The sequence below is a fragment of the Oncorhynchus tshawytscha genome, linkage group LG09 (assembly GCF_018296145.1).
Source record: "Oncorhynchus tshawytscha isolate Ot180627B linkage group LG09, Otsh_v2.0, whole genome shotgun sequence".
Classification (NCBI taxonomy): domain Eukaryota; kingdom Metazoa; phylum Chordata; class Actinopteri; order Salmoniformes; family Salmonidae; genus Oncorhynchus; species Oncorhynchus tshawytscha.
In genome coordinates, this window is record NC_056437.1 from 77,747,838 (window position 1) to 77,818,132 (window position 70,295).

A 70,295-nucleotide genomic window follows, 5' to 3' on the forward strand; every position below is an offset into this window, starting at 1 on the left:
GGTTGTAAGCACTCCTGAGATCTAGTTTGGTGAAGAAGCGCGCCCCGTACATTGACTCAATCGCACTGGCGATAAGAGGTAGCGGGTAACATGGCCCATGGGAGATTTAGGATTCCTTCTAACAGCAAAACATATCACTGCTGCAATACCTGGCAACTGATTCAATGAATAGGAAATATGAGCAAATTTTTTTGCATCCCTGTGAGGATACGGGCTCGCGTAATAATGCTTATTCAGAGTAGGCCCTAGACCTATTTGTATCTTGCGCTGTCACGTGTGATTACAGTTGCCTATTTAGGCCAGTCATTTTCAAATTAACGCTCACATTGGTATGTGTTAGTGTTTCTTTACAGTCAAGCTTAGGCCAAGTCATTATGTTGCTTATTTAGCCTAAAAAGACTGTTTAGATAGTAACATTTCTACCGCAACTCACCTGCTTGCGTGAAAATCGTGTTGGGAAGTCTTCTTCTATTACATCATGGCGGTCCGCAAACAAACGTTTAAGTGCATGCCGCCACCTACTGTGCTGGAATGTACGATCAATCATGACCTGCTCAATTCTGTACCACCCTACTAATCCTTACTAACTTCTACCACCCCCTCCCCCCAAAAAAACTCCCCAACCCCCTACACCATTAAACTTGATCTATACCATGCTGAAACACTCCACCCTTAGGATTGTTCAGCATGTCAAGAACAATTTCAACAGTAACATCTGTTCTCCAAATATCTATTTTGCCGTCACAATAGCCTTTAACCTGCCATTTCTGCTTTCCACAACCTGAGTAGCATTGATAACCTTACCAATAAAAGCTATGAAGTCTACTTTATTCATTATCAAAGTGTCCTTTGACACTGCACATTCATGAGCACAAGTTTTCTGAACAGGCCTCAAAACCCTGTCAGGACCATCAGAAACATCAGCCGACAGTGGGTCCACTTACTACAGGTACATCCATGTCAGATCCATCAGTCTGACAGTAGGTCCACTTACTACAGGTACATCCATGTAAACTCCATCAGTCTAACAGTAGGTCCACTTACTACAGATACATCCATGTCAGATCCATCAGTCTGACAGTAGGTCCACTTACTACAGGTACATCCATGTCAGATCCATCAGTCTGACAGTAGGTCCACTTACTACAGATACATCCATGTCAGATCCATCAGTCTGACAGTAGGTCCACTTACTACAGGTACATCCATGTCAGATCCATCAGTCTGACAGTAGGTCCACTTACTACAGATACATCCATGTCAGATCCATCAGTCTGACAGTAGGTCCACTTACTACAGGTACATCCATGTCAGATCCATCAGTCTAACAGTAGGTCCACTTACTACAGGTACATCCATGTAAACTCCATCAGTCTAACAGTAGGTCCACTTACTACAGGTACATCCATGTCAGATCCATCAGTCTGACAGTAGGTCCACTTACTACAGGTACATCCATGTCAGATCCATCAGTCTGACAGTAGGTCCACTTACTACAGGTACATCCATGTCAGATCCATCCGTCTGACAGTAGGTCCACTTACTACAGATACATCCATGTCAGATTCATCAGTCTGACAGTAGGTCCACTTACTACAGATACATCCATGTAAACTCCATCAGTCTAACAGTAGGTCCACTTACTACAGGTACATCCATGTCAGATCCATCAGTCTAACAGTAGGTCCACTTACTACAGGTACATCCATGTAAACTCCATCAGTCTAACAGTAGGTTCACTTACTACAGGTACATCCATGTAAGATCCATCAGTCTGACTGTAGGTCCACTTACTACAGGTACATCCATGTAAGATCCATCAGTCTGACAGTAGGTTCACTTACTACAGGTACATCCATGTAAACTCCATCAGTCAGCACTGTAGTTCTACCAATCTGTCTTACAGCCTCTGCATATCATGACTGATCCTACTGTATATCTCTCAGCCTCTCTGAGCCTCTCTCTGCACCTGGCATCCACTAAATGCTGCACTGTGTCCTCCCCCACAATTACAACACTTAACCTCCACATTGCTTCCACATTAAACGTAATCATGTTCCACTCCACACTTGCCACATATTTTGGTGGAAATAGTCTGGGTAGACATTTTATTAGATGTTCAGCAGTCTTATGGCTTGGGGGTAGAAGCTGTTAAGAGGACTTTTGGACCTAGACTTAGCGCTCTGGTACCACTTGCTGTGTGGTAGCAGAGAGAGCAGTCTATGACTAGGGTGGCTGGAGTCTTTGGCAATTTTTAGGGCCTTCCTCTGACACCACCTGGTATAGAGGTCCTGGATGGCAGGAAGCTTGGCCGCAGTGATGTACTGGGCCGTACGCACTACCCTCTATAGAGCCTTAGCGCCTTGCGGTCGGAGGCCAAGTAGTTGCCATACCAAGCGGTGCTCTCGATGGTGCAGCTAAATAATTTTTGGAGGATCTGAGGAACCATGCCAAATCTTTTCAGTCTCCTGGGGGGGAATAGGTGTTGTCGTGCCCTCTTCACGACTGTCTAGGTGTGTTTGGACCATGATAGTTTGTTGGTGATGTGGACACCAAGGAACTTGAAGCTCTCAACCTGCTCCACTACAGCCCCGTCGATGAGAATGGGGGAAGTGCTCGGCCTTCCTTTTCCTGTAGTCCACAATCATCTCATTTGTCTTGGTCACGTTGAGGGAGAGGCTGTTGTCTTGTCACCACACTTCCAGGTCTCTGACTTAATCCCTATAGGCTGTCTCATCGTTGTCAGTGATCAGGCCTACTACCGTTGTGTCATTGACAAACTTAATGATGGTGTTGGAGTCGTGCTTGGCCATGCAGGCATAGGTGAACAGGGAGTACAGGAGGAGACTAAGCATGCACCCCTGAGGGGCCCCCGTGTTGAGGATCAGCGTAGCAGATATGATGTTGCCTAACCTAACCACCTGGGGACGGTCATCAGGAAGTCCAGGATCCAGTTGCAGAGGGAGATGTTTAGTCCCAGGGTCCTTAGCTTAGTGATGAGATTTGAGGGCACTATGGTGTTGAACGCTGAGCTGTAGTCAATGAACAGCATTCACACGTAGGTGTTCCTTTTGTCCAGGTGGGAAAGGGCAGTGTTGAGTGCAAAAGAGATTGCGTCATCTGTGGATCTGTTGGGGCGGTATGCAAATTGGAGTGGTTCCAGGGTTTCTGGGATGATGGTGTTGATGTGAGCCATGACCAGCCTTTCAAAGCACTTTATGCCTACAGATGTGAGTGCTACGGGTCAGAGGTAATTTAGGCAGGTTACCTTGGTGTTCTTGGGTACAGGGACTATGGTAGTCTGCTTGAAGCATGTAGATATTACAGAGTCGGTCAGGGACAGGTTTAAAATGTCAGTGAAGACATTTGCCATCTGGTCAGCGCATGCTCGGAGTACCCGTCCTGGTAATCCGTCTGGACCTGCGGCCTTGTGAATGTTGACCTGTTTTAAGGTCTTACTTACTGACATCGGCTATGGCGATCGCGATCATATGAGCTCTCTTTTTCCTATGTCTTTCCACTACAGACCATTCAGATTCTTGACCCTCATCCTCCCGCTCCATATCATCAGAACGGCCACCCATATTATTCACATTCCAGCACAGCTGTTGCTTCTCCAACCTTCTTTCCATTTCTTCCATTTTGACCACACTAGTCGCCACCATTTCCCCACTCCGTTCCTGCCAATATCTGTCTTCATGTTGGGAGTTCTAGAGAGCGTGCATTCCCTTCTCATGCACTACTTTACCTGTGTAGTGCACGCACATTGTTTGGGATAATTCATTCTGAATTGTCAGTGACATAATATAAAATGTTGTGCTAATTAAAATGGCTTATACTATTTCCAATGACCACTGCATGTATTGATGTAAAATACATGTTTATTGAATCTCGTTAGGGTGTTTATTTATTTTGACAAATCATAAATCGATCCACCTGTCATTAGGTCAAACTATGACCATTTCCTCTTTCAGGCTACTTAAGCCATTGTGCTTTTTCACCTGATGTTGGTGGTGTATAGACAACGTGCTGTTGTTAGTCTTCTTCGGATCCTTTTAACCTATCTTTTTTTTGTCAACTTAAAACCTACTACGACAATCCTTTTTAAAAAATGTTCCTGGACTGTACATTTGTAAATATCCTCAACATCACTTTTGCATTGTAGGCCTACAACACTCTAAATAACTATCCTTTTGATCACGCTACTCCGTCTGCTCTCCCACTCTGGTCCCACTGTGTGCTCCAAAATGCAACTAACTGGGCTGTGATCCATTTTCCATAAAGATGCAAAATGCAGATATCGCTCCACCATTTCCTGGTTGCTAAATCTAATAGTTCTCCTAATTTCAGTTTATGTGACCAAACAAGCAAATATAGTGTAGAGAATCATTGTACCATCTAAACCTCTGTGAAATATATTTTACATAACCAAATATATTGTATTTTCAGCTGTTTGAAGCTGATGCACAAAACCGAAAGTAAAAGACACAAAAACAAAACTTAAGAACGGGAAGCATATAAATAGTGCATATAGAACAGATATGCTTTCAATAAGAATGACAGATCTACAACACACTTTTCTATGTGAATTTCGTCAGGTCACCCAAAAAGTTACATAGTGCAACTTTAATACACCAAAAAATGTTACACCTCAAATAGTGTCAAGGCTCTACACTAGCAAGTCTGTGTCTGTGATGCTTATTGGATTCCGTTACACACTGTAACACTTAATTACAGTGTTGTTATAACAGTGAAATGATTGTTTTACAGTAAGTACAGTGTTACAAGAATATTGTAAATTGTTACACTGTATTGTTACACTGTATTGTTACACTGTATTTACAGCAGTAAAACAATGAATTGTGAGAGTTTACAGGTTTCCAATCCTGTGCCACCATTACTCTGTCACATTTAGTGATGTGACTGATCGGTAACACCTCTGTTGTCAAAGCACTGTCAGAGTAGAACAACCTCTATGGAACAGAGCCAAACAGCCTGCTAGCTGTAAGCACAGGGAAACACGCACACACACTCTTTTTCACTCAGTGATATGACAGACATGTAGGTGCAGGGCGTGCCGGACCCGTGCCGTACATACATCGGAAATACCAGAACACATACACAAACAAAAGTGTCCCCAAACTACTTTGTGGTACTGGGGAATGCCCCTCTCAGTGGTCCATTACCCCCAAATATAACATATTCAACAGAAATCTCTACTGAGATATATGAGCGTATGACAAGGTTGCAGCTGGGATTGGTCAACTGCCCATTTTGACCTTTATTGTGAAGGTCATCAGGGAAGGATGAGGGATGATAAGGCAGTCACAGTCAGACATGGAGTTCCTGGGTGATTATAGACTCTCCTAACAGACTCTCTGTCTTACAGCACACAGGGAGAAAACCCTCTCTGGGAAGTCAGTCCAGCTGGAAAGGACTCTGAACACAGATGGGAGCCTGACATGACCCATATGGAGAGGTTACACCACAAGCCCTGCGGCTGCAAGACAAAACTGTGGCCAGCCAGGTGAGATACACAAACTCACCCGATCACACACACTCGCAACCTCTCTTCTTCTCTACATCTGTCTTTCGCAAACATATGGAGACACTCACACATAGTCAGAGAGTCTGGGTTGAGAGTCAGTTTGCACCCCGTGGCTATATCTGTGTGACAACATCAAAATGATTTGTTGGTGCTAGTGAAGAAATGAACTCATCCACCCACCATGTGTACATCATCAACCATTGTATTCACTGCTGAATCCGGCTATTGACTGGGATGGTTACAGCAGAACACGTTTTAGAGGGTCGGTGCCAAAAGAGGCAGGTGTCTGGTGGGCCCTAACAAGCTCTTTTCAATTACCCCTATAGAGTGACGTCACTGGCTGTAACGAACTCCACTCCAAACGAGCTCTGCTACATTCACACCCCCTATCTAGCGCTTGCTAATTTATTCAAGGCCAGGAGCAGAATGTCAGTGTGCTACTGCCCCCCTTCACCTCAGTCCCCCGCGGAGAGAAACTGTGTCATAATGGCGGACTCCTTTTCTCATTCAAATCACGCTTATTGTCTCTGTAAGCGACCGGCTCCGTTCTGAGCACACAGAACAACCGAGGCCCTATACAGCGACTGCATAAAATGAGTCCACTGACGTAGGGCTGTGGACTCTGGAGAGGCAGGCTGAGAGAAAGAGAGGCCTGTAGCCCTGACAGTAGCAGTATAAAGGGTGGTAACAGGGTTGTCTGCTCTCATTTACATCATGTAAACATGATTCACAGTCTCATCTGCAAAGCATCAAGTGTAAACACACAAACAAACAAACAAGTAGCACCCAGACACACTCCTGTCAGGATAACAAGAGGTGCATTGTCAGGAAAACAGTAGTCCATCACACTAAACTGTAAACATGTTGTGATTCTACAAAGATTGTTATCTGTTATTATCAAGTTGATGGTAACAGATCATATCAAGTAGTAATGGCAAAGATTTTCTATGGTAGAAGTTGACATTTCTATATATGCCTTTGATATTTCAAAATGGATTTGATTGACACTCAACATGACCCATGGAAAAAGTAGGCTATTAAAAAAATTATATAATTCCGAAATTAGATAGCTAACAGTGGGTCAACATTAATTCATGGATTTGTTGCATTGAGATCACAACTTTTTAATGTAAGTCTACCCTAGATTGGCTATTACAGATCCATTACAATGTTCAATATAAAGTGCCAGTACAAACTGACTGTCTACATTTATGTCTTAACGTGCTGTCATATTAATTACATAATTTACTGTTTCTTTGAAATTATTTTCAAGTGAGAGATACCTCAATGCTACCGTTATATGTGATACTCTTGAAAGGTAACAAGACTGGTCTCTCCCTAAATGTTGCTAATGACATCGGTCCATTTAGGGGTGGCTTGCGGACTATTTGTCTTGAGCGGAGTGTAACCCCTTACTGCAAGTGGAAAAGGGAGAAAAGGAGGGCGGAGTAATACCAAGTTGTTTCCCAGCGCAGACTTCAAGCTGAGAAGAAAAAATAGTTTTTCAAAAGTTCCAGGAGGAGACGCACAGCAGCCGCGTCCGAGCTGCGAATGCTAATACGGGATAGGACCTATACGATTTATACACCGTTTTTACTTTTAGTTGATTAATGAACTTTTTGAAGATCCCAGACACTGCCTCTTGGAACTTTTATCTCTCGGTGAACTCAAAGGATGTATTACTGCTAAGTTAACACTTCAAAGAGAAGAGTTGGGACAAATTTCCACCGAGATGGGGGGGAATTATAAAGTTTGGATATTTTTAGCAATGTTATTCTTGGTCCATAATTGCGAAGGTAAGGACAATTCAGTTATTTGACAGTCACATATATTTCAATTAATGTGTATGTGAGCTTTTTTCTAAATTTGGCTAGCAGACAAGTCTGGACATATTCTAGCTTTTTCTGTTTTTTCCCCTTCACAAATTGTTAACGTTACATTTTGTCACCTGTGCGCTGCGCAATTTAAATGGCATCATATTGAAGCACATGCCAGACAACATGCTAGCTGATCTCTAGTCTTGGCTACAAATATTTATTTTAAGCATTTCATTTACAAAAGCATGGTTGGTTGTTAGTGCTGTTCAAAGTTCGATTTCTAACACATACGAAGGCTATTATAACGGGTTAATAACTGGATAACAAGCATTCGTTGTTGTATAGCCTACAGTAATAGGCTACGAAACTTTGTATTTGCATAATGTTCTTTGTAGACTGGTAGTGAACAAGGAGGATTCTATACTGGAATATTTGCCCCCTGAAGTTATTCTAACTTCTAGCAGTGTTTGAGTGACAAAGCCCAATGTGTTCAATGGAAGGAAGTTGGGAGGTGTTTTGTGGAGGTTGATACAAATGTTGCATGTTCTATTGTGTGGGTGAGATTTTTGTTTACAGATTGCATCCGATAACAGCAAAGAATCCGCTTGTCTCTGTGGGTAACTTTACGAGGCTGATCGCCACGGTGAGAACTTAATTACAAGCGATAGTATGGAGTGCCGCTGGCAGCGCTGTGCAAGCAAGCCCGCAAGAACGGAACGCGGAATGTAACAATTGAAAGAAAGTTACTTCGGGCATTCGTCCACAAGTTGTAGGCTAGAAGCACGGTTCACTCACATAAAAACGGAATTCCATATGTATGTCTTGTAGGAGATGAATATTTTCCCTATTTCATTCAAGTCTATTATCCTCGTTCGTGGGGGTATAGGGTGAGATTTGTTTGTGAGTGAAGGGGGGTGATGAGGCAACTTTACCCCCCTTATCTGAACAAAGAGCTCTTAACAATTGAACTTTGTTGTTGTGGGGGATGGGATGAGTGCTAGAATATCATTTAACATGATTTAAAAAGGTCATGCATCTGGCTATGCTGTGTAATAAGCATCCACATATGGCTCACAAACCTTTTGGATGGATGTTTGATGGGGTTGTGAGTTCCAGATCTGTTTGAAAATCCTTTGAACTAGGCCTACTGTTGAGAAAGTAACCTATAGGTCTATTTTGTTGACATCCCGTAAAATAAAAGTTTATGGTAGCAACATTTGATTGGTTGTATACATGGAAGCTCATAGTTGAACTCTGAATAAATTAATTATCTTGCAATAACCCTGAACATTAATCAACTTGAGTCGGCTACATTACACTGTAATTAAACAAATTATGGAAACCATTCATTGGCTTATATGCTATGCCTACCCTCAACGAAACGGGTTGGCAGATACTCGTATAGTTATCCCACATAGTCAATAATTACCATATCAAACCTATTATTACTAAAAATGATTTTGAATCAATGAAACAGAAATGGAAACCTATCTCGTTTCCCTGTCTACACCCATCTCAGCATGCATCTGCATTCAGAGGCAGATAACGCTATCAGCTCTTGCCAAGAAAGTAAACATCAGCGTACCCATGTCAGCGGGTGTGTCCATAAAGTGTCATTTTAACGAGTGGGAAAATGGAACTGTCTAGCCAAGAGCAACATGTTTGAAATCCAGCACATGGCTTACCGGTATGTTGGAATGATTGATTCTGAACGGAGGAGAAATGTAATTTGATTATATATATACATATATAGATATTTTAGATGGCCACTTCTCCTCCCACAAATAATTTAGGCTGCTCTATCAAATGTCTGGATTAAATTAATATTTCAAATCTGCCCTGAGAAAAGGGCCTGATCACCATGGGTCGGACTCCCTTCATCTCTCCTTCCTCTTCACAGGATTCCGCTGCGTGGATAAATACAGACCTTGTGACAATGGAGGAACGTGCATAGACTCACCCTCGCGATGCATGTAAGTGCAACATCATGTTTTATGGATCACACATGTACGAAATCACTGCAGGCCTACATTGATCTAAATGGTGACATGATGAGGAGGAACTCTGAAAACAGTATAGGCCCAGGCATATGAGTAGGCTCTCAGGATTATTTGAGGATTTATGGGGTAGAAACGGTTCAAGTAGGCATAGTTTATTCATTTGTATCAGTATGCAGAACTTGTGTTATTTAGCATTGGTTAGTAAATCATTGCATTGCATACAACTTGAGCTGCACCGTGCTCACAATTGGCTGGAACTCAGCCAAGTGCTTGGTGGTTATCGATACAATGTGGACAATAGGCACGTGTTTAAGGTGAACATTTGACACGTTTAATGAAATGTTTCAGTCTGCAGTCGAACCACTACTTGAGGTGTAATGTGTGTAATGAACAACACATGGATACATACAGACAGGTTGAATGGAGTGTTCCAGCCTGGACTTGTTTGGCTTGTGACACACGTTCACTTGGAGTTGCACCTGTTGAAGATGAAGAGCTTTGTGGACCATAAACTACAGTATTAAACTGGTCATAGCATGACTAAGGTGTTCCTTATAAGCAATTCCATGGATTGTTTCGTAACCAGTAGAATTCATTTTGAGAGTTTCCCACGGTTTCTATATCGGTGAAGCAACACGATTGTTATCATGAGAGAGCCCGGGGCTGCTGTTTTTACTTTCCCGCCTGATTTGGACATGTTCTGTGTGAGCTCTCACACTCATTCACAGTGATTAAGGGTCTTTGTTTTTCCAATAGGCGAGGGGGCTACGTGGGAAACAATCTCAGTAGTTAGGATAAATACAGAGTGATGATGGCGAGGGGGCCATAAGGCTTTTTACCATTGGGCCTATAATGCATTAGTGTTTGAAGTTGGACCAGAGCTGAGAATTAGACGGAACATTAACACTTGGTTCCTTTGGTTTTTACTTTTGTCTGATGAGATTGGCTGACAGGCAGCTTCTCTCCACTACAGTCGTTTTTAGGACTTGGTTGGTGACAAGACCCTCACCTTCATGCTACAGTTGAGCCAAAGGCTATTTGACATCACCAAGCATCACTCCGATGCTCAGTAGAGTTTCTCAACCAGGCTATATAGTAGCTCCTCATGTAGGCTAGTGATTGACCACTCATTCCACCACAGTAGTCTATACTATAGTTGCTGCTTGCCTGGAACATTCCACTCTGCCATCTCATTACTTACATCCCAGTTCTGACCTGTCTGAAAACATGGCCATTGTAAAAGATCAGTCACAGACACCACATAAAGGTATAGAAGTGTCAGGTAGTGTCTGTGTAAAAGCACGTGAAGCCAGTCACCAACAAACGACAATATAGTTCTCAAATCATTACCTAAAGCAGGGGAAGCGGTGGGTAAATGTGTAATTGTGTGAATAGCTCCTCAAGCTGTTCTTTGTGAGAGGAGCTCTCTTCTGTTTTCAAACTGCTTAGACTTTCTGGAGCTAAAGACTTGTGTGTCTTCACATAACTCTGCTACCAACTGGCCTATGCTTCAACCTTCTACGGGTCATTACTGTATCATTGTACATAGTTAAACCCTTGAACTTGGACCGAGCGTGTTCATTCGTCTCCCAACTCTAATGTCTCTGGGTTAGTGTTCACTTCTCAGAGAGTGTGTAGTGTGTTCTTGATTTGTGTTCCTCAGCTTTTTTTGGCGCTGTGTGTCTATATGTATGGGGCGTGGAGGGCTATCAATTCATGCGTAATCACCCCTCTGGGTCAGTGTCAACAGCGAGACATAGAAGAGATTCCCAATAGGAAATCTAAATGCGTACCACACAAAATGGTAACACGCCCACAGCAGGTCCATGACCGGGACAGGCAGCGACGCCTCAGCCCGGCCAACGGGGGAGCGGAGTGGTCAAACCAGTCCTAGACAGAGGCGACTGGAGGACCCACCTCACCCCATCCCCTGGGATCCCAGTGTAACTGGAGAACCACAACAGCAGAAAAGATCCTTTCTTCCCCCAGATACCCGACTGCAACCGTACACCATCAGGAGAGCTGAGAGCTGGGGAGAGGGTGAGAAATGGAAAGGGCACAGGAGAGTGAGGGAGGAATGGAGAGAGAGAAATAGAAGATAGAGATAAAAGTGGTAGCTTTAGGAAGAAATTGTAGAGCGCTGGTGAGACACGTGAGATTTTACCTGAAAATCACAGAGGGCAAACTAGCCATTAGCTCTCTGTTTGAAATCAACCTGTGGATTTTCCTACCTGATGTTTCAGAGCAGAAGCTGTTGATCAGGTCCTTCTCTGAAGTTGTGCAGCATGAGTATTATTTTCCTCTGTTCTCAGGTGACAGTAATATTCTATCTTTTTTTTATTGTCATTGTTACTGTCCCAGATACCAATGTATCCTCTGTCTGGTTGGCAAACATAAAGACATGATACTAAACTCTCCTCTAAGCATGCCAGAACCATGAAGCTTTGCTCCCTCCCTGTTAGCCCTGTCTGTCTGGCCCCCTCATGGTTCACTGCTGTGGCCCTGTCTGTGTGGCCCCCTCATGGTTCACTGCTGTGGCCCTGTCTAAGGTGAACGAGCAGGGTCTCAGACATGTGTAGTGGATAGCAGATTACAGGAGTAATCCTTCTGGAACCTGTTCCACCCTCTCACTGAGCCAGCATGACGGGTCACTTCTGATAGGTGTAGGGGCTGGCTGGTCTGGCCTGGGCGGGACTACTATGCTGATGCACCTGTAACACACACTACAACGATCCAAGTGATTTTTTCTTCTTCTCTGAATCATGATAACAGTATATTGGATCCAGTACATTGGCTTCAGGGAATGATACTCCCTGTTGAGTCATAGTTTGAGTCTTAGCTATTCTTTTCTCTTCTCTTGAAGCACCTGCTTACATCAGCATCCTGGATGGTTGGGGAAAGTACAAAACATACACACATCATTGGACAGAACGTTGTTGTTCTCTCTGTCCCTCATTCTGTCTCTCTGAATCCCATAATTGAACACAAGACCAAGGGAGCACAAAGCCCAGAGACAGACAGACAGACGTGTGGTGCACTTGATGGTGAAGAGGTTGACTATCACAGAGAGAGTGGCCCTCTAGGTGAGCAGTCAGTTGAAGGGCCACGGGTCCCCTCTGCTCCGCCCTGCCCCTGTATGTCTGTGTGTAGATGGAATGTGCAACGGAGGGGCCGCTGTAGTGTCGGAGATAATTAGGCAGATTGAGAGGGTGACATTCAGAGTGGATCCAGCTGGAAGAATTGGGTGGGAGGGGCGGGGGCGGGGGAGACAACAGCTGGTGGATGGTGTGATGGTAATCCAGTGAAGTCAGATCTTTGACAAAGGGGGTGAAGCGGAGGGCCAGGTGCTGCCATTGAGCGGCCTGCTGGCCGCATGCTGGGAGAGACGGGCTCGTGTGTGGAGGAATGGAGCCGGCCGGCGGACCAGCCCACAGGCCTCCTCTTCTCTGAACATGCTCCCTTTCTCTCTCACTGCTATTGGGGATGAACGCTCTTTGTCTCTGTGTGTTTTTCCCCAGCTCCTCCAATGGTTTATCTATCATCTGTGTGTTGTGTCTCTCAAAGCCCACAGTGGACCCCACCGCAGATTGCACAATGGCTTCAGATCCTCTGGCAGGGATGGATGGATCTGAAAGATATGTTCTTCTCTCTCTCTCTCTCTCTCTCTCTCTCTCTCTCTCTCTCTCTCTCTCTCTCTCTCTCTCTCTCTCCCCTCTGTCTGTGAGGCCAGGCGGATGGAGGGATGGAAACTGGCTCTGTGTGTTATTAATAGCTGTGATGTGACCTCAGTAGCAGAGTGAGGTCTATAAATTGTAAGTGTTGTGTTTTAATGACCTCCATGGAAGCTCCCGGACTCTTAGAACATGATGAACGAGGGACAGTTTTTCAGTTTCATAGGGAACAGCCACTTCAGCCTGTATGTGTGTGTGTGTATAGTCTCTGTGTAGTAGGGTCTCTGTGTCCTAGGAGCTCTGTGTAGTAGAGTCTCTGTGTCCGAGGGTCTTTGTGTAGTAGGGTCTCTGTGTCCTAGGGTCTCTGTGTAGTAGAGTCTCTGTGTAGTAGGGTCTCTGTGTAGTAGGGTCTCTGTGTCCCAGGGTCTCTGTGTAGTAGGGTCTCTGGCCTAGGGTCTTTGTGTCCTAGGGTCTCTGTGTCCTAGGGTCTCTGTGTAGTAGGGTCTCTGTGTCCTAGGGTCTCTGTGTCCTAGAGTCTCTGTGTAGTAGGGTCTCTTTGTCCTAGGGTCTCTGTGTAGTAGGGTCTCGGTGTAGTAGAGTCTCTGTGTCTTAGGGTCTCTGTGTAGTAGGGTCTCTGTGTAGTAGGGTCTCTGTGTAGTAGGGTCTCTGTGTCTTAGGGTCTCTGTGTAGTAGGGTCTATGTGTCTTAGGGTCTCTGTGTAGTAGGGTCTCTGTGTCTTAGGGTCTCTGTGTAGTAGGGTCTCTGTGGCTTAGGGTCTCTGTGTCTTAGGGTCTCTGTGTCTTAGGGTCTCTGTGTCTTAGGGTCTCTGTGTCTTAGGGTCTCTGTGTAGTAGGGTCTCTGTGTCTTAGGGTCTCTGTGTAGTAGGGTCTCTGTGTCTTAGGGTCTCTGTGTAGTAGGGTCTCTGTGTAGTAGGGTCTCTGTGTCTTAGGGTCTCTGTGTAGTAGGGTCTCTGTGTAGTAAGGTCTCTGTGTAGTAGGGTCTCTGTGTAGTAGGGTCTCTGTGTCTTAGGGTCTCTGTGTAGTAGGGTCTCTGTGTCTTAGGGTCTCTGTGTAGTAGGGTCTCTGTGTAGTAGGGTCTCTGTGTCTTAGGGTTTCTGTGTAGTAGGGTCTCTGTGTCTTAGGGTCTCTGTGTAGTAGGGTCTCTGTGTAGTAGGGTCTCTGTGTAGTAAGGTCTCTGTGTAGTAGGGTCTCTCTGTAGTGGGGTCTCTGTGTAGTAAGGTCTCTGTGTAGTAGGGTCTCTGTGTAGTAAGGTCTCTGTGTAGTAGGGTCTCTGTGTCTTAGGGTCTCTGTGTCTTAGGGTCTCTGTGTAGTAAGGTCTCTGTGTAGTAGGGTCTCTGTGTAGTAGGGTCTCTGTGTAGTAAGGTCTCTGTGTAGTAGGGTCTCTGTGTAGTGAGGTCTCTGTGTAGTAAGGTCTCTGTGTAGTAGGGTCTCTGTGTAGTAAGGTCTCTGTGTAGTAGGGTCTCTGTGTAGTAGGGTCTCTGTGTAGTAAGGTCTCTGTGTAGTAGGGTCTCTGTGTAGTAAGGTCTCTGTGTAGTAGGGTCTCTGTGTAGTAGGGTCTCTGTGTAGTAGGGTCTCTGTGTAGTAAGGTGTCTGTGTAGTAGGGTCTCTGTGTAGTAGGGTCTCTGTGTAGTAGGGTCTCTGTGTAGTAGGGTCTCTGTGTAGTAGGGTCTCTGTGTCCTAGGGTCTCTGTGTAGTAGGGTCTCTGTGTAGTAGGGTCTCTGTGTAGTAGGGTCTCTGTGTAGTAAGGTCTCTGTGTAGTAGGGTCTCTGTGTCCTAGGGTCTCTGTGTAGTAGGGTCTCTGTGTAGTAGGGTCTCTGTGTAGTAGGGTGTTACTGTTTGCTTTATTTTCAGTTGCCATGAGGAAAGAAAGACCTGAGCAGAATTCCGAGTATCCTCGTGAAAAATGCATCAGGTTCTGTTGAATGTGATTTTTGTCATTTGGATCCAAACCAGATAGACCAGGGATTTGATTTGATTTGGATGGGTAACTGGCAGTCACTCAATTAGCCCTGGTCAGCAAACATATTTTAGATTGTAAATTAGTCTTGCGGCCAGCTATCTAAACTTGTAGTAATCATGGTAGAATTACCGACCGAGAGCCCCCATTGATTTTGTTAGTCAATCTCAGTCAGATATCATATTAAAAACTGCATACATTTCTCTCCGCCCCATGGCAAAATGAGTAGAATGGCATGAAATGAACTCTAAAACTTCAAATTTCGCTTAGGGCCCCCAAAAGGTTGCATGTGTGGGTATGGATGCAGGTATGCAGACCCCCCCCATGACGAGTTCAGCGTTTTGTGACCCCCGCCCCCATTAAATTTGCCCATCCCTGACATGTAATTCTGTACAGTACCCCTGAACAGAGCCAGTTCACCTTGGAAGAGAGATGTACACACATTTCTCACTCACTGGGCACAGATGTCATTTCAACAACAGTTTTGATGTACATTTGGTTGAGTTGTCAACTAACATGAATTCAACATGAAATCAACAAAAAAAATCACCATGTCATTGGATTTAGGTACAAAAAAACACTAAATTCCCTTAAGTTGATGACTTTTTGCAAATCCAATCAGTTTTCCACGTTGATTAAACATCATCACACTGATTTTGTTTTGTTGCAATGACGTGGAAACAATGTTGATTCAACAACAACAACAAAAACCCCAGTGGGCAGTCACACGGTGACAGGCAGAGCGAAGCAGGCAGACAACACAGTTAGTTAGTTATTACTGTTGGCTTTGCCCAGAACACCTTGGGGCTGGTAGTGTTTTCTCTGGCGTCTTCATGCTGGATTAGAGAGGAATGCTTTAGTGAGATTCCTCCTTTCCACTCTGCTGCTCCTCTCAGTGTATTGTCCTGCTCACCTCCAGCCCGTTCACCCCTGTAGTCATCTCAGTGTATTGTCCTGCTCACCTCCAGCCCGTTCACCCCTGTAGTCATCTCAGTGTATTGTCCTGCTCACCTCCAGCCCGTTCACCCCTGCAGTCATCTCAGTGTATTGTCCTGCTCACCTCCAGCCCGTTCACCCCTGCAGTCATCTCAGTGTATTGTCCTGCTCACCTCCAGCCCGTTCACCCCTGCAGTCATCTCAGTGTATTGTCCTGTCCTGTTCACCCCTCAGTCATCTCCAGCCCGTTCAGTCCTCAGTGTAGTCATCTCAGTGTATTGTCATCCTGCTCACCTCCAGCCCGTTCACCCCTGTAGTCATCTCAGTGTATTGTCCTGCTCACCTCCAGCCCGTTCACCCCTGCTCTCATCTCAGTGTATTGTCCTGCTCACCTCCAGCCCGTTCACCCCTGTAGTCATCTCAGTGTATTGTCCTGCTCACCTCCAGCCCGTTCACCCCTGCACTCATCTCAGTGTATTGTCCTGCTCACCTCCAGCCCGTTCACCCCTGCAGTCATCTCAGTGTATTGTCCTGCTAACCTCCAGCCCTGTTCACCCCTGCAGTCATCTCAGTGTATTGTCCTGCTCACCTCCAGCCCGTTCACCCCTGCAGTCATCTCAGTGTATTGTCCTGCTCACCTCCAGCCCGTTCACCCCTGCAGTCCTCTCAGTGTATTGTCCTGCTCACCTCCAGCCCGTTCACCCCTGCACTCATCTCAGTGTATTGTCCTGCTCACCTCCAGCCCGTTCACCCCTGCAGTCCTCTCAGTGTATTGTCCTGCTCACCTCCAGCCCGTTCACCCCTGCACTCATCTCAGTGTATTGTCCTGCTCACCTCCAGCCCGTTCACCCCTGCAGTCATCTCAGTGTATTGTCCTGCTCACCTCCAGCCCTTTCATCCCCTGCAGTCATCTCAGTGTATTGTCCTGCTCACCTGCAGCCCATTCACCCCTGCAGTCATCTCAGTGTATTGTCCTGCTCTCCACCCCCAGCCCGTTCACCCCTGCAGTCATCTCAGTGTATTGTCCTGCTCACCTCCAGCCCATTCACCCCTGCAGTCATCTCAGTGTATTGTTGTCCTGCTCACAGTCCCCAGCCCATTCACCCCTGCAGTCATCTCAGTGTATTGTCCTGCTCACCCCCAGCCCGTTCACCCCTGCAGTCATCTCAGTGTATTGTCCTGCTCACCTCCAGCCCGTTCACCCCTGCAGTCATCTCAGTGTATTGTCCTGCTCACCTCCAGCCCGTTCACCCCTGCAGTCATCTCAGTGTATTGTCCTGCTCAGCCCTCACCCCCAGTCATCTCAGTGTATTGTCCTGCTCACCTCCAGCCCGTTCACCCCTGCAGTCATCTCAGTGTATTGTCCTGCTCACCTCCAGCCCGTTCACCCCTGCAGTCATCTCAGTGTATTGTCCTGCTCACCTCCAGCCCTTTCACCCCTGCAGTCATCTCAGTGTATTGTCCTGTCCTCCAGCTCACCTGCAGCCCATTCAGCCCGTTCACCCCTGCAGTCATCTCAGTGTATTGTCCTGCTCACCCCAGCCCGTTCACCCCTGCAGTCATCTCAGTGTATTGTCCTGCTCACCTCCAGCCCATTCACCCCTGCAGTCATCTCAGTGTATTGTCCTGCTCACCCCCAGCCCATTCACCCCTGCAGTCATCTCAGTGTATTGTCCTGCTCACCCCAGCCCGTTCACCCCTGCAGTCCTCTCAGTGTATTGTCCTGCTCACCTCCAGCCCGTTCACCCGTGCAGTCATCTCAGTGTATTGTCCTGCTCACCTCCAGCCCGTTCACCCCTGCAGTCATCTCAGTGTATTGTCCTGCTCACCTCCAGCCCGTTCACCCCTGCAGTCATCTCAGTGTATTGTCCTGCTCACCTCCAGCCCGTTCACCCCTGCAGTCATCTCAGTGTATTGTCCTGCTCACCTCCAGCCCGTTCACCCCTGCAGTCATCTCAGTGTATTGTCCTGCTCACCTCCAGCCCGTTCACCCCTGCAGTCATCTCAGTGTATTGTCCTGCTCACCTCCAGCCCGTTCACCCCTGCAGTCATCTCAGTGTATTGTCCTGCTCACCTCCAGCCCGTTCACCCCTGCAGTCATCTCAGTGTATTGTCCTGCTCACCTCCAGCCCGTTCACCCCTGCAGTCATCTCAGTGTATTGTCCTGCTCACCTCCAGCCCGTTCACCCCTGCAGTCATCTCAGTGTATTGTCCTGCTCACCTCCAGCCCGTTCACCCCTGCAGTCATCTCAGTGTATTGTCCTGCTCACCTCCAGCCCGTTCACCCCTGCAGTCATCTCAGTGTATTGTCCTGCTCACCTGCAGCCCGTTCACCCCTGCAGTCATCTCAGTGTATTGTCCTGTCCTGTCCTCACCTGTTCAGCCCTGTTCACCCCTGCAGTCATCTCAGTGTATTGTCCTGCTCACCTCCAGCCCGTTCACCCCTGCAGTCATCTCAGTGTATTGTCCTGCTCACCTCCAGCCCGTTCACCCCTGCAGTCATCTTAGGAATGCTTCAAAAACCATGACCACAGGCTCTCATTTAAAATGCCATGTTTGGAATGACTGGTGGGATAAACAGACAATTAGGTTTTCTCACGCCAACATGCAGCGGGAGGGAACCGCAGATCACTCCTGTCTGGTTGACAGGCAGATTGAGCCATCCCCAGTCCGTCATGTCGGGAGGAGACCACTGACTCCATGGGTGAATCTCAATTGTGTTTCTTGATTCCTTGCATCCTCTTCCCTCACCTCCTCAAAACGCATCCATGAGACAGGATCCATGGAGTCAAGTAAACACAATTGAGATTCACTCCCAAGGAGTCAGTGGTCTCTTCCTGACTTGAAGGAACCTGTGGATTCAGCTTGTTGGACCTGTAGATAAGATTCGAGGTGGTTGTATATCTAAGGGAAGATGACCTGTATTTATCTGACACAGTGGTGGTTGGGTCTGAGCAGAGAGAGGAGGTAGGGTAGAAGGGGGTTTGTCCCCACTGCTCCTGGGTCATGGGGGCTGGAGGAGAACTGGGGGCTGTGGTTCCCAGGCCCTATCAGAGGAAGTGGTGCCTTCTGACCCGCTCTCATACGCACATCCTGTCTGTCTGTGCAGCTTAAAGCAGCTTCCTCACTGCTCTCTGCCCTCCTCCTTGATCCCTCCATCCACACTGACCACAATACCACCAACAACGTCCCCTACGCAATCATGTTACTGCCACAACTCATCATCAGGGATTGTGGTACAACTTGCCTGCTTGTTTTTCTCATGTGAACCCTTTATGTTTTGTATTTGGAATTTGGAAAGAACAAACACTGACTCACATGCACACAGCACTCAGACACAGGCACACAGCACTCAGACACAGGGACACAGCACTCAGACACAGGGACACAGCACTCAGACACAGGCACACAGCACTCAGACACAGGCACACAGCACTCAGACACATGCACACAGCACTCAGACACATGCACACAGCACTCAGACACAGGCACACAGCACTCAGACACAGGCACACAGCACTCAGACACATGCACATGCACACAGCACTCAGACACAGGCACACAGCACTCAGACACAGGCACACAGCACTCAGACACAGGCACACAGCACTCAGACACAGGGACACAGCACTCAGACACAGACACATGCAGGGACACAGCACTCAGACACAGGGACACAGGGACACAGCACTCAGACACAGGGGGACACAGCACTCAGACACAGGGACACAGCACTCAGACACAGACACAGGGACACAGCACTCAGACACAGGGACACAGACACAGGGACACAGCACTCAGACACAGGGACACAGCACTCAGACACATGCACACAGCACTCAGACACAGGGACACAGCACTCAGACACATGCACACAGCACTCAGGCACAGGGACACAGCACTCAGACACAGGGACACAGCACTCAGACACAGGGACACAGCACTCAGACACAGGGACACAGCACTCAGACACAGGGACACAGAGACAGACACAGAGACACAGACGCTCAACTGAGATAATCATTGTCAGACTGTCCATTATTGTGTTGCCCAAAGAGGAAGAAAATATGCAATGAAGTCCTATATTATTACTACATTATGCTTCAGTCCCTATATGTCTAAATCTCGTGCTTAGATAGGGACAGGCTTTCCTCTGATGTCTCATCCCCTGCTTGTTTCTCTTTCTGCTGGGAGACTACGGCTTCTAAAGAGACATGTAATTCGAATAACTGAGGTTGAGCCCAGCCAATTGAGATTCCTCCCCGTGTTCCCCTCCCTCTCCTCTCAGACCCAGACTAGCTGAGGAGAGGAAGGGATGGGTTCTTCCCTCAGACAACCAGAGGAAAGGCAAGCACACTTTCCATAACACAGAAATGTGTTAATGTAGCCGCCGAGCAGCAGGGTGCATTAAAGCTGCAATATCTAACTTTTTGGGCGATCTGGGCGATCAGTTATAGATCTGTCATTCTCATTGAAAGCAAGTCAAAGACGCAGTAGATCTGTTCTATGTGTGCTCTTTCTATGCTTCCCACTCTTAAATCGAGTTTTGCTTTCGATTTTGTACACCAGCTTCAAACAGCTGAAAATACAATATGTTTGGTTATATAAAGGATATTTCAGTGGTTTAGATGGTACAATGATTCTCTACACTATATTTGCTTGTTTGGTCACATAAACTGAAATGTTGGCGAACTATTCGAATTTTAGCAAACAGGAAATGGTGGAGCGATTTCTGCATCGCCCATCTTTAAAGTAGATAGAAACCAGACACGGTTACAGAAAGATACAAGTCAAATCCCACGTTGTCGAGTGTTTGTTTTGGTGTTTATGAGATGTTGGAGGAGATAGAAGTGAGGACCTCACCCTTCATCTTAAAGTTCTCCAGCGGTTTGTTGGTGAGAGTGCTTGAGATAACGGACATTCTTTGGCCCTTTTCCTAGCGTTCTCCCCCAGGTTTCTTATCACGGTGGAAGATAGTCCCTGCCTTGTAAACATACCTCCAATGACTCTGATTCTCACACAGCGTTTCTCCTGTAAAATGGTCTGCTCTGTGCTGGTCTGTTTGGTTTGGACTCCACATTCTAATCCATCAACCTGTCTTCATAGAAGCTTTTGTTTGAATATATTGGAATCCATTCATTGCTCTCTCCCAAAGTCATTGTGAAATAAATGTTCACCGAGGAGTAGAATAGCCAACTATGATCAATGAACTTGGTCTTTGGATTGGAACAAATACTGTCTCATCATCATTAGTCACATTTAGGCCTGGCTATACGTTATTCCTGAATGAACTTGGAACCAGCACAGTGAGAAACAGGCAAGATATTGGAAGGGAAGTTCTGTCATTTCATGATGTGGAATCATTTGTTGAGAAACTCTGTGAGGAAGTTGATTTTTGAAGTTGCCTTTTGTGCTGGAAAAATTCCCTTTTATTTTCTCAGGCTTTGCAGCAGTCTGGTTCAGTTTAGGTGGTGGGGTGGGGTTCTGTGGTGGAGCATGTTGAGAAGAATGCTTTGGAAGACCTCGACCCTGGGATGCATGTGATGCGGTTATGGACGTCTGCTTTGCTATTCAAACTATTTCAGGGAGGTTTTTTTCCAGAAGAAAAGGTGTTGACATGTGAGGTATTTCTTAAGATATCGACTTTAGTGTTGCATTGTCTCCTAAATAATTAGTGTCTTCATTTCAGTTTAATGTGAGGTAAATGTGTGTGTTTACTGCATTACTGAGCCCTTATTTACACAATTGCAGACATGTGTCACGCCAAGGTACAAAAATGCACCATGTCGTCTTCTGACCAGAGAAAACAAGGAGTTACAAAGAGCATTGAGACGAGCAAAGCCACAGGAGTTTGAAATACACTGATAGGCCCATGTGTTCTTGTCCTCTCGAGGGTTAAGAGCGTTTAGTGACAGCTTTTTTCTGCTCAGATTCATATTTGCTTTTCTCTAAGAGGAGGTTAATTGTCTTAATGTTCACATGGTTAATATTCATGCCATGGGGGCGCTCCACAAAACTCCCTCTGCTCGTTTCAATACCTCCATTGTTGTTGCCAAGCACCATTGTTCAATAAAACGTTGGACTTTAAACTGGGAAACTCTGGTACACACATCCTTTTATAGTCGATCATGGTCATTCTGTTTGATCTGGTCACTAACTGAACTCTAAGTTACCTGTACATACTGTATGTTCTCCAGAACTTTACAAACTGTCTTCACAGAACCCTGTGTCTCTCCCAAATGCCCCCCTCACCTCTCACCCTCTCCCCAACCATGGGTTACTGTTGCCAGGCTACAGCTGAGATCTTTTGGTCCGTGTAAGCTCAGGCCTGAAAGACTGTCTGTTTGGGTCACTGCCCCTCCTCCCTCCACTCCGCTCCAGCCCCCCCTCACACAATGGAGTTCTGACTACTTTAGCTCTTTTATTTGGCCCACAGAACTCTCCCCTACCCCCAACCTGTTGGCTCCTCTCTGAGAAAGAGGAGAGCAGGGCAAGAGAGAGGAGAGGGGGTGTTGGGGGAGGAGGATCTCTTCTTGTTGGCAGTGTGGTGTCAGTATGGACTCTCACAAAGAAATAAGAAATGGAGTTGCTGGTTCCTGGTGGTGGTGGTGGTGGTGGTGGTGGTGATAGTGGTGTTGATGATGGTGGTGGTGATGATGGTTGTGGTGGTGGTGGTGATGATGGTTGTGGTGGTGGTGGTGACGGTGGTGATGGTGGTGGTGGTGGTGGTGGGAGTTTTCCTGACGGGGGCTGTGCTTTGCTGTGGGCAGAACACTGCCTAAGAGGGACTTTTGTTGGAGGTTACCAAATTTCCATACCTTCATAAATTCCTCCCAAAACAAGCTCGCAAACAAGAGAAGGAAAAAACTTCCATGACAGTTCTCAGAAGTGTAGAGGTTGGAGATTCCTTCCTTCCTGCTGAAGGGGATGACAAGATGGTGGCCCTGCTGTGCTTTCTATCCTGTTATTGTTATTGTCCATCTGTCTTGTATGGGCTTGTGGTTGGTTCACAATACCATCCATACTTGTTGCTCTGTAAGCCGTGACCGTGGTGTGTCGAACCGTGGTCACAGATTACTGCGTGACGTCCACAGGTGAGCTGGCCTGCGACCCCTGTGTCAGGCTGGGTGATGTATTGTGTCTGAGAGGGTGGGCTCAGGTTACCTTGCACAATGACCCACAGAGCATAAAAAGTGTCTCAGGGTTACTGTCACTCACACGGGCTGAACGGAGGTGTCCTGATTTACTCACATAAATCACGTCTCCTTTATCTGGAGAGGAACACATGCTCAGCCTGAACACAGGGAAATCACCAAACGTCTGCTTTTCAACATGTAAAACATAGTAGTTACTAATGGGTCTTTGCGGTAGGTCTGTCCCGGTCCCTTGATGTTGTTCAGAAGTGTCCCCCATAAAGTGTAGATCGTTGGAGTAGCTCAATCTCATTGTCACCTGTTTTGTCATTTCCCAGTGGATCCCCAGCCCTGTGATGGGCTCACCATACTGCCTCCCTCCTCTTCCAGCAGCTATAGTGGTTGTAAGTTCCTGCCTGTGTTTGGATGTGTACTGTGGTGTTTCTTTGCATGTGTGTGCACATTATACCATGTGAATATTTGCTTTGTTTTTGTTGTCGTTGGTGCCCTTTTGGTTGAAGGTGTAAAAAGTAACTCCATTGCATGTGAGTGTTTGTGATGTAATGTCGTGTGTGTGTGTGTTGGTGTTCGTGCCTCGTCTACCAGCCAGGCAGAATAGCTCCATTGTTCTAGCAAGAGTAAAGTAAAGCCCTGGCAGAGTGGACCAACACCAGACAGCCTGAGTCTCTCTGACAGATGTGGACAGATGCATGGTGCTGGCTAGGGCTGAGTGGGGCTGCAGCTGGCGTTAACCCTCAGGTCTGTTGTGACGTGAGGAGATTACCCTGGCTTTTCTGGCCCCGGGCCCCGCTGCACCCCACAGACCTCCCCCTCGTCTGGCTCTGGCGCACTCTCTTCCTCAAAGGTCAGGAGTCAGCCCTCAGTAAATCTTAACAGAGGTTGCGCAACACCCCCCTCCCCCTCCCCCACACACACACACCTGCTCTCTCCACATCCTACCACTAAACACTTAACACCCCCTGGCTCTGGTCGAAGGTCCAACAGCTACTGCTCTGCTAGGCTACACTACAGCAGTCTCAGTGGACAAGCACTTTCACAACAGTGGTGGAATCCAGATGGCTGTAAAAGTCTGAACTCCCAGATTCTGATAAGGCTGCATGACTGAACCACAGGTGCAGGTCAAAATAGCGTCCTCCACAGCAACGAGACTGACAGAACCCTGGTTTAGTTATGTGTTCCGGGAGTAGCATGTTGACAATGGCCAAGGCCCTAGACAAAAGAATGTGTGTTTTGGCTGCTGGACTCTGTGTGTTTTTAAAGGAAAGCAAACAATCCCTCCACTGCATTCCCTCCTGCTCTACCGCTGCTGCTGCTCAATCACACACACACACACACACACACACACACACACACACACACACACACACACACACACACACACACACACACACACACACCTCATTTATTCTCACATTCCAGTCATACTCTTTCACCCTTACTTCCTGAATTGTAACATCTCTCAGTCAGTATTATCCACACATTATGCATCTCTCTCCACAGTCGTCGGTTGAGATTCTCCTCTCTCCCTTAAACTTTTAACTGCCGTGTCAACAGAATAGAAGTCAAAAAGATTTGAGTGTGACTGCCTGGGTCTCATTCACTGTGCCTCAAATAACACACACACATACAGTCTCACATCCGCTAGTTTCTAGCTGTAAGTTATTCCCTGTCTGTCTGTCTGTCTGTCTGTCTGTCTGTCTGTCTGTCTGTCTGTCTGTCTGTCTGTCTGTCTGTCTGTCTGTCTGTCTGTCTGTCTGTCTGTCTGTCTGTCTGTCTGTCTGTCTGTCTGTCTGTCTCTGTGTCTGTCTGTCTGTCTGTCTGTCTGTCTGTCTGTCTGTCTGTCTGTCTGTCTGTCTGTCTGTCTGTCCAGGAGAGTTGTGAAGGCCTTTAGAACAGAACAACAGGCTGTAAAAGATGGCTGTTCAGCCATTCTTTCTTCAGCTTTTTAAATGGCCACAGCACAGAATGGCCTCAGAAGAGTTTGAGTGTCAGTCTGTGTTGTTAGTTTTAAAACCTCCAAGCGGTTCCCCTTCCCCTCCTCAGTCCGTCCAAACCTCTCTTTGTGCCGACGCAGCGCTGTCCTCGTTTCATTTTCTTCCTGGGTGACACCCTAGATTCCAGACAGAGTTCATTTGCTTCTAAATAAACTCAGCCAAGCCATGACAAATAGCAAAGGGGAAGGCTTGGGAGGGAGGGGGCGAGGGTGGGAGGTGAGGCTTGCTCGGTCGTCTGTGAGGTTGCCAGGGCAACAGGGATATGGGATTCAGAGAGAGTGTTTTCAGAGCAGGGGACGAGGGATTACAGGAAATATGACATGACATTCTCTCTGGACCAGACCCCCTCTATACCCCACCCATACCCTCCCAAAGACATTCTCTCTCCCACAGATTCCCCCCAACCCCCGCCTTCCCTTCCCACAACCACCCACATCCCCCAGCCAGCTCCGCCCCCTCCTTTCCACAGCCTGACTGACATTATCATTACAATCAGACTGGTGACCTTTGACATCTGACCTCCCAGCATGTGAGTGGGTTCATAGGGAAAACCAGGCCTATGCTGCAGGAGCTTTGGGACACGGAGGAGTAGCCGTGGAAACTAAGCGAGCCAGCGGGACCTCTCCCCCCTCTTTCTCTCTCTCTCTCTCTCTCTCTCTCTCTCCCTCTCTCGCTCCTCTCTCTCTCTCTCTCTCTCTCCCTCTCTCGCTCCTCTCTCTCTCCATATTGCTGCTCTAGCTCTTCTTCCATGTAGAGGAGCATAACTCTCCCAGGCCCCAACACTGTCCCAACTGCCAAGAACCATTATGTTTTTACTGTAATGGCAGTTTTGTTCAAAATGACCGGTTGTCTAATTAATCAGAGCGGCGTACTTGAATAATCTTGTAATTCTTCAGCATGTCATTGAAAGTGTAGAGGGGAAACAAATTGTCTGAGGAGGACTTTCCTGGGTTTCTCTGAATTTTAGGTCCGGTGTGTGTGTGTCTCTATGGCTGCACATTCATGTGGGTGTGCCTGCCTCTCCATGCTGAGCCCTGTGGCTTCTCGGTCTCGCCATTGTCATGGCAGGTAGAAAGAAAGGCCACAGAACACTGAGCAGTCTTGTTTTTAGGAAGTGGAGCAGAGCAGCCAGTGGAACACAGTGTATTAGAGAGACAGAGCAGGCCGGCTCAGTATTCAGCACACAGGGCCTGGTAACCCACAAGAAGAGTGGCCCCTACGGGTCAGGAACAGCTCCTCCTCCCCCTGCACTAGCCTCAGGCCCCCCAGTCAGAGAGCAGAGTCAGAAAAGCAGATTGCGGGAGGAGAGAGAGAGTAGGTCACAAAAGATGCACAAAAAGTAACAGAGATGATCTACCCCCTCCTGCAAACAAGAAGAGGAAAAGCCATTGTTGTTTTCTGCCTGGGGGTTATATTACAGTGAAATAGGAGAGCGGGCCCGGAGGGAGGGCCAGGTCCCAGCCATCACTTCCATGTCATCAGCTTCAAACGACCTGTTTGAAGTGGGAGCCAATTCCCGGCCCTATCCCTTTCGCCGGACCGGGGCTCCCTTTCCCTGGGTGGATGTAGGGTTATCTACCTATCACACTGGCCTCCCTCTCAAACAGACCCCAATAGGTACTGCTTCACCGAGCTCTCCCTCCCCTGGGGCCCCTGGAGTAGGCCACAGGAAACCTTTTGTTTATCTCACCCTACCTGCACACTTTTAGTTCAGGCTTTAGTCGTCCATCAAGATGGTGTGATGCGTTACTGGAAAACAACAACTAGGAAGAGGCCCAGGAAGTAGAGTCATTTATTTCTCACCTAGTCTTTAGAATCGTTCCAAAGCAGCTCTCAGAGTCAGTGAAATGTTGTGTTAGTGGAGTCCTGGTTCCTAATGTCTGCATCTCTCATAGGTCAGCTATGTCACAGGTGGTCTAAGCTGCTGGTTTTGGGCGTGCTTGTTTCAACGTACGAGGGGAAAAGTGAGAGCTGAAGTGCGGAAAAGGAGTAATGGTGGAAGAATGTGAACTGGCATGGAGAGAGTGATGCTTTCCAGCTGGGAACAACAGAGGGAGAGGGAAACGGAGGAGAGTGCATGTCTTGTCTTTTACAGACAAGAGAGAAAGACAATGACTGATGGCTTACATCTGTTTCCGAATTAGAAATAGTGTGTGTAATGTGTATGTGTGTGTGTGTTTGCAGTATAGATATTCAGACTGAATGGAACCTGAATGGAACCCACCCAGCCCAGGGCCAAGGGGACTGATTCCTTCCAGGGTCTGAGTCAGAGTCAGGGGCGCCTGCCAAGGTGTCTGTCAGGGGGTGGAGCAGGAACAGGGAGGGAGCTGGGAACAGGGTTGCCTGCCTGGCTTTTGGCTGGAAAATCACACTGATGTAGTTCTAGTTAGTTTCACTTCTCTCCCAACTTGCTCAGCTCTGAGGCCTGCTGCTCTGCTGTCAGACTGTTGGTCAGTCTAACCTAGGGTCTAACATGCTGTGTTCCGTATTTCTGTCCAGATGTCGGCCGGGGTACATCGGCCCTCTGTGCCAAAGCCTGGACCCCTGTCACCGGTCGCCATGCCTCAATGGAGCCGCCTGTAAGAGCCAGGTGGCCAACGGAATGCCACAATTCACCTGTGTGTGTCAGAGAGGGTTCAGAGGTACGTCTGTCTGTCTGTGTGGATCACTGTTTCCTGAGAGAGTGGTGTGGGAAAGAGCTGATCTGTGCACATTTATGTGCAGTATGCAAGAACATTTATGTGCAGTATGCAAGAACATTTATGAGCAGTATGCAAGAACATTTATGAGCAGTATGCAAGAACATTTATGTGCAGTATGCAAGAACATTTATGAGCAGTATGCAAGAACATTTATGAGCAGTATGCAAGAACATTTATGAGCAGTATGCAAGAACATTTATGTGCAGTATGCAAGAACATTTATGAGCAGTATGCAAGAACATTTATGAGCAGTATGCAAGAACATTTATGTGCAGTATGCAAGAACATTTATGAGCAGTATGCAAGAACATTTATGTGCAGTATGCAAGAACATTTATGAGCAGTATGCAAGAACATTTATGTGCAGTATGCAAGAACATTTATGAGCAGTATGCAAGAACATTTATGAGCAGTATGCAAGAACATTTATGTGCAGTATGCAAGAACATTTATGAGCAGTATGCAAGAACATTTATGTGCAGTATGCAAGAACATTTATGAGCAGTATGCAAGAACATTTATGTGCAGTATGCAAGAACATGTATGAGAGGCAGTTGAAGGCTCATGCATTCTTATAACAAGTTATAAAGCATATATTAGGTTTAGGTGTTAACTAAAATGTTCATAATGAGACATTGCATCCCTTATCTATCTACAGGTCAAGACTGCTCCCTCATAGACGCCTGTGCCACCAGCCCCTGTGCCAATGGTGCCCGCTGTGCCAGTTGGAATAACCACTATAACTGTTCCTGCCCACCCGGGTTCCAGGGGAAGAACTGCCGCAACGATATCGACGAGTGCCGCAAGTCTGGCGCCTGTCTCAACGCAGGCCTCTGCATGAACACCCATGGTTCCTTCCGCTGCCAGTGCCCACCTGGGTACAGCGGGCGCACCTGCGAGGTGTCCTCCCTGCCCTGCGCCCCCTCCCAGTGCATCAACGGGGGCACCTGCCGCCCGACCGGAGATCACACCTACGACTGTGCTTGCCTGCCAGGTAAACTGTTTGGCTCATAAACCGGACCACATACACACACACACACACACACACACACACACACATTGCCTCAACACAGACCCCAGAGCCCCGCCAGCCACTATAAACCCCAGGTCTTTCTCAGGGTTCCCCAGGCAGGCTGTCTGACGTAGCTGCCAGTGCTGTCTGGTGGGATGTGGATCTACTCCCCTGTCTTTCCCAGGTTCCCATGCCTTTCTCTCTCTATTATTCTCTCTCACTCTCTATTAATAGCTTGTTGACGGGATGGGGGGGACAAACGGGGGTTGGGAGAGGAGAGTGGGCCGCTGCTCTACTCCAAACTGCTCCCTTCAGGAGGAATTTACTTCATGGCCCTTCTGGCTTCCCTCCTGGGAGCTGACAGGAAATGTATCTGGGCCGGAGAGGAAGTCATTGAAACTGTGAGAGATTATAAAACAAGCAAACATGGCAGGGAGTAGTGGACCTCTGTAGCGCAGCACAGCGCTGTGTGTCAGCCCGGTGGTGTCAGGGGCCTCCCTGGTGCTCTGCTGCTGCTGCTACCTACTGTGGGAAACACCACGCCATGAGAACATGTAAACACTTTTACTGCCCCTCTCTGCCCTTCACCTCTACGGCTGTGGGAAGCGGAGGGGAATGTTTAGGAAGAGCATATGAATGGAAGTGGGGAGGCATTGGATGTGTTAGTGAGCACTTAACTCAAATGCGAGTGCTTATTATCCCTGAGACTTAGCTTCTTGGCTCACCTCTCTCTCTCTCTCTCTCTCTCTCTCTCCCTCCTCTCTGCTCTCTCTCTCTGTTAGGGTTCGAGGGACACAACTGTGAGACGAACGTGGACGACTGCCCAGGGCATAGGTGTATGAATGGAGGCCTGTGTGTGGATGGAGTCAACACCTATAATTGCCAGTGCTCACCTGAGTGGACAGGTCAGTACTGTGCAGAGGATGTCAATGAGTGCCTTATGCAGCCCAACGCCTGCCATAACGGGGGCACCTGCTTCAACACCATCGGGGGGCACACCTGCGTGTGCGTCAACGGCTGGACGGGAGACGACTGCAGCGAGAACATCGACGACTGTGCCACCGCCGTGTGCTTCAACGGCGCCACCTGCCACGACCGCGTGGCTTCCTTCTTCTGCGAATGTCCCGTGGGGAAAACCGGTGAGTCCACTGGTCCACTGTTTCTCTGTGTCCCTGTTAGGGTTGTGAAATTCCAGGAACTTTCCCCAAATTTCCTGGTTTTCCTGAAATCCCGGTCTGGAAAAGCAGACAGCTGTATGTTAGTAAGGGTCTTGTTTGTTTACTCACAGGAGGACAGTGTTCCTGACATGGCTCTGTTTGTCCCTGTGTCCCCTCCCTCAGGTCTGCTCTGTCACCTGGACGACGCGTGCGTCAGCAACCCGTGTAACGAGGGTGCCGTGTGTGACACCAACCCCCTGAACGGGCGCGCCATCTGCACCTGTCCCGCCGGCTTCGTGGGCGGAGCCTGCAACCAGGACATGGACGAGTGTTCCATTGGTAAGAGGGCATATTATTTAGCACCGCCCTCTGCTTTGTGTTGGTCCTATCTCACCTGGCCCCGCCGGCTTCGTGGGCGGAGCCTGTAACCAGGACATGGACGAGTGTTCCATTGGTAAGAGGGCATATTATTTAGCACCGCCCTCTGCTTTGTGTTGGTCCTATCTCACCTGGCCCCGCCGGCTTCGTGGGCGGAGCCTGTAACCAGGACATGGACGAGTGTTCCATTGGTAAGAGGGCATATTATTTAGCACCGCCCTCTGCTTTGTGTTGGTCCTATCTCACCTGGCCCCGCCGGCTTCGTGGGCGGAGCCTGTAACCAGGACATGGACGAGTGTTCCATTGGTAAGAGGGCATATTATTTAGCACCGCCCTCTGCTTTGTGTTGGTCCTATCTCACCTGGCCCCGCCCTATATGTACTGTGTGTGAGCGGGTGCACTGACCCCTGTTCCCTCTGCCTACAGGTGCCAACCCCTGTGAACACTTTGGGAAGTGTGTTAACACGGAGGGGTCCTTCCAGTGCCAGTGTGGCCGAGGCTACGCCGGCCCCCGCTGTGAGATCGACATCAACGAGTGTCTGTCCATGCCCTGCCAGAACGATGCCACCTGTCTGGACCGCATCGGAGAGTTCACCTGCATCTGCATGCCAGGTAGGACCACACCCCAACCACCTGGAGACACCTCACAGCACAGAACTACAGCCAGGGAACTACAGGGAACTACGGCTACTGAACTACAGAGAAATACAGCTAGGGAACTACAGGGAATGACAGCTTCAGAACTACAGCCAGAGAACTACAGAGAAGTGTAGCTAGGAACTACAGGGAATTACAGCTATGGAACTACAGCAGGGGACTACAGCTAAGGAACTTCAGCCAGAGAACTACAACTATGGAACTTTAGCCAGGGAACTACAGCCAGGGAACTACAGTCAGATAACTACAGCTATGGAACTACAGACAGGGAACTACAGCCAGGGAACTACAGCCAGGGAACTACAGTCAGGGAACTACAGCTATGGAACTACAGACAGGGAACTACAGCCAGGGAACTTCAGCCAGGGAACTACAGCCAGGGAACTACTGCTATGGAACTTCAGCCAGGGAACTACAGCCAGGGAACTTCAGGCAGGGAACTTCAGCCAGGGAACTACAGCCAGGGAACTACGGCTATGGAACTACAGGGAACTACGGCTACTGAACTACAGAGAAATACAGCTAGTGAACTACAGGGAATTACAGCTTCGGAACTACAGCCAGAGAACTACAGAGAAGTGTAGCTATGGAACCACAGCCAGGGAATTACAGCTATGGAACTTCAGCCAGGGAACTACAGCTATGGAACTTTAGCCAGGGAACTACAGTCAGGGAACTACAGCTATGGAACTACAGCCAGGGAACTACAGCCAGGGAACTACAGCCAGGGAACTTCAGCCAGGGAACTACAGCCAGGGAACTACAGCCAGGGAACTTCAGCCAGGGAACTACAGCCAGGGAACTACTGCTATGGAACTTCAGCCAGGGAACTACAGCCAGAGAACTACAGAGAAGTGTAGCTATGGAACCACAGCCAGGGAATTACAGCTATGGAACTTCAGCCAGGGAACTACAGCTATGGAACTTTAGCCAGGGAACTACAGTCAGGGAACTACAGCTATGGAACTACAGCCAGGGAACTACAGCCAGGGAACTTCAGCCAGGGAACTACAGCCAGGGAACTACTGCTATGGAACTTCAGCCAGGGAACTTCAGCCAGGGAACTACAGCCAGGGAACTATGGCTATGGAACTTCAGCCAGGGAACTTCAGCCAGGGAACTACAGCCAGGGAACTACGGCTATGGAACTTCAGCCAGGGAACTGCAGCCAGAGAACTACAGCCAGGGAACTACGGCTATGGAACTTCAGCCAGGGAACTGCAGCTAGAGAACTACAGCCAGGGAACTACGGCTATGGAACTTCAGCCAGGGAACTGCATCCAGAGAACTACAGCCAAGTCCTGTCTCATCTCATCTCTCACTGCTCTCCCATCCCTCTTGTTTACTATAGACCCTCTGAGCCCCAGACACGATGATGGCTTTACACTTGACTTTCCTAGAGTAGCAGTACCCACAGCTCTAACCCTCCATCAACCCTCAGCACTAGATCTCATTATGTAACACGTTCTCACTGCTGCTGCTGCTGGTGGTGGTGGGCTAGAGAGGTGCTCATAACCTTGACACCGGTGGTCCCAGTAAGACAGCCAGCCAGTGTGTTAGTTAGAATGGTACAGAGTTAAGGCTCCCGACCCTCCTTCACAAACACATTGAAACTCTCACCCACGGCACTGTCCTCAGTCCATGCATGCTGGCTGGGGGTTTGGTTTGGGGGACTATGCAAATTAGGGATGGGAGTCGTGGTCTATAGGGCTGGATGGTGAGAGAGAGAGGGAGAGAGAGAAGCGAGGCGAGGGGGAGGAGTGTGCTGTGAATAATAATGAGCAGTGGAGTGGTGGGAATGGAGCAGGACAATAGGGCCCCTCTGTGCTCCACTTTACACCCCTCATACACATACAGAGAAGAGAAGGGAGAGAGGCTTTTTCCCAGAGCTTCTACCCTCCCCCTTCCCCTCCACCTCCCCGTTTATTTTCCACAGGCAGCCCCCTTCCTCTCTCTCCACCCTCCTCATCATCGGCTAGCCTGGTGGAGCGCCATGTGGAGTGGCCGATTCTTCCTGATTCCACGCCGCTTCTGTCTCTTGAGAGCCGCCGCGGCCCACTCCACACTCAGCTTCACCTCAATGGAGGGGACACTGCAACACTCTATAGCACGGTTCCACTGAATATAGGACAGTTGTTAAGGGAAAGATGACCCAGGGACAGGGAGTGGTAATACCACGTGGAACCACGGTGGGGTTTGGTGATACAGGTCACAGCCTTAGCCCAGACAGCACTTCAATTAGGTGTATTTGTGATGGTTTCCCATCCTGGGAGTAAAAGCTAACGTTCCCCCTGTGGTTTGGGACTCTGACAAGAGCAGTGTTGATTGAAAACCTTCTGTGGCCCCCTGAGACTGTTAACTCTTTCCACTGCTAGAAGTTCCCTCGATAGATAGGGAAACTATATAGTCACGTCTCCTGGACATAGAAGGGCCCATATGAATCGTTTTTCACTTCGTATTTTTGTATTTTATGAATAACTATGATCTTTGATATTTGTTTTAATAATGTATATGCAGGGGGGTGTTCTTTAATAATTATGCTGATTGTCCCGTTTGAAAATCCAATAAATATATGTTACAATATATATGATTTACTTTCCAGGCTACATGGGGACCTACTGTGAGGTGGATGTGGATGAGTGTGAGAGCAACCCTTGTGTGAACGACGGTATCTGCCGGGACATGGTCAACGGCTTCACATGCACCTGCCAGCCAGGTAAGACCCGAATCATGTCTGAGTCTCTCTGAGCTGTTGAGGTACAGCAAAGAACCTCTCCGGCCTTTCATGAATGAAAATAGCTGACCTGTGCCGGTGTTGGTCAGTGTGAACCGAACAGGTGTGAGATGTAGAGTTAAATGTCCCTGTGAATCAGTGCTCCTCTTGCTGGTTTTGTCCGATGGGAGTTTAGAGCAACCAAGCCCAGTCATAAAAGCCATGCAGGCCCCAGAGGCAGCCTGCCTATCCTTTCCACTGAACAAAGACACTATTGTGACCCCCCCCCCACAACCCCTCCCCCTTCCTCTCCTCATCTATGGTGGAATGTGGAAGGGACAGCAGTCCTACTAATGAGATTCTTTTTCAGGTTGGCAATTTACATCTGGGGCAGACATCCCCCCTCACCCCCCATCTAGCTATTGAGCCTGTAGCTGATGCAGGCAGGGGGGGGGGGTCCCTGAGAGAGAAAACAATCCCACTGTCTCTCTCCCTCTAACCTCCTGCCCCAAGCAGCAACACAGACCCATAGACCAGGTCCATCCTCCTCACACTGTTAATCACCACTAGGTATTCCTAAACCGACCGCACCAATTGACTCCTCCATGGGCCCCTTCCCCATTGATTTCTGTTGCTTTTTCTTAGACATGGAATACAAGTTCATTTAAAGCCTACTTTGGTGTTTCCATCTCAACAAATTGAGACCGAGCGGTTTCAGACACTGTAGAAGAATGTACAAGATGAAATGGCTCAGCTAGTTGACCAAGGCATCAACCATATTCACTATTCTGGTTTGACATTTACATTAATGTCGGGGCAAGAAATCAATTTAAATGGTAAGCATGTGGGAGATAAAATGTTGCTGGGTTAAGCGATTGGTAGACGTGTTGGAAGTTGGAACCGTGACTTGACATTAGCAGACATTCCAGAACACAACATAGAACACTCCTTAAGAGTCCAGACATTCTCAAATTCACCACACATCCCAGAATGCATCATAGTCCAGACGTAACAGAACACTGCAGATTCCAGACATTGCAGAGCCTAACCCCCTCCAGAACCATGTTTAGGTCCTACACTGTGGATCACAGTAGACGTTTCAAGTCCATGGATCACCCAGACACTTTAGAGCCTTACCATCCCACTGTACAGACATCCCACACCTAACCTAGCCTGGAGACCTCTGGCTGACCTCACTGTGGATCACAATAGACGTTTCAAGTCCATGAATCACCCAGACACTTTAGAACCTTACCATCCCACTGTACGGACGTCCCACACCTAACCTAGCCTGGAGACCTCTGGCTGACCTCACTGTGGACCCGTCTACCGGAGCTTTTCTCTGACCCTTCACTTCTGTATTTGCCTGTCCCAGGGTTTACTGGCACCATGTGTCAGATCGACATTGACGAGTGCGCCAGCACGCCCTGCCAGAACGGGGCCAAGTGTTATGACCGGCCCAACGGATACGAGTGCCGCTGTGCTGAAGGTAAGGAGCAATAATAATGTCCATTTCTTTATGTCCATGTGTGTGTTCTGTGTTTGTGTGTGCCAGTGTGTACATATATTAGTGGTCCTAGACTGACAGTCAGCCCCTACAGCAGACAAGTGTGTCCCCTCACCTCTATAGGGGTTATAGATGGTGTTGGTCTCAGTGAGAGTGAGTGATAGTCGGGTCAGAAGACTCCCTGGTTGTGTGTCTGTTGCGGCCTCAGACTGCTGGTTGGACTGGACCTGGGAGACTGTTGCTGGAGATGGGCTGTAGATGGACTGAGGCTGAGCTTGGGTTGAAACTGGGCTGGGGTTGAGACTGGGATGGGGTTGAGACTGGACTGAGGTTGAGACTGAACTGAGGTTGAGACTGGACTGGGGTTGAGACTGGACTGGGGTTGAGACTGGGCTGGGGTTGAGACTGGGCTGGGGTTGAGACTGGGCTGGGGTTGAGACTGGACTGGGGTTGAGACTGGGCTGGGGTTGAGACTGGACTGGGGTTGAGACTGGACTGGGGTTAAGACTGGGCTGGGGTTGAGACTGGACTGGGGTTGAGACTGGGCTGGGGTTGAGACTGGGCTGGGGTTGAGACTGGGCTGGGGTTGAGACTGGACTGGGGTTGAGACCTGGACTGGGGTTGAGACTGGACTGGGGTTGAGACTGGGCTGGGGTTGAGACTGGGCTTGGATTGAGACTGGGCTGGGCTGGGGTTGAGATTGGGCTGGGGTTGAGACTGGGCTGGGGTTGAGACTGGACTGGGGTTGAGACTGGACTGGGGTTGAGACTGGGCTGGGGATGAGACTGTACTGGGGTTGAGACTGGGTGGGGTTGAGACTGGGCTGGGGTTGAGACCTGGACTGGGGTTGAGACTGGACTGGGGTTGAGACTGGGCTGGGGTTGAGACTGGGCTTGGATTGAGACTGGGCTGGGCTGGGGTTGAGATTGGGCTGGGGTTGAGACTGGGCTGGGGTTGAGACTGGACTGGGGTTGAGACTGGACTGGGGTTGAGACTGGGCTGGGGATGAGACTGTACTGGGGTTGAGACTGGGTGGGGTTGAGACTGGGCTGGGGTTGAGACTGGACTGGGGTTGAGACTGGGCTGGGGTTGAGACTGGGCTTGGATTGAGACAGGGCTTGGATTGAGACTGGGCTGGGGTTGAGGCTGGGCTGAGGTTGAGACTTGGCTGGGGTTGAGACTGGGCTGGGGTTGAGGCTGGGCTGAGGTTGAGACTGGACTGGGGTTGATGCTGGGCTGGGGTTGAGGCTGGGCTGGGGTTGATGCTGGGCTGAGGTTGAGACTGGACTGGGGTTGAGACTGGGCTGGGGTTGAGACTGGGCTGGGGTTGAGACTGGACTGGGGTTGAGACTGGACTGGGTTGAGACTGGGCTGGGGTTGAGACTGGGCTTGGATTGAGACTGGGCTGGGCTGGGGTTGAGATTGGGCTGGGGTTGAGACTGGGCTGGGGTTGAGACTGGACTGGGGTTGAGACTGGACTGGGGTTGAGACTGGGCTGGGGATGAGACTGTACTGGGGTTGAGACTGGGTGGGGTTGAGACTGGGCTGGGGTTGAGACCTGGACTGGGGTTGAGACTGGACTGGGGTTGAGACTGGGCTGGGGTTGAGACTGGGCTTGGATTGAGACTGGGCTGGGCTGGGGTTGAGATTGGGCTGGGGTTGAGACTGGGCTGGGGTTGAGACTGGACTGAGACTGGACTGGGGTTGAGACTGGGCTGGGGATGAGACTGTACTGGGGTTGAGACTGGGTGGGGTTGAGACTGGGCTGGGGTTGAGACTGGACTGGGGTTGAGACTGGGCTGGGGTTGAGACTGGGCTTGGATTGAGACAGGGCTTGGATTGAGACTGGGCTGGGGTTGAGGCTGGGCTGAGGTTGAGACTTGGCTGGGGTTGAGACTGGGCTGGGGTTGAGGCTGGGCTGAGGTTGAGACTGGACTGGGGTTGATGCTGGGCTGGGGTTGATGCTGGGCTGAGGTTGAGACTGGACTGGGGTTGAGACTGGGCTGGGGTTGAGACTGGGCTGGGGTTGAGACTGGACTGGGGTTGAGACTGGGCTGAGGTTGAGACTGGGCTGGGGTTGAGACTGGGCTGGGGTTGAGACCGAGCTGAGGCCCCAAATTCCCTCTTCTCCCCAGCCGGTCCCTCGGACCCCAGGATCACACACAGGGTCACCCAGGGCCAGCAGCTGCTGGGGGGGCGGGGGGTTAGGGCTGGTCATCCCCTCTGACATCTGTTCCTCTGTACCCCACAATACATACCCCCGCACACCCCAACACGCTGCACTGGCCTTATGGTATATCTTAGCTCACTCAAGGTCATTCCCATTCATATTAACATCTATGTGTAAGACTGTGAACAGCTCAGCTACAGTGTTTTTAGCTGTTTCTTGAGCAGGTGTGTTTGTGTTAGTAGGTCTAGTGTGTGTTTGTGTGTTTGTCGGAGGCTCTGTGTATGTGTGTGTATGGGGGAGTCTGTTGCATTGTTTAGCGGTGACCAGCTGCTTGGTATTCCCTGTCCCCCCTCCTGTTGTTGAGTGAAGTGGCCCTGTTAGACGTGGCGCGGTCCATTGTCCCCGGTGGGAACAAAGCCAGGCCTGTGAGCCTTGTCAAGGGCCCAACTCCTTCTACACCGCAAGGCCCTGTCCCCTGGCCCACAGCACGACAGTGCCTACCTAGCACCCGGCACAGCAGCACTCAACTCTCTCAACACGGCTCGGCACACTAACGAACCAACTAACACTGCTCAGTCTCACACACACCACCGTCGGCATGGAAACCATGGGGCCCAGAACTCCAAACTGTAGAAGCTTTCATAGAGAGAGAAAGAGTGGGAAATAGGGGGAGGAAATAGAGAGGGATAAAGAGGGAAGTGGAGATGGAGAGAAGTGAATGGGAGAGGGGAAATGGCAGGAGGGGTTTGGATGAGGAGAGGTGGCTGGGTGGCAGGCAGATTTAAAGAGAAATAACTATCTAAAAGATGAAGAGTGAGACGCAAAGAAACCCCAGGAGGCCTGTTCTAATTCCTGTTGTCTCTTCCCCAAGGGTACGAGGGCACACTGTGCGAGAGCAACACCAACAACTGCCAGCCTGACCCGTGCCACCACGGCACCTGCGTGGACGGCATCGCCAGCTACACGTGTAACTGCGAGGCGGGCTACACGGGTTACCGCTGTGAGAACCAGCTGAACGAGTGCCACAGTAACCCCTGCCAGAATGGGGGCAAGTGTGTGGACCTGGTCAACAAGTACATCTGCCAGTGTCAGCACGGTACCTCAGGTGAGAGAGCAGTACCAACAGAGATTCATAACACTAAATATCTTCTACTTTATTCTGATTATGGACACAGAGTTTCTGCTGGGGTCTCTGTCTTAGTACTGCTGTTAATGTGGTTGGTCTCTCTCTTGTACACACAGGTACCAACTGTGAGATTAACTTTGATGACTGCGCCAGCAAACCATGTGACTATGGCATCTGCAAGGACGGCATCAACCGCTACGACTGCGTGTGCAAACCAGGCTTCACCGGCCCTCTGTGTAACGTGGAAATGGACGAGTGCTCGTCCGGACCCTGCAGGAATGGGGGGACGTGTGTGGACGAGGAGAACGGCTTCCACTGCCAGTGTCCCGAGGGCTTCCAGCCTCCCTACTGTTACTCCCAGGTGGACGAGTGTGGCAGCAACCCCTGTGTGCACGGCGCCTGCAGAGACGACATCAACGGCTACCGCTGTGACTGTGAGCCCGGCTGGGTGGGGAAGAACTGTGACCTAGACCGTAATGACTGTCTGCCCAGCCCCTGTCAGAACGCTGGCACCTGCATTGATCAGCTGAACGGATTCACGTGCAAGTGTCGCCAGGGCTTCAGAGGTGAGCCTGCTGTCCTATCCCTAACCCTATCTCTATCTCTATCCCAACCCTAACCCTATCTCTATCCCAACCCTAACCCTATCTCTATCTCAACCCTATCTCTATTCCAACCCTAACCCTATCTCTATCCCTAACCCTATCTCTATCCCAACCCTAACCCTATCTCTATCCCAACCCTAACCCTATCTCTATCCCAACCCTATCTCTATCCCAACCCTATCTCTACCCTAACCCTATCTCTATCCCTAACCCTATCTCTATCCCAACGCTAACCCTATCTCTATCCCAACCCTAACCCTATCTCTATCCCTAACCCTATCTCTATCCCTAACCCTATCTCTATCCCAACCCTATCTCTATCCCAACCCTAACCCTATCTCTATCCCTAACCCTATCTCTATCCCAACCCTAACCCTATCTCTATCCCAACCCTAACCCTATCTCTATCCCAACCCTAACCCTATCTCTATCCCAACCCTAACCCTATCTCTATCCCTACCCTATCTCTATCCCAATCCTAACCCTATCTCTATCCCAACCCTAACCCTATCTCTATTCCAACCCTATTTCTATCCCTAACCCTATCTCTATCCCTAACCCTGACTCTACCCCAAACCCTATCTCTATCCCTAACCCTGACTCTACCCCAAACCCTATCTCTATCCCTAACCCTGACTCTACCCCAAACCCTATCTCTATCCCGAAGCCTTGACTCTACCCCAAACCCTATCTCTATCCCGAAGCCTGACTCTACCCCAAACCCTATCTCTATCCCGAACCCTGACTCTACCCCAAACCCTATCTCTATCCCGAACCCTGACTCTACCCCAAACCCTATCTCTACCCCGAACCCTGACTCTTCCCCAAACCCTATCTCTATCCCTAAGCCTGACTCTACCCCAAACCCTATCTCTATCCCGAAGCCAGACTCTACCCCAAACCCTATCTCTATCCCGAAGCCTGACTCTACCCCAAACCCTATCTCTATCCCGAACCCTGACTCTACCCCAAACCCTATCTCTATCCCGAAGCCTGACTCTACCCCAAACCCTATCTCTATCCCGAAGCCTGACTCTACCCTAAACCCTATCTCTATCCCGAAGCCTGACTCTACCCCAAACCCTATCTCTATCCCGAACCCCGACTCTACCCCAAACCCTATCTCTATCCCGAACCCTGACTCTACCCCAAACCCTATCTCTATCCCGAACCCTGACTCTACCCCAAACCCTATCTCTATCCCGAAGCCTGACTCTACCCCAAACCCTATCTCTATCCCGAAGCCTGACTCTACCCTAAACCCTATCTCTATCCCGAAGCCTGACTCTACCCCAAACCCTATCTCTATCCCGAACCCCGACTCTACCCCAAACCCTATCTCTATCCCGAACCCTGACTCTACCCCAAACCCTATCTCTATCCCGAAGCCTGACTCTACCCCAAACCCTATCTCTATCCCGAAGCCTGACTCTACCCTAAACCCTATCTCTATCCCGAAGCCTGACTCTACCCCAAACCCTATCTCTATCCCGAACCCCGACTCTACCCCAAACCCTATCTCTATCCCGAACCCTGACTCTACCCCAAACCCTATCTCTATCCCGAACCCTGACTCTACCCCAAACCCTATCTCGATCCCAAACCCTAACTCTAGACACACAGAGGCACTACAAACATACACCAGACACCCGTGATGTATACACTCTCACAGTATACAAACACATGGTAGATAAACACCCACCTGGAGATGTATGTATGCACCAAAACACTTGACCATCTACAGACCGTGTAAACTTCTGTACTTTATTCTAGTGCCATCTGATGTTTCACACATCTCAAGAGGCCTTGTTTGGTTTCCAGATAATCCATAAAGGCTCCCATCTAATATATTGGCTCATAACACCCCCTAGTGTATATGTAAAGAACTGCAGCGGTTGACAGACAAGGTTTGTCCCCATGTTAAATTAACCTACTCAATGACTCTACTCTGTATCGTAATCTAACACATCTCCCTTGTGTTCGCTCTGTCCTGCATTGCCTAGGTAACCTGTGCCAGGTCAACATCAACGAGTGTTCGTCCAGTCCGTGTCTGAACCAGGGCACGTGTGTGGACGGCGTGGCCAGTTTCACCTGTCTGTGTGAGCTGCCCTACAGCGGGCCCACCTGTGCCGACGTGCTCACCCCCTGCTCCCCCAACCCCTGTGCCAACCATGCCCTGTGCACCAACACACCTGACTACCTGGGCTACCAGTGCAACTGCCAGCAAGGATGGCAAGGTCAGCTGTGCAACATTGACGTGAACGAGTGCATCGCCAACCCGTGTAAGAACCGTGGTACCTGCACCAACACACTGGGAGGGTTCGTGTGCTCCTGCCGCGGCGGCTTCACCGGGCCCAACTGTGAGACGGACATCAATGACTGTGCCCCTAGTGAGTGACCAATGAGAGACTAGCAATATTCTATTACTGTACTTCATTATCCATAGAACCACAGTCTCTGCTGCTGCTGTACAATACTGGCCTCCATATCTGATTCTACTTCCTCCAACTCCAGTTTATCACATTATCCATAGAACTATCCATAGAACCCCCCCTCTCTCTCTCTCTCTCTCTCTCTCTCGCTCTCTCTCTCTCTCTCTCTCTCTCTCTCTCTCTCTCTCTCTCTCTCTCTCTCTCTCTCTCTCTCTCTCTCTCTCTCTTCCTGCAGGCCCGTGTCTGAGTGGGGGTTCCTGTACGGACGGTGTGAACTCGTTCCACTGCAGCTGTCTGCCAGGCTTCACGGGGCCTCGCTGTGCCGTGGAGGTCAACGAGTGTCAGAGTGCCCCCTGTAAGAACGGAGACACCTGCACAGACTACGTCAACAGCTACACCTGCACCTGCAGACCTGGCTTCACTGGCATTAACTGTGAGACCAACATCCCAGACTGCACTGAAAGGTGAGTCTCATAGTCCACTGTGTTTGTGTGCGTGCACGTGTGCCCTTTGTGACCTTTGAAACGGTGCGTGTTCTGATGTGTGCAGAATGGATCAGCAGTGATGATTGAACTTTCTTTTACCCTACACCCACAGCTCATGCTTCAACGGAGGTACCTGTACAGACAAGATCAACGGCTACTCCTGTACCTGTCGCTCAGGCTTCACAGGCTCCCACTGCCAGTATGAGGTGAATGAGTGTGACTCCCAGCCCTGCCTCAACGGAGGGGTCTGCCAGGACGCTCTGGAGTCCTTCCGCTGCTCCTGCCCCAAGGGATACACAGGCAACCGCTGCCAGGTACACACACAGCATATACAACACTATACAATTATAGACTATACAATTATATTCTATACAATATTTTCTATACAATTTTATACTATTCTGTTCTATTCTATACTATACTATTATATTCTATATGATTCTATACTATTTTTTGCTACACAATAGTATTATATTCTATACTATTTTTTGTTACACAATACTATTATATTCTATACTATTCTTTTCTATGCTATTATATTCTATACTATTACATTCTATACTTTTATATTCTATACTATTCTATTATTTTCTATGCTATACTATTATATTCTATACTATTATTTTCTATACTATTCTATTCTATACCAATCCAGAAAGCATTAACACAAACATATATTCAGATACTGTGGTGTTAAGCTGGTTCTGTCTCTCCAGATGCCAGTGGACTGGTGCAGACGCTCGTCTCCCTGTCAGAACGGAGGGCGCTGTCGTCAGAAGGACGCCTCCTTCTCCTGTGAGTGTCTGGGAGGCTGGTCTGGACGCTACTGTGACATCCCTGGGGTTTCCTGTGAGGTTGCCGCACTCAAGAGAGGTACGGAGGAATGCTCTGTTCTTGTTATTTTTGTGTGTGTGTGTGTGTTTACTGTAAGTGTTTAGCGCAGCAGTGTTAAACTCATTTTACCCCGGGGGCCGCATTCGGTCTTCAACCAGGTCCAGAGGGCCGCACACAAAAATCTTTATATTTCCTCTCCATCAGTTAGCAAATAATTGTCCTCTATCCATAGTTGTAGGATTTTCTGATGCTCCCTGACGGTCTAGCTTCATTTTGGTGATTATTAGAGAGCTGGAAACAGTCAACAAACTGTATGAATGTAGGTCCATTATCATTACTACACTGTTTCCATTTGGTTTTAGTCCTTTTAAAGTATATTGAGTTCGTACATATTGATAAGAGAATTTCCAATCCCAATGATAATAACAATCAATCAATAGCTCTGACCAATTCCCGAGATCTGTAAGACCATGGGTTTAATAATCATTAGTCAAAGACTCAGCTTATACAAAAGGTTAGTATAGTTTATTCAGGGAACGTTCTAAAGTCAAGAATACAAAACAATTCAATTTATACTGACTTCTCACGCCCACGCATACACACAACGCACACACTGTCTGTCTCTCTACCCAGCCGACAGAGATAGTGACCTTGTCCTTGAGACGTACTCCCCGTTCTCTCCCAAATCTCTAGTCAGGACGGCACCAAGCTCAGACAGTCTATGTTTATAATACCATAAAGACATATTGTTTTACCATAATTCTGACTAGAATTACACATTTATTGATTATGATTTTATACATTCTAATCAATTCCATACAATTATATGTTTCAGGGCAGAATATTCTAATCATTCAATTAACAGACAATTCTCACCTATCAATCTCACCTATCACATATATATTTTGTTTTACTCAAACCACCCACAGGCCCTATGTTTGACACCCCTGGTTTAGGGCATGTATGCAGTATGTGTTTGTATGTACACCATGGTATAACTTTCCCCGGTCTCTTGTCTGCTCCCAGGCCTCCAGACAGACGAGCTGTGTCATCACGGAGGTCACTGTGTCAACACAGGCAACACCCACTACTGTAAGTGTCCCACAGACTACACAGACAGCTACTGTGAGAGCCAGGTGGACCACTGTGAGGACAAACACTGTCGCAACGGCGCCACCTGCAGGGGCTACGTGGGAGGATACCAGTGTGACGTGAGTCGGATTAGTCAAGTCAGAATTCTGTATAAACTTCAGTTTGTCTAATAACTCTGAAGTGATTGTCTTAATGTTGTTGTAATATGGTTCTAGATATGATGTTAATGTTATGTGTCTATGGCCCTGCAGTGTATGCCGGGCTACACCGGAGAGAACTGTGAGATGGAGGTCAACGAGTGCCAGTCTCACCCGTGCCAGAACGGTGGCACCTGCATTGACCTGGTTGGACACTACATCTGCTCCTGCCCACCTGGCACCTTGGGTATGTCCTCTGTACTCACCCATGTCCTCTTCCGTACTCACAACATTTCTTCTTCCATATTCACAACATATCCTCTTCACATATCCTCTTCCAAACTCACAACATGTCCTCTTTACATGTCCACTTCCATACTCACAACGTGTCCTCTTCTGTACTCCCCCATGTCCTCTTCCATACTCACCCATGTCCTCTTCCATACTCACAACATGTCCTCTTCCATGCTCACCCATGTCCTCTTCCATACTCACTACATGTCCTCTTCCATACTCACTACATGTCCTTTTCCATACTCACCCATGTCCTCTTCCATACTCACAACATGTCCTCTTCCATACTCACAACATGTCTTCTTCCATACTCACAACATGTCCTCTTCCATACTCACAACATGTCCTTGTCCATACTCACAACATGTCCTCTTCCATACTCACAACATGTCTTCTTCCATACTCACAACATGTCCTCTTCCATACTCACAACATGTCTTCTTCCATACTCACAACATGTCCTCTTCCATACTCACAACGTGTCCTCTTCCATACTCACAACATGTCCTCTTCCATACTCACAATGTGTCCTCTTCCATACTCACAGCATGTCCTCTTCCATACTCACCCATGTCCTCTTCTGCACTCACAACGTGTCCTCTTCCATACTCACAGCATGTCCTCTTCCATACTCACAGTATGTCCTCTTCCATACTCACAGCATGTCCTCTTCCATACTCACAGCATGTCCTCTTCCATACTCACAGCATGTCCTCTTCCATACTCACAGCATGTCCTCTTCCATACTCACAGCATGTCCTCTTCCATACTCACAGCATGTCCTCTTCCATACTCACAGCATGTCCTCTTCCATACTCACCCATGGTGCTGCCTGGTACATGTACAGATCAAATACACTGCTGGTGATGCCTGGTACATGTACAGATCAATTACACTGCTGGTGCTGCCTGGTACATGTATAGATCAAATACACTGCTGGTGCTGCCTGGTACATGTACAGATCAATTACACTGCTGGTGCTGCCTGGTACATGTATAGATCAAATACACTGCTGGTGCTGCCTGGTACATGTACAGATCAATTACACTGCTGGTGCTGCCTGGTACATGTACAGATCAATTACACTGCTGGTGCTGCCTGGTACATGTACAGATCAAATACACTGTGGGTGCTGCCTGGTACATGTACAGATCAAATACACTGCTGGTGCTGCCTGGTACATGTACAGATCAATTACACTGCTGGTGCTGCCTGGTACATGTATAGATCAAATACACTGATTGTGCTGCCTGGTACATGTACAGATCAATTACACTGCTGGTGCTGCCTGGTACATGTACAGATCAATTACACTGCTGGTGCTGCCTGGTACATGTACAGATCAATTACACTGCTGGTGCTGCCTGGTACACGTACAGATCAAATACACTGCTGGTGCTGCCTGGTACATGTACAGATCAATTACACTGCTGGTGCTGCCTGGTACATGTACAGATCAAATACGCCGCTGGTGCTGCCTGGTACATGTACAGATCAATTACACTGCTGGTGCTGCCTGGTACATGTACAGATCAAATACACTGCTGGCACTGCCTGGTCCATGTACAGATCAAATACACTGCTGGTGCTGCCTGGTAAATGTACAGATCAATTACACTGCTGGTGCTGCCTGGTAAATGTACAGATCAATTACACTGCTGGAAGTCAGATTAAGCCGTTAACATGTCCTAATAATTAGAGAAGATTGCTCAGACAACCAGGTGTTTTAATCTGCGTATGCTTACTACCATTATAACCTTACGCTGATTAAGATAAGAAGAGTAAGGTGTTTACATTACTAATGCCATACTCAGTTTGATATTTCATTACTAGTGTGCATGTAAACATACTCAATGTTGATACCTGTCCATCTCTCCTACAGGTGTTCTGTGTGAGATCAACGAGGATGACTGTGCTCCTCCTCTGCGGCTGCGCGGGACTCCTCCTAAGTGTCTGAACAACGGTACCTGTGTGGACAGAGTGGGGGGCTACCGCTGTAACTGTCCCCCTGGCTTCACTGGAGAGAGGTGTGAGGGGGACATCAACGAGTGTCACTCCAACCCCTGCAGCCCCGCCAACAGTCTGGACTGCATCCAGCTCCCCAACGACTACCAGTGTGTCTGCAAGCCCGGCTTCACAGGTAAGGAGGGTGCGCGTGTGTGTATAGTCGTATTGCTGTGTAATAAATGTGTGTGTTTGTATCTGTTTGCGCCACTCTAACGTGTGTGTGTGTTATTGTGTGCAGGTCGGCGGTGCCAGAGCAGGTTCAGTGTGTGTGAGTCTCAGCCCTGTCAGAACGGAGGGGCCTGTTCTGTCTCCAGCAGCTCAGCTCTTGGATACGCCTGTACCTGTCAGCTGGTAAGTATCAACATGTCGCTGTGGCACACTTTTACCCCGTGTCTAGTCCGCCTGTGGAAACAGCTGATATTTCTACAACCATCTCTGTCTCCCTGAACTTCCCTGCTCACAGAGCATAACCTAGAACCATCTCTGTCTCCCTGAACTTCCCTGCTCACAGAGCATAACCTAGAACCATCTCTGTCTCCCTAAACTTCCCTGCTCACAGAGCATAACCTAGAACCATATGTCTCCCTGAACCTCCCTGCTCACAGAGCATAACCTAGAACCATAAGTCTCCCTGAACTTCCCTGCTCACAGAGCATAACCTAGAACCATATGTCAAAGCCCCCTGGATTTATTACAATGCTAACGTCCTGTAGTTGACCACATCTGTTTCCTACCCACACTGACGTTGTATGTGATTGTTCTCTCTCCTCAGGGCTATGCTGGGAACAACTGTGAGAGGAGCATGTTGTGTCGGGAGTTGTCTTGCTATAATGGAGGTAGTTGTGCTCTGACCACGAGGGGCGCCCGCTGTACCTGCCTGACAGGCTATGCCGGACCCCAGTGCCAGCACCGTAGTAACGAGGGCTGCTCCTCCCAGCCGTGCCGCAACGGAGGCATCTGCACTGAGGAGACCAGCTTCCCCTTCTTCCTCTGCCAGTGTGCCCAAGGCTGGACGGGCAAGCGCTGCGAGCAGGGCAGCACCAGGCTGATAGAGACCCTTCTGCCGCCCGCCTGCCCCCTGGCCGACTGCCACGGCAAGGCCAACGACGGTGTCTGCGACAAGGAGTGCAACACATTCCCCTGCCGCTGGGATGGGAGCGACTGCTCGCTGGCGGTGAACCCGTGGGCGCGCTGCACCGACCCGCGCTGCTGGCGTGTCTTCAACAACAGCCAGTGTGACGAGTCGTGCAACAACGCCAACTGCCTCTACGACAACTTTGACTGCAAGAGCAAGGAGAAAATCTGCAAGTAAGTACTCCACCGCCAGCATTCTGTTCTGGACTCTCATTCTTTCACCTTAGACCCTCTAAGCTGATCTCTGTAACTCTCTCTGTAATCTCTCCACCAGTCCCATCTACGAGGCGTACTGCATCGACCACTACGCTGACGGCCGCTGTGACCAGGGCTGTAACTCAGAGGAGTGTGGCTGGGACGGTCTGGACTGTGCAGGGAAGGTTCCAGAGAATCTGGCTGACGGGGTGCTGGTCCTGGTGGTCCTGCTACCCCCGGACGAACTCGTGAATACGGCCCCTGCCTTCCTGCAGAAGCTCAGCGCCATCCTGAGAACTACCCTGCGCTTCCGCCTGGACCACAACGGAGAGCCCATGATTCGACCCTACACCCGCAGAGAGGCGCGCCTCAAACGAGAGCTGCAGCCCCACCAGGAGGTGATTGGGTCCATCGTGTACCTGGAGATAGACAACCGTCTGTGTTCCCAGCGGTCTGACGACTGTTTCCCTTCGGCTGACAGTGCAGCAGACTACCTGGGAGCTCTGTCAGCCGTGGAGATGCTCCACTTCCCCTACCACATCAAAGAAGTCCGCGGTGAGTAGAAACCCACAGACACTAAACCAGGATACAGAATAACGTTACAAACATTTATATATATATATATATATATGTAATTTCTCCATCAAATACTGTAACCACAGCTCGTATACTAAAGTCCTTGTAATAACATGTAGGTGAGAAGATCCAAGAATCTGTAGACATGCCAGAGTGGGGCAAGCTGATGCTGGTGGGCGTGGCAGCCCTGTTCCTATTGGTCATCCTGGTGGTGGGCGTGCTGATCGGCCGCAGAAAGAGAGAACACAGCACCCTGTGGTTCCCCGAGGGCTTCTTCCCCAAGAAGGAACCCAGCAGCAACAAGAACCGCAGGGAACCCTTAGGCCAGGACGCACTGGGCATGAAGTGAGTAACCACACTGTTGTGTCCTCACTTACAGCACTCCTATGGTGATTCCAAATCAATGTATCTGCTCCACTATGGTATTGTGACTGTGTGTTACCGGTCTCTCTCCAGATACATGCCCAGGACGGTGGAGGAGTCTCTGCTTGGCGACCACAGTGACTCGTGGATCGACACAGACTGCCCCGAGGCCAAGAGACTGAAGGTTGAGGAGCCCAGTATCCTGTCAGACAGTGAAGACACTGTAGACTGTAGACAGTGGACCCAGCACCACCTAGCGGCTGCAGACATCCGCATGCCCCCCTCCATGGCCCTCACCCCGCCCCAGGGAGAGTTCGACCAGGACTGCATGGACGTCAACGTCCGAGGACCTGGTCAGTATTGAAATTAACCACATGGAGCGTTGTTGTGTCATGTGCAGTGTTGTATGTGTCTGGACTGGAATCCTTGAGGCTGTAGTATATCCTTTAAAAAACGCTCCTCCTGATTCGTATTCCCGGTGTTTATTGTTAGTTGCTACGTTTGATCTCTTTGATCTGTTCCTGTCCGTTGTGATTTGATTGACACATTGACTGACCCTTCGCCTCTCCCGTCCTTCTCCCCTCCAGACGGTTTCACCCCTCTGATGCTGGCGTCGTTCTGCGGTGGCGGTCTGGAGCCCGAGCTCCCCGAGGAGGAGGAGTCAGAGGAGTGTTCCGCCAACATCATCTCTGACCTCATCTACCAGGGCGCCACATTGGCCGCCCAGACGGACCGCACTGGAGAGACCGCCCTTCACCTGGCTGCCCGCTATGCCCGCGCTGACGCCGCTAAGCGGCTGTTGGACGCCGGGGCCGACGCCAACGCGCAAGACAACACAGGGCGTACGCCGCTACACGCCGCCGTGGCAGCCGACGCCCAGGGGGTCTTCCAGGTAAACACACACTGTTCAGATGCTTAATGTTTAAGTTATATCTTCACACTTACTCAATGTATTCCTCTGTCTTTCTATACGCAGCATTACACATGTAAGACTTGACTTTGCTACTGCTTACGGTTTCCCACCTGCTGAGTAGACTGTTGTGTCATCTGCCAGACTGACATGTTATTTCTCCCTGTCTGTCCTGGTTAGATTCTGATCCGTACCCGGGCTACAGACCTGGACTCTCGTATGTACGACGGCTCCACCGCCCTGATCCTGGCTGCCCGCCTGGCCGTAGAGGGCATGGTGGAGGAACTCATCACCTGCCACGCAGACATCAACGCTGTCGACGAACTGGGTACGTGATTGGCTAAACTAGTGTGTGAGTGTGTGTGTGTGTTGAAGAGAGAGTTGATGCAGTTGAATGGTGATGCTGTGTTTCGTGGTAAGCGGTAGGATGAGTAACAACCGTGTGTGTTCCTCCCATCCCAGGTAAATCTGCTCTGCACTGGGCAGCTGCTGTCAACAACGTGGAGGCCACCATGGCCCTGCTGAAGAACGGAGCCAACAAAGACATGCAGGACCTCAAGGTACACACAGCCCTCCACCTATATCTACAACTGTCAGCTCCCCACAGTCATACAGTCTGGAATATATAGAGATATTGAGGAGCCAACATGTCTATCTCTCTCTCTCTCTCTGTATATTAGGAGGAGACGCCTCTCTTCCTGGCGGCGCGTGAGGGTAGTTGTGAGGCAGTCAAGGTCCTCCTGGCCCACTTCGCCAACAGGGAGATAACCGATCATATGGACCGTCTGCCTCGGGACATCGCCCAGGAGAGAATGCACCATGACATCGTTCAGCTGCTGGATGAGTACAACACAGTGAGGAGCCCCCAGGGCCACGGAGGGGCCCCACACCACCTGGCTGGGGGACACACCCTGTCCCCCCTCATGTGCCCCCCCAGCGCCTTCATGCCCGGCCTGAAGAACACCCCCCAGGGGAAGAAGAGTCGCCGCCCCGGGGCAAAGGGTTCAGGTCTGGGAGGGCAGCATGTCCAGAACCTGAAGGATTCAGCTAAGGCCCGCAACAAGAAGTTGACCCTGGACATGCAGAGCGCCCTGCTGGAGAGCTCTGTCACCCTGTCCCCCGTCGACTCCCTGGACTCCCCCCGCGGAGGGGCCAACAACGCCGGCTACATCACCAACCCCTGCTCCCCGGTCGCCATGCCCTCCTCTGGGCTCTTCCACTCCTCCATGTCGGTGCCCAGCACTCCCATGGTGCACAGCAGCATGATGGACGGCTCTGGTCCATTCGCTGTGTCTCTGGCCCAGCTCAACGACCTGGGAGATGGAGGCATGTCCATGCAGGGCCGCGTGTCCATGGCCAGCCAGGTCAACCAGGGCCCCCACGGCTACGTGCTCAACGCCGGCCAGCTGGGGCTCAACATGGGCCTGGTGAGCCCTGTCAGCGTGCCCTTCGACTGGCACAGCCGCATGCCCTCCTCCTCCCAGTGCGGGGGACAGGTGGTGAATCTGGTCCACAGCAGCCAGGCGGGCATGCACCCTCAGAGCCCCATGCAGCAGCAGCAGAACAGCCTCATGATGCAGCAGCACCAGCAGCATCAGCAGCACCTGTACCGCAGCGCCCAGCAGGCCATGCTGCAGCCCACGCCTGTCATTGCCAGCACGCCCATCTCCCTCAGCCCCGTCAAGCTGCCATCCATCGCAGAGCAGCAGCTCCACAACCACTCCATGGCCAGCCAGCAGAGCCTCCGCATGGGCACCTCCTCCCCATCCACCCCCCAGACGACACAGCCCCCTCCAGCCTTCTTCCAGCAGCAGCAGCAGCCTCCTCAGTCCCAGCCAGCCACTCAGCCCACCTCTCCACAGGCCTCCCAGGCCCCTCCTCCCCAGGCCAGTGGCAGCACTGCAGGCTTGGAGGACTACCCCACCCCGCCCTCCCAGCACAGCTACTCCTCCACCCTGGATGCCACTCCCAAGCATTACCTCCGCCTGTCCAGCGAGCATCCCTACCTGACCCCCTCCCCAGAGTCGCCCGAGCCCTGGTCCAGCCCCTCCCCCCACTGTGTGTCTGATTGGTCAGACTCCACCCCCAGCCCGGCGGTGGCCGGTCCTGCCCAAACCCAGATCCCACATGTCCAGGAGTCCAACGGCAAGATGCAGGTGTTTGCATGAACCCCCAAGGCACCTGGTTAACAGAGACCTGCCTGGGGGAGAGGAGAGAGGAGACGACTGGATGTAAAGGCCTGTGTGTCTGGAGTTTATGCGTCAGCCTGGTTCCAAGATTTTCATTGGATTTGGATTGACTGTGTTTTATCACGAGGACCGTCTGCTAGTGTTGTTTGCAGAGAAAGAGTAAAGGGAAATGTGTTGTCTGGATATAAAAGAACAGACAATTTAATGAAGTAAGACTTATTCTGTCACAGATGGACTTGTTTTTTTATTATTATAAAAAGTATATGAAGAAAACGAAGTCTTTCATTTCAAAGACTTAGGGATGCTCTCCTGAAAAACTAACAAACTCTTAAAAAAGTAGATAAAAGAAAGAAAAAAGCAACAATGTTGAAGGGAATTCCTTTATTTTTATTTATTGTTTTTTTGTGTTTCTCAGAACTGCCTTTTCAGGTGTTTTCTCAGCCTCTTTCTGTCCTGTCCTCTCACAGTGTTTCACACTCACCTGTTACATGGAACACATGTCTTGGGCTCACCTGGGTCCAGTGGTGTTACAAGGAAAACGACTAGTGATTCAGTCTCTCTCCACCCAGCCCACCACCACCACCGGTGTCTAACACTCTGTAGGCAGATCAACATGGGGTTCAGATAGAAAGAGGAAGAGATCCCGCCTCTCTTGACTGATGTTATTTATTTAGGCCAACAGGTAAAACGATCAGATTGGCTTGGGAACAAATATGTACTCTTTTAAGTTGGCTGTCATTAGTGATATTATGTTCTGATTTGACGAACTAGGGAAAAAAGGACTGACTACATTCCGTAGAAGTATTATGTGTAAGAATGTAGAATGATGGGCGTCTCTGAAGCACTTGACGGGACAAAGTGATGGGAGGGTGATCATGAGGTGGGGTTCTGACACTGCAATGAGGCACTCTGCTTATCCACACACAACAGCCAGGAAGGCATTTAAACATTCATTACAGTACGTACATTGGCCAGTGTTCAGTCAGACAGACAACTAAACAGAAACAGTGACATGTTCACGTTTCAACTTCCAATTGACTTAAGCCACGTTCTCCCCCAGGCCGTCTGCGTGTCAGTCCCAGGCCGTCTGCGTGTCAGTCCCAGGCCGTCTGCGTGTCAGTCCCAGGCCGTCTGCGTGTCAGTCCCAGGCTGTCTGCGTGTCAGTCCCAGGCATGGCTCGAGTCATCCTAGTCATTAGTCTCATTGGTCCTGGTCTACAGGGCTTGCCCCCCCCAGTCTGCCATCACTACTTCAGTCATGCAGCTTGTTTTCACTCATTCTGAACATTCATTCAGATGAGCATTATTATGCCAATTCTAAAATCAGCCTGTCACTGCCCTTTAGTTTTGGTTTTAACTCAGTTATGTGTTTGTTTTTTTATATACTGTATATGTGTTGACACCATGGTTACTTTTTTGAACATCTCCTCGGTGTACTAAGCTATGTTTATCAGCTGCTATTCCTTTACCACTCCCCTGCAAACATTCCTGCATGTTGCCTGTCAGTGTGATAGCATGTTTTTGACTGCTTCTATTCTAGTTCTTTGACCCCTGGTCCTGTTTTTGTGTAGCCTGAGTCCCACATCTATTTGTGCTCTCTTGCCGACTCCGTTGCTGTCATTGTTGTGCGTGTAAGACCGCACACATAGATCTGGGACTCAGGCTAGCTGTCGCGTTGGCCAATAGAAGCACATTCTCTTGCGGTTCCATTGGTAATGGAGGTGTTGGTATGTTCTCCTGCGGTTCAGTTACTGATAGGTCTGTGGACTGATTCTAACTCTGGTGCGCTCCAGTCGTCGGTCAGTCGGTCAGTGTGAGGGCCTGGCTGGTGGGTTGGGACTGTTAGTGCTCTGTCACTCCTCAGGGGGGTGCTATACTACAGCATGCAGAGGAGCGTTCCCCTGCATCTTTAGCAGCTTGCACCCCACTAGCCACGGAGAGGACAGTTACATATGACTTGTTAGAAGACGTGGAAGGAGAGAGAACACTACTATGTAGTGCTGCACCCCCCTACTGTAGCTCTTCACTATGGATGTCACTCCCCAGGGATCCAACTAACCCTCACAACCAGACCACTGCTGCTCCCTGGATAGGATACTCACTACTGGGAAAGCCAATCAGATCCTCCTCCCCTGTTCGATTTCATGACTCTGTTTCCTTCACTGGTCCAAGCCTGTTCACTATAACCAGCTACTACAGTACAGTCAGACCTGGGAGGTTTCTGGGTTGGACTGATACTAGGTTCAGATTCCAGTTCAGGGTTCATTTAGTGAAGTGTTTATTTGTTGTCCTTTGATTTCCTTTCCTGGCGACACTACTATGCTCTGTCTGTACATTTCAGATATCCCAACTTCTGTCTGTAAATAATGTTTGTCCTGTGTAGATCTACTTGTTTATGATGCATCTTGTGTTTCTAAAAAATGATTATGTACTAAAAAGGACAAAAAGAAAATGTACTTCCTTTTAGGATTATTGTGAAAATTGAGGATGTGACTGATATTTTATTGGTCTTGTATTATTAGAAGTCATAGATATTTTCTATCATTATTATTCATTCCTATACTTGTTTAAAAGTAGTTTAAAAATCATTGTACATAAAAAAAACTGTTCCACAATGTTTCTTTCTACAGACAAAAGTTGTAAAATAAGTCACTTCTAATAAAAACTGTAGGGAACTACATTTCTGTGTATCTTTTTGCATTCATCGTATTTTCACACATATATATATTTGACTTGTAATAATGTACTAATTATTAAGTATCGCATGTGAATAGAGCAAATCATTTCAAATGTAGAATATGATGTTGATTTCCGTTTTAGTGGATGGTTAAAGGCATCGCTACGGCCTTCCTGAGACCTAGAAGTACTGTCTCCCTGGGTTTAGAAATGCCTTAGCATTTCTGGGTCAGTGGTATTGACAGTACCTCTTGAGTACGTTATTACGGTGCTGAGAGTTGTGAGTTCGTGCCCATGCCGGGTGGAATTTCCACTCTTGTCACATTTGCAGTGGATTTCCACTCTGTCACAATTGCACAAAAGTAAATGAGTCTACAAGGAGGGACAGGCATGTTCTTTAAATGGTATAAAATTTAACTTCCAAAAATCTTGCTATTCATAATTATCCTCCAATTCAACGTTATTCTGGAAGCGAGGAAGGATCACAAGTACTATCTATCTTTGGACAACTTCCCTAAGGTAATTTTATCCTATCAGAGAAATAATGAAGGTGAGATTGGTTACCTTGAATAGGGGGTGGGGGTTTATTATTCTATAATAATGTCTTTAAGTTAAAGTTGACATTTATTGCAGGCTTTGGATGTGCTCATTCTACTACTCCCAGTGGCAATCAATACTCTACCATATGATATCATGCCAGTGTATTGTGTTGATGTGTATAGAAGGGGCTTTGGACACAGTGGCGTGTACACCATCTACCCTGCAGGAACAAGCTGTGAGGACCAACCTGAGGGGGTGGAAATGGACCGTGTGTACAGTGACTAGACCTTTTGTTTATAGTCTTTTGAGATTCATCAAAGTTTGTTTCACTACCACTACCTCAGGGCTCAATCCATGTTGTTGTTTGCTCAATTAACCTTTGAAGTAGAGAATGTTATCAACCAGGAGAGATGGATAAAAATTCCCCTTGTGTGGAACAGCTCATATTTCTGTGGAACATCTCATATGTCTGTGGAACATCTCAAAATGCCCCTCTATTCCAGGTGATCCAGGAGAGAAAGGATGGGACAGTGAACTTTTACCATGGATGGGACCAATACAGGAGTGGGTTTGGGCAGGCATCTGGAGAGTACTGGTTAGGTAAGAGCATGACGCACTGGACACATTTGAAATGTCTATGCTGAGATACAAAATGCATTAAATGTCTATTCATGTCTATTATTACTATCTTTAATACTCACCTCATGTTATATGTTCTCCCCCAACACCTTGTGCTCTCCCTCAGGCCTAGAAAACACCCATCTCCTCACTCAGAGGAAGCAGTATGAGTTGAGGGTGGACCTGGGGGACTTCGAAGGAGCTAAAGCCCACGTGCAGTACTCCTCCTTCTCTGTCGACTCTGAGCATGAAGGATACAAGCTGCATTTAAGTGGCTTCAAAGATGGAGATGCTGGTGAGTCTAAAGAACATTTACATTTCTCCTCCTTTCCCGTGAAACAACAGTATTACAAATCTGAAAGGACTACTTGGTCGATACAGTCTGAAGAAAGTTATACTGTAAATGGAAATGTGGAACAATCCCTTCTGCATTTCAGGAAAATCTATGGATGAACACAATGGGCAGAAGTTCTCCATCTTCGACAAAGGCCAGGGCACTCACGCTTCAAACGGTGCTAAATCATATCTATCTACCTTCTGCTCTCTCTATCCCCCTATCTCTCCTCACTAGGTTATTCACTCTGTCTCTCCAACCTTCTGCTCTCTCTATCCCCCTATCTCTCCTCACTAGGTTATTCACTCTGTCTCTCCAACCTTCTGCTCTCTCTATCCCTCTATCTCTCCTCACTAAGTTATTCACTCTGTCTCTCCAACCTTCTGCTCTCTCTATCCCCCTATCTCTCCTCACTAGGTTATTCACTCTGTCTCTCCAACCTTCTGCTCTCTCTATCCCCCTATCTCTCCTCACTAGGTTATTCACTCTGTCTCTCCAACCTTCTGCTCTCTCTATCCCCCTATCTCTCCTCACTAGGTTATTCACTCTGTCTCTCCAACCTTCTGCTCTCTCTATCCCCCTATCTCTCCTCACTAGGTTATTCACTCTGTCTCTCCAACCTTCTGCTCTCTCTATCCCCCTATCTCTCCTCACTAGGTTATTCACTCTGTCTCTCCAACCTTCTGCTCTCTCTATCCCCCTATCTCTCCTCACTAGGTTATTCACTCTGTCTCTCCAACCTTCTGCTCTCTCTATCCCCCTATCTCTCCTCACTAGGTTATTCACTCTGTCTCCAACCTTCTGCTCAATTGGAGCTCCTCTTCTGCAACATGCGCAGCAGCCCCAGACTGGCAGTGAATAGACTGTCGTGCTTGAATAGCAGCTTATAAAAGGTGTCCAGGGGTAGACGACCGGTAGGGTCTGCGTGCTTCAGGTCAGTCATGGGCATGTACACACGGTTGGTCTGGTGGCGAAACGGAGGCTCACTGTCATCAGTTGAAGTGTTTGCTGCAAGAGAGTAGAGTAGAGCGATTAGTCCCATTTAGCCACCAAAGGATGAGATGTTAAGACTGCATACCAAATAATACTAGGATAGTAGTCACAAAATATAAGATAGTGACATAACAGAGTGTTACCTCTGCTATTTCCTCGGGTGTCTGTGCGAGAGAGTTGAACACCTTCCTAGAGTAGGGCAGGTAGATCTCACGGAAGATCCTAGCAGTCTCCTCGTCTGCCCCCGCGAGGTCCATCTTCTCAGCGTCCTCGTACACCTTCCTCTTAAATTCTGTCCCCACCGGACCAGGCTCCACTAGAGTCATCCTCAGAGTGGAAGGACAGATGGACAGAGCAGGGAGAGGGACAGATGGACAGAGCAGGGAGAAGGACAGATAGACAGATCAGGGAGAAAGACAGATGGACAGAGCAGGGAGAATGACAGATGGACAGAGCAGGGAGAAGGACAGATGGACAGAGCAGGGAGAAGGACAGATGGACAGAGCAGGGAGAAGGACAGATGGACAGAGCAGGGAGAGGGACAGATTGACAGAGCAGGGAGAGGGACAGATGGACAGAGCAGGGAGATGGACAGAGCAGGAAGAAGGACAGATGGACAGAGCAGGGAGAAGGACAGATGGACAGAGCAGGGAGAAGGACAGATGGACAGAGCAGGGAGAAGGACAGACGGACAGAGCAGGGAGAAGGACAGATGGACAGAGCAGGGAGAAGGACAGATGGACAGAGCAGGGAGAAGGACAGATGGACAGAGCAGGGAGAGGGACAGATGGACAGAGCAGGGAGAGGGGCAGGTTGACAGAGCAGGGAGAGGGACAGATGGACAGAGCAGGGAGATGGACAGAGCAGGAAGAAGGACAGATGGACAGAGCAGGGAGAAGGACAGATGGACAGAGGGAGAAGGACAGATGGACAGAGCAGGGAGAAGGACAGACGGACAGAGCAGGGAGAAGGACAGATAAACAGAGCAGGGAGAAGGACAGATGGACAGAGCCGGGAGAAGGACAGATGGACAGAGCAGGGAGAGATAAAAGACCACTGTTTAACTGAGGGAATCCTCCTGCTTGCACATGCATGTGCGATCAGCTATTCCCTATCTCAGGCTAATCATCTACATGAAAACATAACCTGCGGGTTCACTGTCGGGGCATTAGGGCAAAGTCTTATTACTGCCGAGTGTTGGTTTAGTTACTGATGTATGACTCATGTGAAGTGATGTGGCTGGATCTCCTTAAATGTAGACTCACTTCACACTGAACTTCATGGCTTGTACTGCTAGACTCTCACAGAACCCCTCCACAGCAAACTTTGAAGCAGAGTAGACATCATTGAAGAGTAGCCCTGCCAATACAATCCATTCATTTGTTTTAATGTAAGATTCTATAGGGATAGGTTTAAAGCAAAGTGAACAGTCACATACCGACGACCGAGCAGCGGCTAGCCCGATGACCTATCTGGGTCATGTCATTTTGCAAACTATGGCTGCTCTACTGGGAGTTGTAGTTCTTCGTCGGCAATTTACATACGTTTTAAATCGTTGGTTTAGGAGATTGGGCTGGTGATTCCGTGACTCAGTTCTCTTAGGTGTGACAGAGTGGTGGGGCCGGTGGGGGTTGTGCTACATTCGTTAAAGAGAGGATGGCATACAGAGTATTGGAGATACAGGAATTGGAATGTGTAGGAGGAATAGAAATAAAGTTGAAGTCAGAAGTTTACATACACTTTGTCATTAAAACTTGTTTTTCAACTACTCCACAATTTATTTTTTAACAAACTATAGTTTTCGCAAGTCGGTTAGGACTTTATGCATGACACAAGTCATTTTTCCAACAATTGTTTACAGACAGATTATTTAACTTATAATAAATTCACTGTATCACAATTCCAGTGGGTCAGCAGTTTACATACACTAAGTTGACTGTGCCTTTAAACAGCTTGGAAAATTCCAGAAAAATCATGTCATGGCTTTAGACGCTTCTGATAGGCTAATTGATATCATTTGAGTCAATTGGAGGTGTACCTGTGGATGTATTTCAAGGCCTACCTTCAAACTCAGTGCCTCTTTGCTTGACATCATGGGAAAATCTAAAGAAATCAGCCAAGACCTCAGAAACAACATTGTAGACCTCCACAAGTCTGGTTCATCCTTGGGAGAAATTTCTAAACGCCTGAAGGTACCATGTTCATCTGTACAAACAATAGTACGCAAGTATAAACACCATGGGACCACGCAGCCGTCATACTGCTCAGAAAGGAGACGAGTTCTGTCTCTTAGAGATGAACGTACTTTGGTGCGAAAAGTGCAAATCAATCCCAGAACAACAGCAAAGGACCTTGTGAAGATGCTGGAGGAAACAGGTACAAAAGTATCTATATCCACAGTAAAACGAGTCCTATATTCACATAACCTGAAAGGCTGCTCAGCAAGGAAGAAGCCACTGCTCCAAAACCGCCATAAAAAAAAACCCAGACTACAGTTTTCAACTGCACATGGGGACAAAGATCGTACCTTTTGGAGAAATGTCCTCTGGTCTGATGAAACAAAAATAGAACTGTTTGGCCATAATGGCCATCGTTATGTTTGTAGAAAAAAGGAGGACGCTTGCAAGCCGAAGAACACCATCCCAACCGTGAAGCACGGGGGTGGCAGCATCATGTTCTGGGGGTGCTTTGCTGCAGGAGGGACTGGTGCACTTCACAAAATAGATGGCATCATGTGGAAAAAAATTATGTGAATATATTGAAGCAACATCTCAAGACATCAGTCAGGAAGTTAAAGCTTGGTTGCAAATTGCGTCTTCCAAATGGACAATGACCCCAAGCATACTTCCAAAGCTGTTGCAAAATGGCTTAAGGACAACAAATGCAAGGTATTGGAGTGGCCATCACAAAGCCCTAACCTCAGAAAATTTGTGGGCTGAACTGAAAAAGCGTGTGCGAGCAAGGAGGCCTATTAACCCCAGCTCTGTCAGTAGTAATGGGCCAAAATTCACCCAACTTATTATGGGAAGCTTGTGGAATACTACCTGAAACGTTTGACCCAAGTTAAACAATGTAAAGGCAATGCTACCAAATACTAATTGCGTGTATGTAAACTTCTGACCCACTGGGAATGTGATGAAATAAATAAAAGCTGAAATAAATCATTCTCTCGACTAGTATTCTGACATTTCACATTCTTAAAATAAAGTGGTGATCTGTCACGAGAATTTTCAATCCCAATGATAATAACTATCAGTCAATAGCTCTGACCAATCCCCGAGATCTGTAAGACCATGGGTTTAATAGTAATTAGTCAAAGACTCAGCTTATGCAAAAAGATAGTACCGTTTATTCAGAGAACGTTCCAAAGTCAAGAATACAAAAACATCAATTTTATAGCTGCGCACGTACTTCCACACAAACAGCAGGTATCCTACGCACATACATACACATAAACAGTAGGTGAGTTTTATCCTTCTCCATAGTTCTCACCAATGTGTATCACTACCTAGCCGACAGTTCCATTCCCCCGAGATTAGGGAGACCTTGAGAAGTACTCCCTGTCCTCTCCCAAGTCTCTCAGAGGCCTAGCCAGGTCAGTTCAAACACAGTTTTAATTGTTCTTCGGTATTTTACTAGGCACACACACGCAGGTTCAAATCCTAAACTACGCCTTGCTCAGACAGTCTGTGTTTTTCCACTATACAGATACATTGCTTAACCTAATTCTGACTAAAACTACACACATCATCAGATTATAATTTTATGATTCTAATCAATTTCACACAGTTATAAGGGTTCAGAGTGGAATTATTTTATCATGATCCTAACTTTTTACTAGGATTAAATGTCAGATATTGTGAAACTGACTTTAAATGTATTTGGCTAAGGTGTATGTAAACTTCCGACTTCAACTGTATGTAGGAATAGGGGTAATATTGTAATAGTTCACTTCTATAACCCCTGCAAACCTCTCTGGTTAGCAAAGTTAAAGGGATTGATAGGACCTGTAGGGGTAGAAGCTAATATGGTGTGATTTTAATAACCATAATGAAGACGACAATGGGAGTACATTTGAACAATGTATGGATAACAGGGGATTAGTGTGTGTTATTGACGGGAGGGAGATGAGAATCAATGTGGTGAGAGTCAATGCTCGGACTTGGCATTGGTATCTGCAGTGGTGGCAGGGAGGTGTCAATGAATGGGAAGTGATGAAAGAAACCACGGTAGGGAGTTATCGTTTTCTGTGTGTGTGTGTGTGTGTGTGTGCATGCGTGCGTGTGCGCGTGCGGGAAGTGGTGTTGGAGGGCCAGTAGGAGGCAACCTTTCCTCTGGTCTCAACAAATATCCCAATGCCTCAAGGCCATTGCCTTGTGTATGGTGCTGTCTTTCTATTGGGCCATTAAATGGCTGTCCTGACTCTCTGTGGTCACTAAAAGATCTCATGGCATTTATCGTAAGAGTAGATGTGTTAACACTGGTGTCTTGGCTAAATTCACAATCTGGCTCTCATACCATCATGGTCATCTAATCATCCCCAGCTTACAATTGGCTCATTCATCCCCCCTCCTCTCTCGTAACTATTCCCCAGGTTGTTGCTGTAAATGAGAATGTATTCTCAGTCAACTTACCGGGTAAAATAAAAAAATAACATAAGGTGGTACTTTGAGAAAGCTAACTGGAAGATGTTAGTACCTGTGTGACTGTGTGGGACAAACGTGATCAATGGAGGGGTCTGTGAAGGAGTGCACCGAGGCAGTAATGTCTGTAATTATATCAGCTGCCGATGTGACTGTTCCAGTGTGTATCATGAAGTATCAAAGAAAGAGAGTGATGGCCAGAAGAATGATTAAGACAGTGAAAGGGGAGGCATGGTGTGAATTTTGCTCCACTATTGGGATCGGGGCCAAAATTGGTGAGGTTTGGAAGAAAAATTAAAAAATGATTGGGAAGGGTTAAACTGCTGAAATTCCAGTGTTGGTAGAAGGAAATGTCACAGCTGTATCAAGTGAAGAAAAGGCAAATGTCCTAAGAGGTGTTTGCAGCGGTTCATAGATGTGAGTACCTGTGTGATGAGAGTAAGAGGAGACGTAGGGAAAAGTTAAAGGAGCATAGCAATGTCTTAGAGAGAAAAGGGGAGTCAGGAGAGGCTATGGATGTTTGAGATGCCAAGGGTGTTGGAAGGGCTGCGGGCAGACTGCTCCTGAAGATAGGGTGTGTTATGTGATGTTTAAGCATGTACCAAACAGTGTGTTGGAAGCAGTGTTAGGGTTGTATAATAAGGTGTGGTGGACTGGGGTGATACCTGCTGGGTGGAAACGTGAGCTGGTGTTGCCCTTTGTAAAACCAGGTAAAGATACCGCTAGTGTGGGCAGTTATAGGCCTATTGCGCTGTCATCCAACATGTGTTAATTGATGGAAAAGATCATAGTGAGTAGGATGATGTATTTCTTGAAAGTTAAGGGTTTGATGAGTGTAGCACAGAGTGTGTTCAGGAGAGGCCGGTCTGCCATGGATGCCCTGTTGACAGTTAGTAAAGAGATAGCCAAGGCTCTGACAATTAAAGAGGTGATGAGTGTTGTGTATTTTGACATTGAGAAAGCTTATGATACCATGTGGAGGGAAGGGTTGTTGATCAAGTTGCGTGCATTGGGCATTGAGGGACATCTGTATAACTGGATCATGGACTTCCTGTTCGATTGAGTCATACGGGTGAGGGTGGGGTCAGAATTGTCAATGGGGTTTGAAATGGACAATGGTATTCCTCAGGGAAGTGTGGTTAGTCTGGTGTTGTTCACCCTGATGATAGATGACATATTTAAGGAGCTGAGACAGGGAGTGGGTGTGGCCTTGTATACCGATGATTGGGCTGTGTGGAAGAGAGGTGGGAATGTGAAATATGTGATGAGGAAGTTACAGGAAGTTGTGGTTGTAGTGGAAGATTGGTATCTAACATGAGGGTTTAGAATGTCTGTGGCCAAGTCCGGGTTTATGGTATATTCTAGGAGGAAGGCTAAAAACGTAAGGCTGAAAATATATGGTCAGGATATAGGTACACTCTTAAAAAAAAGGGTTCCAAAAGGGTTATTCGGCTGTTCCCATAGGATAACCCTTTTTGGTTCCAGGTAGAACCCTTTTGGGTGCCATGTAGAACCCTCGGTGGAATGGGTTCTATAGCGCATTCGGAAAGTATTCAGACCTGTTGACTTTTTCCACATTTTGTTACGTTACAGCCTTATTCTAAATGTATTAAATATTTTTTTCCCTCTCAACAATCTACACACAATACTCCATAATGAAAAAGTGGAAACAGGTTTTTAGAAGTATTTGCAAGTTTAAAAACAGAAATAACTTATTTACATAGGTAGACAGACCCTTTGCTATGAGACTTGAAATTGAGCTCAGGTGCATCCTGTTTCCATTGATCATCCTTGAGATGTTTCTCCAACTTGATTGGAGTCCACCTGTGGTAAATTCAATTGATTGGACATGATATGGAAAGGCACACACCTGTCTATATAAGGTCCCACAGTTGATAGTGCATGTCAGAGAAAAAAACAATCCATTAGTTTGAAGGAATTGTCTGTAGACCTCTGAGAAAGGATTGTGTCGAGGCACAGATCTGGGGAAGGGTACCAAAATGTCTGCAGCATTGAAGATCCCCAAGAACACAGTGGCCTGCACCATTATTAAATGGAAGAAGTTTGGAATCACCAATACTCTTCCCAGACCTTGTCACCCAGCCAAACTGAGCAATTAGTGGAAAAGGGCCTTGGTCAGGGAGGTGATTAAGAACCTGATGGTGAACCTGAAAGAGCTCCAGATTTCCTCCGTGGAGATGGGAGAACCTTCCGGAAGGACAACCATCTCTGCAGCCCTCCACCAATCAGGCCTTCATGGTAGGGTGGCCAGATGGAAGCCACTCCTCAGGAAAAGGCGTATGACAACCCGCTTGGAGTTTGCCAAAAGGCCTCTAAAAGACTCTCAGACCATGAAAAACAAGATTCTTTGGTCTGAAGAAACCAAGATTGAGCTATTTGTCCTGAATACGAAGCATCACATCTGGACAAACCTAGCACCTTCCCTACGGTGAAGCATGGTGGTGGCAGCATCATGCTGTGGGATGTTTTTCAGCGGCAGGGACGAGAAGACTATTCAGGATCGAAGGGAATCATGAATGGAGCAAAGTACAGAGAGATCCTTTATGAAAATCTGCTCCAGAGCACTCAGGACCTCAGACTGGGGCGAAGGTTCACCTTCCAACATGATAAAGACCCTAAGCACACACCCAAGACAACGCAGGAGTGTCTTCGGGACAAATCTCTGAATGTCCTTGAGTGGCACAGCCAGATCCCAAAGGTGCTTTAACAAAGTACTGAGTAAAGGGTCTGAATATTTATGTAGTTGTAATATCAGTTTTTTTTGTTTTGATACATTTGCAAAAAAATTGAAAAAAAATGTTTTTGCTTTGTCATTATGGGGTATTGTGTGTGGATTGAAGAGAAAAAAATAACAATTTAATACATATTTGAATAAGGCTGTAATGTAACAAAATGTGGAACGGTCAAGGGGTCTGAATACATTCCGAATGCACTGTGTATGGAACCCAAAGGGGTTCTGACTTTAACCAAAAGGGTTCTACCTGGAACCAAGAATTGTTCTTCAAAGTGTTATCCTATGGGGACAGCCGAAGACCCCTTTTAGGTTCTAGATAGCACTTTTTTTTCTAAGAGTCTAGGGTGTCTGAGTTTAAGTATTTAGGTATGTGGTTTGATGAGAGGCTTATGTGGAAGAGACATGTTGAGGTTGCAAGTTCGAATCCCCAAGCTGACAAGGTACAAATCTGTCGTTCTGCCCCTGAACAGGCAGTTAACCCACTGTTCCTAGGCCGTCATTGAAAATAAGAATTTGTTCTTAATTAACTGACTTACCTAGTAAAATAAAGGTTAAAAAAAAAAAATATATATATATATATATATATATATATATTGAAATGAAGTGTAGGAAGGTGCTGAACCTCATGAGGGCAGTGGCAGGATATTGAGGGCAGTGGCAGGATATTGAGGGCAGTGGCAGGATATTGAGGGCAGTGGCAGGATATTGAGGGCAGTGGCAGGATATGATTGGGGGTCGAATAAACAAACACTGTTGTATTTGTACCAGGTGTTGATCAGGTCATCTGTGGATTATGGGGGCTTTGTATATGGATCGGAAGCCAAAACGTTACTACAGCGCCTGGATAGGATACAGTCAAGGGCCCTGAGATTGTGTGTGGGTGCCTTCAGGATGACACCTGTTGAGACATTGCAGGTGGATAGGAGGGACAAACTTGCATTAGCATACTGGGCGAGGTTGAAAGGGAGTTCAGAAGGACATCCTGCGGTCACAGCACCTGGGGAATGCTGGGAGCGAGGACTGGGAAAGCAGAGGGCGTACTGGTGGACAATCTGGCAGAACGTGGTAGAGTATGGACTGGGGGAGAGAGGGAAAGGGCTGGCAATTGCATCGGGGAACGCTCCTCCATGGTTGTTTCCTAAACCAAGTGTAGATGTGGACATGATTGAGGGCAGGAGAGAATTGGGTGACGTGAGACCGTGTGTAGAGTTTTTAATGATATATGAAGCTAGTTCAAAGGATCCAGTCAGTGGTAGGGTGGGGGCAGGGGTGTATATCCCAGATTTCAATGTTCGTTTTCGTAAGCGGTTAACTAATTATGTGTCAGTGTATGCGGCCGAATTGATGACCACCAGTCAGTAAATAAAGAGGTGGGGAGAATGGGATGTAGGAGAAAGGAAGGTGTGTAGAGTAGACTACGGTTTGGGCACACAGGTTTGAATGCCACGTTGTGGATGATAGGGAGACATGAAACAGGTCTGTGTGGTGAGTGTTTAGTGGGCGAAACAGTGGAGCATGTGTTGATATTTTGTGAACTGTATGACGTGCAATACCAGTCAAAAGTTTGGACACACCTACTCATTACAGGGGTTTTCTTACATTAGAGAATAATAGACATCAAAGATATGAAATAACACATATGGAATCATGTAGTAACCAAATAAGTGTTAAACAAATATTATATATATACACTGCTCAAAAAAATAAAGGGAACACTTAAACAACACAATGTAACTCCAAGTCAATCACACTTCTGTGAAATCAAACTGTCCACTTAGGAAGCAACACTGATTGACAATAAATTTCACATGCTGTTGTGCAAATGGAATAGACAACAGGTGGAAATTATAGGCAATTAGCAAGACACCCCCAATAAAGGAGTGGTTCTGCAGGTGGTGACCACAGACCACTCAGTTCCTATGCTTTCTGGCTGATGTTTTGGTCACTTTTGAATGCTGGCGGTGCTTTCACTCTAGTGGTAGCATGAGACGGAGTATACAACCCACACAAGTGGCTCAGGTAGTGCAGCTCATCCAGGATGGCACTTCAATGCGAGCTGTGGCAAGAAGGTTTGCTGTGTCTGTCAGCGTAGTGTCCAGAGCATGGAGGCGCTACCAGGAGACAGGCCAGTACATCAGGAGACGTGGAGGAGGCCGTAGGAGGGCAACAACCCAGCAGCAGGACCGCTACCTCCACCTTTGTGCAAGGAGGAGCAGGAGGAGCACTGCCAGAGCCCTGCAAAATTACCTCCAGCAGGCCACAAATGTGCATGTGTCTGCTCAAATGGTCAGAAACAGACTCCATGAGGGTGGTATGAGGGCCCGACGTCCACAGGTGGGGGTTGTGCTTACAGCCCAACACCGTGCAGGACGTTTGGCATTTGCCAGAGAACACCAAGATTGGCAAATTTGCCACTGGCGCCCTGTGCTCTTCACAGATGAAAGCAGGTTCACACTGAGCACATGTGACAGACGTGACAGAGTCTGGAGATGCCGTGGAGAACATTCTGCTGCCTGCAACATCCTCCAGCATGACCGGTTTGGCGGTGGGTCAGTCATGGTGTGGGGAGGCATTTCTTTGGGGGGCCTCCATGTGCTCGCCAAAGGTAGCCTGACTGCCATTAGGTACCGAGATGAGATCCTCAGACCCCTTGTGAGACCATATGCTGGTGCGGTTGGCCCTGGGTTCCTCCTAATGCAAGACAATGCTAGACCTCTTGTGGCTGGAGTGTGTCAGCAGTTCCTGCAAGAGGAAGGCATTGATGCTATGGACTGGCCCGCCCGTTCCCCAGACCTGAATCCAATTGAGCACATCTGGGACATCATGTCTCGCTCCATCCACCAACGCCACGTTGCACCACAGACTGTCCAGGAGTTGGCGGATGCTTTAGTCCAGGTCTGGGTGGAGATCCCTCAGGAGACCATTCACCATCTCATCAGGAGCATACCCAGGCGTTGTAGGGAGGTCATACAGGCACGTGGAGGCCACACACACTACTGAGCCTCACTGACTTGTTTTAAGGACATTACATCAAAGTTGGATCAGCCTGTAGTGTGGTTTTCCACTTTAATTTTGAGTGTGACTCCAAATCCAGACCTCAATGGGTTGATAAATTTGATTTCCATTGATAATTTTTGTGTGATTTTGTTGTCAGCACATTCAACTATGTAAAGAAAAAAGTATTTAATAAGAATATTTCATTCATTCAGATCTCGGATGTGTTATTTTAGTGTTCCCTTTATTTTTTGAGCATTGTATTTTAGATTCTTCAAAGTAGCCACCCTTTGCCTTGATGACAGCTTTGCACACTCTTGGCATTCTCTCAACCAGCTTCACCTGAAATGCCATTCCAACAGTCTTGAAGGAGTTCCCACATATGCTGAGCACTTGTTGGCTGTTTTTCCTTTACTCTGCGGTCCAACTCCTCCCAAATCATCTCAATTGTGTTGAGGTCGGGGGATTGTGGAGGCCAGGTCATCTGATGCAGCACTCCATCACTCTCCTTCTTGGTCTAATAGTCCTTACACAGCCTGGAGGTGTGTTGGGTCATTGTCCTGTTGAAAAACGAATGATAGACCCACTAAGCGCAAACCAGATGGGATGGCATATCATAGCAGAATACTGTGGTAGCCATGTTGGTCAAATGTGCCTTGAATTCTAAATAAATCACAGACAGTGTCACAAGCAAAGCACCCCCACACCATCACACCACCTCCTCCATGCTTCACAGTGGAAACCACACATGCAGAGATCATCCGTTCACCTACTCCGCATTGTAACCAAAAATCTCACATTTGGGCTCATCAGACCAAAGGACAGATTTCCACAAGTCTAATGTCCATTGCTCGTGTTTCTTGGCCCAAGCAAGTCTCTTTTTATTATTGGTGTCCTTTAGTAGTGGTTTCTGTGCAGCAAATCGACCATGAAGGCCTGATTCATGCAGTTTCCTCTGAACAGTTGATGTGGAGATGTGTCTGTTACTTGAACTCTGTGAAGCATTTATTTTGGCTGCAATTTCTGAGGCTAGTAACTCTAATGAACTTGTCCTCTGCAGCAGAGGTAACTCTGGGTCTTCCTTTCCTGTGGCGGTCCTCATGAGAAACAGTTTCATCATGACGTTTCGTCTTGACGTTTTTTGCGACTGCACTTGAAGAAACTTTTCCGGATTGGCTGACCTTCATGTCTTAAAGTAATGATGGAATGTTGTTTCTCTTTGCTTATTTGAGCTGTTTTACTATTTTACTAAATAGGGCTATCTTCTGTATACCACCCGTATCTTGTCAAAACACAACTGATTGGCTTAAACGCATTAAGAAGGAAAGACATTTTACAAATGAACTTTTAACAAGGCACACCTTTTAATTGAAATGCATTCCAGTTGACTACATCATGAAGCTGGTTGAGAGAATGCCAAGTGTGCAAAGCTGTCATCAAGGCAAAGGGTGGCTACTTTGAAGAATGTACTATCTAAAATATATTTTGTTGTTTAACACTTTTGTGGTTAATACATGATTCCATATGTGTCATTTAATAGTTTTTATGTCTTCACTATTATTCTACAATGTAGAAAATAGTAAAAATAAAGAAAACCCCTTGACCAAGTAGGTGTGTATAAACTTTTGACTGGTAATGTACATAGATAGAGATTTTGTGAAACGGTGAGAGAGACTGGACGGGGTTGGGGTTTGGTTGGTGTAGTGGGGGGAGTAAATGGGAGGGAAGTGGTATTTCACCTTCTTAGATGAACAGGACTAATGAAGATAATTACTTTTTGGTAGGCTGTGACTGGCCTTACACTCCAGTACAGTAGGTGGTGGTGTATGCACCTTAAAAGTTGGATGCGATCCACCAATCCAATCCCAAAGAAGAAGGAGCAGAGCGGGCTGGTTGGAACGGTTCACTTGAAAGGGGTTCTGAAGAGGAATCCTGGAGCAAGATCAGGAATATTGGGACAGGGACACAGAAATGTGGATTTCTGAAGAGGAATGGAGGTGGAAAAAAGAGGAAGAGGCAGTTGAAGAGAATGAGGAAAGCAGAGGTTGGATTTGAATCTGGAGGAAGATGGAGATAAAAATGGAGATGGGGTGTTGAAAATGATTGGTGTCAAACAGAGTGAGCCATGAGCCAGACTGAGTTCTAGAGGAGAAATTGTAGTGTATGAGGGCGAGTTATGTGAGGTGGAAGGTGTGGTGAAGAGCTTGACATCATTGAACAAAATACAAAATAATCTAGTTCAATAGGAGTGACATTTTTGAGGGAAAGTGGACCCTTGCCTTTTGGCAGATCCATTTGTGGTTTCAGGATGGGTGGGAAAGGAGTTACAGTAGAATCCGTGAAGGTAACCTGAAGTGGACTTTTTCTTTTTCTTTATGTTTCTTCTGACCCAAGGAAGCAGGCGCTCCGTGTCACGCAACTTGGGTCAAGATCTGCTTCATGCTTTGCTCTTGATGCCCGCCGTTTGGCGCGACACAGACCTGGTGGTGTGCGTGGTGAAACAGTTTGACTTTTGAGTCAGAGTCTTTACCAGACAAAGTCATGTTAGGATATATCATCCTCTTAGAGCGTTTGTGGTGAATCCACTGCTCTGTTTCAGGTACAATGTTTATGGTCATGTTGCAGCAGTGTGCAGGAGGGAGATTCCAAGTTGTGAGAAGTGTGCAGGAGGGCATTGGACAGAGGATTGTGTAGTTTTGGTAAAGTTGTGTGTGTCAACTGTCGTGGTGCCCATGTTGCTGGGGATCGGAAGTGTCCGGTATGAGAGTGGCAGGTTGAAGTGGCCAGAGAGTAGTGCAGAAGGTGTTGTATTCCGAGGCAGTGAAGAAAGTAGTGGCGGATGGGTCAAAGGTGAGGAATCCTGATAGGAGCCCAGTGAGTCGTAGATCTGTGTCAGCACAGAGGGAGAGGCCATAGTGTTTTGAGCTTCAGTGAGGCTGCCTTCTCAGCGTTCATAGCAATGGTTATCAGC

At 48.1% G+C, this 70,295-nt stretch overlaps 3 protein-coding genes across 5 annotated transcripts; 2 read left to right on the forward strand and 1 right to left on the reverse strand.

Moving 5' to 3' along the window:
• Positions 1 to 7,041: 7,041 nt before the first annotated feature.
• On the forward strand, positions 7,042 to 54,461 carry LOC112258791 (neurogenic locus notch homolog protein 2-like). 3 transcript variants are annotated; one of them, XM_042327495.1, is made up of 27 exons: positions 7,042 to 7,344; positions 9,266 to 9,338; positions 27,597 to 27,739; positions 28,458 to 28,793; positions 29,594 to 29,950; positions 30,152 to 30,307; positions 30,773 to 30,958; positions 33,606 to 33,719; positions 35,092 to 35,205; positions 38,265 to 38,498; positions 38,636 to 39,085; positions 41,128 to 41,514; positions 41,792 to 42,020; positions 42,154 to 42,355; positions 42,758 to 42,914; positions 43,902 to 44,086; positions 44,219 to 44,351; positions 46,281 to 46,538; positions 46,644 to 46,756; positions 47,178 to 47,713; positions 47,814 to 48,289; positions 48,430 to 48,655; positions 48,767 to 49,026; positions 49,261 to 49,565; positions 49,764 to 49,911; positions 50,046 to 50,143; positions 50,264 to 54,461. In XM_042327495.1, exons 1-27 carry the CDS (start codon positions 7,281 to 7,283, stop codon positions 51,749 to 51,751), a joined length of 7,428 nt encoding a protein of 2,475 aa, XP_042183429.1. In that variant the 5' UTR covers positions 7,042 to 7,280; the 3' UTR covers positions 51,752 to 54,461. The 3 variants fall into 3 exon arrangements, with proteins under 3 accessions (XP_042183429.1, XP_042183431.1, XP_042183430.1); XM_042327497.1 differs by lacking the exons at positions 7,042 to 7,344; positions 9,266 to 9,338; positions 27,597 to 27,739; ... (1 more) ...; positions 29,594 to 29,950; positions 30,152 to 30,307 and adding an exon at positions 30,418 to 30,422; XM_042327496.1 differs by lacking the exons at positions 7,042 to 7,344; positions 9,266 to 9,338; positions 27,597 to 27,739; ... (1 more) ...; positions 29,594 to 29,950; positions 30,152 to 30,307 and adding an exon at positions 30,589 to 30,652.
• A 936-nt stretch (positions 54,462 to 55,397) lies between these two features.
• On the forward strand, positions 55,398 to 56,213 carry LOC112259214 (microfibril-associated glycoprotein 4). The gene is made up of 3 exons (XM_042327882.1): positions 55,398 to 55,587; positions 55,733 to 55,900; positions 56,043 to 56,213. The coding sequence occupies exons 1-3, from the start codon at positions 55,398 to 55,400 to the stop codon at positions 56,174 to 56,176; spliced, it is 492 nt and encodes a 163-aa protein (XP_042183816.1). The 3' UTR covers positions 56,177 to 56,213.
• A 424-nt stretch (positions 56,214 to 56,637) lies between these two features.
• On the reverse strand, positions 56,638 to 58,291 carry LOC121847323 (retinol dehydrogenase 8-like). The gene is made up of 3 exons (XM_042327931.1): positions 58,198 to 58,291; positions 57,076 to 57,259; positions 56,638 to 56,947 (listed from the first exon to the last, which is right to left on the reverse strand). Exons 1-3 carry the CDS (start codon positions 58,212 to 58,214, stop codon positions 56,879 to 56,881), a joined length of 270 nt encoding a protein of 89 aa, XP_042183865.1. The 5' UTR covers positions 58,215 to 58,291; the 3' UTR covers positions 56,638 to 56,878.
• Between the last annotated feature and the right edge of the window lie 12,004 nt (positions 58,292 to 70,295).

Coding starts and splice junctions, on each gene's coding strand:
- LOC112258791 (XM_042327495.1), top strand. CDS start 7,281: ATGGGGGGGAATTATAAAGTTTGGATATTTTTAGCAATGTTATTCTTG. Junction 29,951..30,151: donor ATGTCCCGTGGGGAAAACCG/GTGAGTCCACTG, acceptor CCCCTCCCTCAG/GTCTGCTCTGTCACCTGGAC. Junction 48,656..48,766: donor CAGGACGCACTGGGCATGAA/GTGAGTAACCAC, acceptor GTCTCTCTCCAG/ATACATGCCCAGGACGGTGG.
- LOC112259214 (XM_042327882.1), top strand. CDS start 55,398: ATGGATAAAAATTCCCCTTGTGTGGAACAGCTCATATTTCTGTGGAAC. Junction 55,588..55,732: donor ATCTGGAGAGTACTGGTTAG/GTAAGAGCATGA, acceptor GCTCTCCCTCAG/GCCTAGAAAACACCCATCTC. Junction 55,901..56,042: donor CTTCAAAGATGGAGATGCTG/GTGAGTCTAAAG, acceptor TCTGCATTTCAG/GAAAATCTATGGATGAACAC.
- LOC121847323 (XM_042327931.1), bottom strand. Junction 56,948..57,075: donor CACCCGAGGAAATAGCAGAG/GTAACACTCTGT, acceptor ACTCTCTTGCAG/CAAACACTTCAACTGATGAC.